General features: G+C 41.5%; 6 protein-coding genes across 8 annotated transcripts; 2 read left to right on the top strand and 4 right to left on the bottom strand.

Moving 5' to 3' along the window:
* Positions 1-8177: 8177 nt before the first annotated feature.
* On the bottom strand, positions 8178-10106 carry LOC120111137 (probable xyloglucan endotransglucosylase/hydrolase protein 6). The gene is made up of 4 exons (XM_039127651.1): positions 9655-10106; positions 9426-9526; positions 9153-9349; positions 8178-8723 (listed from the first exon to the last, which is right to left on the bottom strand). The coding sequence occupies exons 1-4, from the start codon at positions 9821-9823 to the stop codon at positions 8333-8335; spliced, it is 858 nt and encodes a 285-aa protein (XP_038983579.1). The 5' UTR covers positions 9824-10106; the 3' UTR covers positions 8178-8332.
* Positions 10107-14063: 3957 nt separating this feature from the next.
* Positions 14064-35570, bottom strand: LOC120111136 (endo-1,4-beta-xylanase 1-like). Of its 3 annotated transcripts, none has more exons than XM_039127648.1 (10): positions 35276-35570; positions 35067-35156; positions 34437-34801; positions 34205-34346; positions 33129-33493; positions 32895-33054; positions 32157-32506; positions 31823-32000; positions 15450-15986; positions 14064-15313 (listed from the first exon to the last, which is right to left on the bottom strand). In XM_039127648.1, exons 1-10 carry the CDS (start codon positions 35354-35356, stop codon positions 14195-14197), a joined length of 3387 nt encoding a protein of 1128 aa, XP_038983576.1. In that variant the 5' UTR covers positions 35357-35570; the 3' UTR covers positions 14064-14194. The 3 variants fall into 3 exon arrangements, with proteins under 3 accessions (XP_038983576.1, XP_038983577.1, XP_038983578.1); XM_039127649.1 differs by having other exon boundaries at positions 34437-34774; positions 35276-35569; XM_039127650.1 differs by lacking the exons at positions 32895-33054; positions 33129-33493 and having other exon boundaries at positions 35276-35569.
* A 6758-nt stretch (positions 35571-42328) lies between these two features.
* Positions 42329-51021, top strand: LOC120111135 (putative lipase ROG1). Its single transcript, XM_039127647.1, has 10 exons — positions 42329-42775; positions 43404-43471; positions 44447-44517; positions 44667-44936; positions 45475-45635; positions 45725-45780; positions 45907-45959; positions 46033-46165; positions 48536-48633; positions 50567-51021. Exons 1-10 carry the CDS (start codon positions 42543-42545, stop codon positions 50636-50638), a joined length of 1215 nt encoding a protein of 404 aa, XP_038983575.1. The 5' UTR covers positions 42329-42542; the 3' UTR covers positions 50639-51021.
* A 2835-nt stretch (positions 51022-53856) lies between these two features.
* LOC103707635 (EPIDERMAL PATTERNING FACTOR-like protein 2) lies at positions 53857-54770 on the top strand. The gene is made up of 3 exons (XM_008792204.4): positions 53857-53991; positions 54069-54103; positions 54198-54770. The coding sequence occupies exons 1-3, from the start codon at positions 53892-53894 to the stop codon at positions 54435-54437; spliced, it is 375 nt and encodes a 124-aa protein (XP_008790426.1). The 5' UTR covers positions 53857-53891; the 3' UTR covers positions 54438-54770.
* Positions 54771-58129: 3359 nt separating this feature from the next.
* LOC103707662 (L-type lectin-domain containing receptor kinase SIT2-like) lies at positions 58130-60201 on the bottom strand. The gene has a single exon (XM_008792231.4). The coding sequence runs from the start codon at positions 60163-60165 to the stop codon at positions 58180-58182; it is 1986 nt and encodes a 661-aa protein (XP_008790453.2). The 5' UTR covers positions 60166-60201; the 3' UTR covers positions 58130-58179.
* Positions 60202-62053: 1852 nt separating this feature from the next.
* On the bottom strand, positions 62054-64406 carry LOC103707661 (L-type lectin-domain containing receptor kinase SIT2-like). The gene has a single exon (XM_008792230.4). The coding sequence runs from the start codon at positions 64130-64132 to the stop codon at positions 62222-62224; it is 1911 nt and encodes a 636-aa protein (XP_008790452.3). The 5' UTR covers positions 64133-64406; the 3' UTR covers positions 62054-62221.
* Between the last annotated feature and the right edge of the window lie 6029 nt (positions 64407-70435).

The following is a 70435-nucleotide window of genomic DNA, read 5'->3' as shown; positions in this document are numbered from 1 at the left end:
TCAAACACCGAGCCACAAATTGTGCAATTTCTCTCTTCATATTATTCCACCAAAATGTGCCTTTCAAATCCTTATACATCTTAGTACCCCCAGGATGCACTGTATATCCAGTATTATGAGCTTCCTTCATAATTTCATTCTTTAAATCGGAGTCATTTGGAATACACATTCTGTTCCTGTATCTCAATGATCCATCCTCATGAAGTCTGAATTCTGATTGAGAACCTGATTCAATATCACTTCTAAGCTTTTGCAACTGAGGGTCATCTGCTTGAGCAATCCTGATCCTCTCTATCAAGGTAGGTTGGACACGTAAGTTTGCCAATTGTGCATCAGAGTCATGCCAACATACCTCAATTTCTGCTCTCCTTAGATCTTCCAGAATTTTCCTCTCAGAGGTGAGTAAGGCAGCAATACTACCAGTGGATTTTCTGCTCAGTACATCTGCTACCACATTAGCTTTTCCCGGATGGTAATGAATAGACAAATCATAATCCTTCAGTAACTCTAACCATCTTCTCTGTCTCATGTTTAATTCCTTCTGGGTAAAAAGGTATTTCAAACTTTTGTGATCAGTGTACACCTTACAAGATTCACCATATAAATAATGTCTCCAAATTTTTAATGCAAAAACAACAGCAGCAAGTTCCAGATCATGAACGGGGTAGTTCTCCTCATATGACTTTAATTGTCGGGAAGCATATGCAATAACCTTATCATTCTGCATCAGTACACAACCCAATCCTTTCTTTGAGGCATCACTGTAGATGGTATAACCTTCGCCACTAGAGGGAAGGGTAAGGATGGGAGCGGACACCAAACGTTGCTTAAGCTCCTGGAAGCTCTGTTCACATTTATCTGACCACTCAAACTTAACTCCTTTACGAGTTAGTCGAGTCAAAGATGCAGCAATAGAGAAAAAGTCCTCAACAAATCGTCTATAATATCCTGCTAGGCCCAAGAAGCTGCGAATCTCAGTAACACTATTGGGTCTGCTCCAGTTGACCACTGCCTCGATCTTCTTTGGGTCCACATAGATACCCTCTTTAGATATTACATGCCCTAGGAACATCACACTGTCTAGCCAGAATTCACTTTTCTTCAACTTACCATACAACTGCTCTTGTCTTAGGGTTTCCAGTACTAACCTCAAATGTTGCTCGTGCTCGGCCTGGCTCCCAGAATAGATCAAAATATCATCAATAAAGACTACTACAAATTTGTCCAGAAAAAGTCTGAACACCCTGTTCATCAGATCCATAAAAGCTGCAGGGGCATTTGTCAGTCCAAAAGGCATGACCAAAAATTCATAGTGCCCATAACGAGTACGAAAAGCAGTTTTAGGCACATCTTCAGCCCTTATCTTTAATTGATGGTACCCAGAACGAAGATCAATTTTAGAGAATATCTGAGCACCCTTTAACTGATCAAATAAGTCATCAATTCTTGGTAGAGGATACTTGTTCTTTATTGTTGCTTTATTTATCTCTCGATAATCAATACATAATCTCATACTACCATCCTTCTTCTTTACAAATAAGACTGGAGCTCCCCAAGGTGAAACACTAGGTCTGATGAAACCCTTATCAAGAAGATCCTGCAACTGCTCCTTTAATTCCTTCATTTCAGCTGGAGCCATTCTATAGGGGGTCTTAGAGATTGGTGTGGTACCAGAAATTAAATCAATTGCAAATTCAATTTCTCTATCTGGTGGCAAGCCAGGAAGATCTTCCGGAAAGACATCAGGGTATTCATTCACTACTCGAATATCTTCCAATCTTTGATCTGATTGTCTGGTATCAACCACTGTGGCAATATACGCCATACTCCCCTTTCTAAGCAGCCGCTAAATTTGCATAGCGGAGACAACTCGAGGGGAGGTATAAGCACCACTCCCTACGAAGCTGAATTCGGTATCTCCGGGGATCTGAAAGTTTACCCGTTTCTCATGGCAATTAATGGTGGCAAATTGTGATGCTAACCAGTCTATACCGAGGATTATGTCAAAGTCATGCATATCTATAACTATCAAATCAGCAGGCAAGTCTCTACCTACTATCTGAATCGGACAAGTCTTGCAGACCTGGTTACCAATCATCCCGCTCCCGGCAGGAGTGCTAACATGCAGATCATACTCTAATTGCACATAAGGCAGGTCATATTTTTGCACAAATGTAGATGACACAAAGGAATGCGTAGCACCAGAATCAAATAGTGTATGAGCGTAAACAGAAGCAACTGACAATGTACCTGACACCACCGTGTTAGATGCCTGAGCATCCTGCTGAGTCAGTGCATAAATACGACCCTGTGTGCGCAGTCTCCCCCCTTTCTGCTGCTTAGGAGAAGAAGGCTGAGCTGACTGAGCCGGAGCAGGAAAAGCTTGCACTTGCTGGTTTCTTGAAGTTTGAGACCTCTGAACTGATCGAAGGTCCTGTTGAGTACACTCAGCTACCTTATGACCCTGCTGGCCGCATCTGAAACAAGCACCAGATAATCGTCTACAGTGTTCAGTCTTATGCATACCACCACATGCATCACACTTATGCTTCTCTTGCTGAATAGTCTTTCCATCAGATCCTTGCTTCCCTGATTGCCAAGATTGGTTATGTGATTTTGTAGTCTTGCTAGAATTTTGTCCACTGCGAGCATCATAATCTCTGCTTCTCTTCTTTTGTTTCTTATCTTTGGCATCATAGGTTTCTTTCCAGACAATTTCCAGATTCTTAGCCCTGTCCACCAGATCATCATAGTTTGTCGAGTGTATTGCGGCCAAACTCCGATGTAAGTGAGGCTTCAATCCTTCTTCAAATCTCCTCATCCGGGACTCTGCATCCATGATGAGGGTGGGAGCAAACCGAGATAGCCTGTCAAACTCTGCCTCATACTCATCTACAGTCATAGTTCCTTGATTCAGATTGAGAAATTCCCTCTCTAGCTCCCTCAGGCGACTGGATGGAAAATACATGGAGTAGAATGCTGTGCGGAATCTCTGCCAGGTAAGCGCCTCCTGCTCGGGTGCCAATGTGCGCTCCACAGACATCCACCAATGATGAGCTCGGTCCTGAAGCATATAGGTGGCAAATCTGACCTTCTCTTCATCGGTGCACTCCATTGCCCTGAAGGCTTTCTCCATTTCATTTATCCAGGTTTCGGCCTCTTGAGGACTAGTGGTGCCTTTAAAAGCCGAAGGTGCCATTCTCTTGAATTCTGCTATACTCCTTTTTTGCTCAGGAGGAGCAACATCCTGCTGGACTGGTTGCTGAGGTTGTTGCCTCTGTTGGCGTACTAACCCGACGACCTCCTCGATCAGTTCGAGCACCCGAGTTTGATTTCCGGCAGCAGCTTCTGGAGTTGATTGACCCTGGGGCCCTGAGTTATGCGATGCCTCGCACGTTTGGTTAGTGGGGGCTCTTCCCCGAGAGCGCCCAACCATCCGATTCAAGCTACGGACACGGCGAGGCGGCATTCTGATTCAATGAAAATATATAAATTTTAAAAATATTTATCCAAATAGAATAATACAAAAATAATCAAAGCAAATGAACATTATCCCTTTGTCTAGTTACTACCCCATCTCTCAACTTTCCAACGAATCCTAAGGATCTTAAAACTTAGGCTCAAATATGACTGTTTCAAACATAATCCCTATGAATCTGAAACCTAAGCTCTGATACCACAAAATCTGTCACGCCCCGAGCCCGAGGCGCGGCAGACGCCGCACGCCTGCACGGCGGGCCGCACGGGCGCGCAAGGCAGCAGATCATATCAAAGCAGATACAGCTTTTCAAAGATAACATAATTATTTAAATTGTTCAAAAGCGGTCTTACAAAATTCTAAAATAACATATGCCAACATAATTCAAATGTCCAAACTAAACTAACTAAAATGCCAATAACTGAAGAATCATCGGAAACTCTAACGCACTCCCCAATCCCGTGCGATCAAGCCTCTGGATCTGAAAAATGGAGAAAACAGAATAATGAGCTACACTAGCCCAGTAAGCAACAAAATACCCCAGAGTGGGGTCAGAGCATATCAGATCAAAATACAGGATAATGTTTGAAACAAATCACAAATAATATCATTTTTGTCTTTATAAAACTCTGATATCATAATCTCAACATGATAGGCTACGGCCACGTAACCCAGTGGCATGGGTTGCACAGAGTGCCAGAAACCACTATTGTTAGTCACCGGTGGAAACGGTGTCCAGAAACCACTATTCTAATCACCGGTGGTGCGGTGTCGAAACCGGTTCCTCACAGATTACAAGTCGACAGGTCCAACGTATAATCCCCATTGGCGGGGCCAGAACAGAACAGATCATAGCCATGCTGAGAATACATATATATATATAAATAGATTTCATAAACTGTACAGTCATATTTCATGGATTTCAGAGCATATAATATGATTTTCAAATAAAACTTAACATGCCAGACCCATTTTACTAAATACAAAACATATTTCAAAATTTAATCCAGCAATAATTATTTTACCGAATAATTTAGAAAAATGCACTTTGAAGCATTAAGTTACTTACATCTTCTCGCTTAATTCCTACTTCAGGTAGGCGGATCAGGTTCACCTGTTAACATTTAATTAATTTCTTTGTTAATTTCAGAGCTAAGCAAAAGAAATCAAAAATAATACTATTGGGTTTCGGGTTCAGGTTCGGGTTCGAAACGGATTTCGGGTTTGGACTGGGTTTCGGATTTGGATTGGGCCCATAAAAGGGTACGACCCAAATAGGGCCCAAACTAGGCTGAACTGGGCCCAAATTGGGCCCACAAAAGATTATGGCCCATCTGGGCCCAACACTATTGAACTGGGCCCAAGTTGGGCCCCTAGTGAACCAGGCCCAAGTTGGCCCAGTTCGGCCCACGATGGGCCTTCATCTTCCCCAAACTCCCCATGGACAGGGGAGTTGGATAGCAAGAGAAGGAAGAGGGGAGAGGGGAAAGGGCCGGCCTAGGTGGCTGGGGGCCGTCGCCCGATCGACGGCCAGCCGATCACGGTGGCGGCCGGCGGCCGCTGCGGCTTCCGGCGTGAAGAAGCAACCGAGAATGGTCTCGGTTCATGGGGCCAAAACCAAGGGAGTAAGGCATGCATCGGCTATGATTGGAGAGCACTAAGGGAAGAGGGCTTACCGGCAGTCGACGGGAGTGGCGGATCTCGGCCGGGGGAGGCTCGGTCCGGTGTCAGGCGGCGGCGGCGACGCTTGAACCCAAGGAGATGGGTCTCAAAACAGGGGGTGGCCGCGAGGGGGATCCGGGCGGCGCTCGGTCGGGAGGGTACACCGGTCGGAGAAGAGGAGGAGGGAAGGAAGAAGAGGAGGAGGAGGAGGAGCTCGGGATGCCCTAGGGGAAGGAGTAGATGGGGCTTTATAGCCCCATCGTAACGGTTCTCCGCCGCGAAGATCGCGGCGGTCAAGCGAGATCCACGGCCGATTCACGGCCGTGAATCGGCCGTGGATGGACTAGGAGGGGCGCCGCGGGAATCTCGCGGCGCCCTTGCCTTGTTTGCCCCTCCGGAGGAGCCGGAGAGGATCGCCCACGCGATCCTCTGTTCCGGCTCCTTCCCCAAATGAATCGGGGCTGAAGTCGGCGAGGGCTGCCGACTTCAGCCCCGTGTCTCACAATAACAAAGAAAACAAAGAAAACCAAAAAATGACGGCGCAACTCCAAATCAGTAGCAGATGAGAGAAATAAACAACCAGCATACCGTTCCACACCGAAACATTCATTTTTGGATCACAGCCGAATAGGGTATTAGATTCTGTCTGATATTTTTGGATTGCAGCAGCGAACCAAAATGGTATTAGATTGTGCAAGGGAAGACAACCGGGAATGGTGAGAACCAACATAGTCAAGTTCCATTTAAAACCGAGAATGCTCTTTTTGGATTGCCGAAACACGGTACATTGATTAGTGCTCTTTTCATTGCTGGCCTTCAAAATTTGCAAAGGTGCTGAAAATATCTGAGCTTGACCTTCTGGCATGTCCCATGTCCTGGTATATTTGTACAATTTTCATTATACATGCAAAAAGGTTAAATAGACAAGCAACAATCGTGATTTGATCCGCATATGTTTGGTAAAAAGAATAATCTTCCCCTTTGATCATAAATGGAAAGTGTTCAATTGGAACATGAAAACGTCACTGAATTGGTCTTAGTTACTCTTCGGGAGGGAGTGTAAGAAGGCAAATTGTAGAATTTTCTTGAAGTAGGCTAGGTTTTACTATCGGGACCCATTCCTGGTGTCTGAATCTCAAGGCTTTACTCTTCGGGACCCATTCCTGGTGTCTGAATCTCAAGGCTTTTTGGAAAATTTGATGGAAATCGTGGATATATACTATCGGTTCTCACTATATTTTGATCGTGCCAACCTAAAACATGTCTAGGCTCTGCTCTAGAAAAGTAGAAATGTAGTAAACGCGCTAAAATAGGAAGATGAGAATCAAACTCCTGGAGTTTTAAGTTGGATCTCACAAGACCGAACCCAGCATGCCATAGGAGGTACTTACAGACACTGAGGGCAGGAAATTTGGAACATATCTTTGTTCCTCCCAGTTCTGGCCTAATTTAAGCCATCTCTTACTATTCAAAGGTCAACTTCTTGAAGCATTTTTACGAGGAAGTGGTTTACCATTAATTTTCTAGTTTCACACCAATCCTTAAACCCTCATTTGTCCCAAAATTAGAATCATCGGACCTGAATCGGACCCGACTTAAATTAGATGAAAAAAATCGATCCCTATTAACAGGTAAATCCTTTTTGGAAAATAAGTTACAGAACCATCATATGTGAGGCTGAGAAGCAATTAATGGGGATGTTGCACTTCGCTGTCTAACTTTGTTGTGTCAATTTTTTGGTGCAGCTCTTAATCTAGGACCCCTTGATTTACAACTCTACCTGTCAGAGCTTAAGGCAACGGAAGATAGCTTTGCCTTGATATCCGTGAGTCCTTCCAACCTTAATCAGGCCAGACTTGGTATTAGATCTCCAAAGCAATCATTATCAAAAAAAGAACATTTCCTCTCCATGCAAATAAAGATTTTCCCGAAGGTTCAGGTTGTATCTTTTGCGCCAAAGAATGATTGATGTTCTTCCACAATGATGTTGACCATTGGATCATACCCCTTATAGATCTCAAAATACTTTGAGCTTTTTCATTTACCTTCTCATATAGATCTTGAAGTGGTCGTTGTTCGATCCAATGGTGATTCATGTGAAGAAAGGTGAATCCTTCCTTTGCATGGCCTCTATCATTTTCTAAATTTTTTACTTAAAGAAAAAATCAGGTACTTGAAGGGAACAAATTTGACATTGGTATCCAACAACATCATTAATCTAAACTGGGTCCACCCTGGCCTTTGTTATAGAGAATCGGGTGAGGCCGTGCAATAATATGAGATAGCTATCATCTCATGGATTTGTGTCTCTCACTAGAGAAGTCCGCCGCTCAGCCAGGAGACTAGTCCAATTGCAAAGCAACACTGCACAAAACTAGAGAAAGAAGAAAAGACGCATGATACACATATTTTTGTGTGTGCTGAATCGATCTATCAGCTCAACGGTGGATCTGATTCAACTAAAAATTACATCTCTCACCATGTTCCTACTTGGCTGTTCCCCATCCATTTGACTTCATGTATTCGTAGCAATATAGCTACCCTAGAAGTTATGGGGTACTCTGAACTCCTTGTCCTGATGAGCCCGACCGACAGAAATCACTGTAGGAAACGGGTTCCTTTTTAAGGTCCCTTTTAAGAAAACACGAGACAAAAAGCGAACAAATCGGTCAGCCATCCATGCTTTCCGGCCTTCCACGAGACACGTGGCCGTATAACAGCCCCAGAAACCCATTCTGGGCCCCACTTGTACCCAGGTGATGCCGGTGATGGCAAAAGACCCTTTTTTTTTTTCCTTTTTTTCCCCCGGTAAATGATGGCTAAAGACCTCAACGGGCCCATACAACGACGAATACGCGAGGCAGCGCGACGGCCCATCCTCCTCCCGTGTAGGGGAACCACGATTCCCTTCTGATTTGCTTTGACTTCGTTTTGTTCGACAAATAAACGCTGTCACCTACCTAGATTGGTGCAATTAACCCACAGCGCATGCACAATAATTTTGTTACATAGCCATCAAATGCACAACTAACTTGACAATCACAACTCGAATACATTACATTGGTACAATTAAACAACAGTGCACAATATTTGTTACATAGCCACCAAATGAGACAACACACCATCTTATAGTATGCGTTTAGGCAAGCAAACTTATAGGCCTTGCGTCCGATTTTCTTCATTCTTAGTGCTTCAAATTCCGGCCAAGCATTCCGGCGGGGTGACCGGGTTTCGGGACTTATCGGTGCAGTAGTCGTAGACCATGTAGTTCACACGAACCCACCTATACTTCCTGGCTTGGATCGCACTGAGCTGACGGAATGCCGGGCCCTCCCACCAGTTGTTTGGGTTTGAAGCGCAGCTTGCTGGGCCAGGGTTGGGACAGCCCTCGATGTCGAAATCCTTGTAGAAAGCGTGGAATGGGGCCTTTCTCCAATCGATCTTCTCGAGCCCTCCTCGCGTGGCCCAGTCGTCGGCCTCCCATAGCGTAGAGTACACTCCCATGGGCTGCGACTTGGGGAACGCTATGCCCCGGGCTTGGTTGCTCTTGAACACTCGGATGGGCACTTCGTCCACAAAGAATCTATACAAGCAAGCAACTCCAGCAGAAAAGCCACTCTCGTTATTAAAGATATATAAGTTCATGTATGCCGGTAAAGTGATAAGGTAATTAGAAAGGCTTTATATAGAGCTAGTTCACATGTATGTGGTTGAGTTGGTGCTTTATATTTACTGATCACGGGTCTACTTTTGCTATGCGGCGCATAAGAAAGGTAATAATCATGTCACTTTGTCTTTCGACTTATTAATTACTTCCTCCTAGGTCTTTCCTCTCTGTCTCTCTCTTGTTATTTTTTTTTTCAAAATTTTAAGAAACAAGCGCACGAGTATTGATGCAGGAAGAAAGAACGCGTGCCTTTGCATTTAATCTCGGAAACTAACTGGATTAAGACATGAGAATTTCTAAGATGGAGTTTGTTGGAAATCTCCATGATGGTGATGCAATACATACAGGACGTGGTAGTGGTTCCATAGGATGGAGTAGGTGTGGAAGTCGGAGGCGGGGTCAAACCAAAGGTTGACCCTCTGCTCCCGGTCGCCTTTGCCATGGGTGTACACATTGGTCTGTACCGTGTAAGGATGTCCGCTCCTATTCCCCAAGAACTCAAAATCCAGCTCGTCGCGGATACCGCTGGTATTGGAATTCATCTGCCCAAATCAAACATTAGCCAAGCCATGAGGGAGAGTAAAGTATAATATGTACGTAAACCGGCAAGTCACCGACGTAGAAGGCGGCAACGGTTCCGGCGGAATCTCCGGGAATGAGCTTAATCTTCATGCTCACACGCCCGAACAAGTATTGCCTCTTGGAAGCAAACCCACATCCTGAATTATATTCATGCAGATAATAATGTTAGTTAGGTTTGTTTGTATGCAGCACCAGTCTATGGTACTATAAGTAAATGGAAGATCATCTTTTTTTAGTTTTTTGTCAACAGCTAAAGTATATTTACCTGAGGATTGGTCGAGGGTCAATTGAATGGCGGCGCCACCTTGCAGCTGCTTGATATGAGTGTCGGCCCAAGTGACGCGGAAGTCTTGGAGGAAGGTGGCCGGTAGGGCTGATACATAGGCGGCGAGCGTGAGGAGATGGAAGAGAAAAGAGAGAGTGCTGTGATCCATACTCCCACTGCCACTATATAGCAAGACCTAGTGGTGGTGATGGATTAGGAAGAGGGTTGTTTTGTGAGTGTGGTTGTGGAAAGAATGGCGGAAGGGTGGGGGTTTTATAGGGAGAGAAAGAGAGGGGAAAGAGATATGCAGGAAGAAGAAGAAGAAGAAGAAATGGGGATTCCTTCATTGACATGGAAAGCCCCATGACAGCCGTGTCTTCCAGCTAATAGCAAGCCGTCCCCGGCCCTCGCTTTAACTGTTGTTTTCTTCTCTCTCTCTCGCTCATCCTGTGATTCTTAGCTTCACTCACGTCGGTTTGTCCTGTAGGCTGATTGCTGCTTAAAGGCTTTAATTTCGTAACAACAGTGCTTAAAAGTCTCCCACAGGGCAATGAGGGTATACAGTAGTCGCACGTCACGGCAAAGCGGAGAAACTGGTTCGAAACGATAGCTGCTACCTACGGTAAAAGTTATGAACGCCATTACAAGGGTTTAGAAGTCTCTTGTGCACCGCCCATATATATCAGGCAAGTACATATTCGCCAAATTTACATCCCAATAATCATTGGATAGACATAATTTAGAATATAATGGCTAACCATCGCTATTATTTTCTCAAGCAAAATAATATTAATCGGCTATTCTCAAAACATCTGACTTAATGATTAATTTCAGTGGATTTACCAAGTGATGAAATAGCCGTCAATTTTATCATCATTGTAGCCGTACAATCTGAATCAGACGGCCTCGAGCCGAACGTACGCTGTGACCACTATCTACTTCTTATCAGAGGATCTATCGACCAAGCCACGTCACCTCTGAGTGGGGCCGTCTGCCGACGGTGACTATATTATATTATTATCTTGGTGCACACGTGGTGGTATGAGACATGACCAGTTTCGGCCTGGTGTGATCTAATTGGTCATGGGCCGCCGACAGCCTCCCTTGTCGGGGCAGATTAGCCTTCGTAAATTTTTCATTTCCGAAAAAAGTAATTATTAAATCGAATGAGATCGACACGAGGCGATGCCCGGTTCATGGATGTTAGAAGAATTTCGTGATCAATTTTCTTTTTAGAAACTAAGTCGTGCCATGATTTTATTTCTTTTTTCTAAGCATATCCCTTTTCTTTCCTCCAGTTCAAATGGCCAAATGGCATGGAGTTGGCATACCATCTTTCTTTGCTTAATTGACTAAAAGATTTCGATAGCACAACTACACAGTGAAGAGTCTCTTGATTATTATGAAAGTGGGACGATACTTGCGTAATATTTTGTTCATTATCTAAACGAATGGATCTAGGCTTTGTCTAATATTTTTTTCTCAAAAAGAAAAATAACAAATTCATCAAAAGTATTATTTGAGGGAGATAAGAGAGAAGTAGCATATAAGAATCGATGTACCAAAAAGAAAAAGTATTTAAAAACCTCATGTAGGAGAGAGAATGGGCGTAAGAGCATATGAGCGACCAAAAGTGTTGGCAGATAAGGATATCCCAACCATACCCCATTGCAATAACGATGAAAAGGACTTTGGATTTTCTCTCTAATTACATTTTAGGAATCGCCTGGTTCGCGAAAAAAGAATGAAAAAAAAATAGAATCAACAGAAAAATGCAGAAACACTTCATATTTTGTTGGAGTTTTTAAAGAAGATAAATGAAAAGGTAGTTTTTCTATGGAAATAAAATTTTTATATTTCATGAGAAAAATTTTTTTATGTAGAACATGAGAAAGTTCAATTTTCACCAGCTGAAAATTAAGATAATTTTTTTCAAAAATATTATTAAGCTTTTAGATATAATGAGATAAGATTTTTTTTTATTAAAAGCATAACAGATATTTTAAATATTTTTTTAAAAAAAAATAGATGACCAACCAAATATAAGTTATTTTGAAATATATTATTTTTCATTAATAAAACATGCAAAAAAAAAAAAAATTTAGATATCATTCATGTAGGTATCAATTTTTCAAAAAAAATAATTTAAGTACAGAAAAAATCTTACATTAAGCAACTCCCCCTCCTACTTGGGAGGGATGGAAACTAGCAATCACCATGTCACCATCTCATGTCTTGCATGGTAGTTGTATGATGGGGCAAGTGAACGTAACTGGTCGGACAAAGTGACCCTCTGAATGACCTGAGATGGTACCAAGAGACGCCAGCTGCTTCCTGGTGGTCCTCGACCCCCATAATTGTTATTACTAACTCCCTCAGCCATATGGAACCGTATGGAAGCAATTGCCTTGTATCGATAGGTGCAATATTTAATATCGCATTTAGGCCAGGCCTTAGCGATGGTGTCCATGCAAACTAGCTCTGATAGGAGAGAGAGGGAGAGGGAGAGAGGAGAGGATGCAAGGCATTGAATGGATGGTGAGATAGGAAGATAAGTAGATAACCATAACAAGTATTTGTATTAATTGAATATGATTCATCCCCTTGTTCATGAACCTAGCTGATATAAGGTTTTGCATGGGTTCGCTGGAATCAGTGGCCACTAAACAACTTTAGTGCAGATAGTGTATGGTTTTTATGTACATATAAACTTGCACAGATACGGATGCACAGCAATAGGGGAACCTCGGTTTTGTGATTTAAGGCCTTATTACTTCTCTTAGATAGTTGAAGATAAAATGGCCAGGGTCGAATAAGCTATTGATTGATTTATTCTTGCACAGCCCTCTTTCCAATTATCCAAAGTACACTCTACTAGTTGGGAGAAGATTGCTGACAATAATATTAACTTTGTTTGTGCAGGAAAAAACACACACCGTGAGACATGAGCCCTCTCCATTCCATATGCTCATTATGTTATCGTATGGTTAAGTGGGAACCATCTGAAGTCGATTTTTAGGGGTGCCATTAACATTGTATTTTAGTTTACCTCTTAAACTTTTTTGATGAAGTAAATGTACAAGATCTGACACTTCTCAAGAAATTTGTCGAAGGAAACCTTGGTACGATCGATAGCGATTAGGATGTGCATCGATCCCTTCATCACAAGACAAAACTATATGCAAGATCGAGTAGTTGGAGAGAACCAATTACATGGTTATGCAAGATCTATTTAATTGGCATGAGGATTTTTCAGAGTGAAGGACATTGATGGATAGCTCATCCGAATGCCTTGGGCAACATAGCAAAGACCGAAATTTAATGTGATTTTCAATGGGGTCCTAGTCCTACTGTACTAAGTACTAACATCAGTACACAAACTTACAATGTGAGTAATAAAAACATGCATGTTTTGGCATGAGGCTCTGACTATTTTTTCAGTAGACTGACATTGTGCAGGAAAAGATCTTAAACACTGATAAATTCACAGGGAAATCGAGCAGATGACGGAAACTTGCCAACAATGAACAAGGAATGGATCTACGATTTATCTATATTGTACCCTATATCACTTTAATTCAGCCTGATTATTGTACATGTCAGGATGATGGACTTTATTGATAAATGAATTGGCCATAGTGGGTCCACCTTGGATTATCTTTAGAAATGGCCAAATGAGTGATGCATGAATTTGGATAGGATCAAGTCTGGTCCTGTAAGCTGTCGGCTCGACCTAATTCTACATAGGTTTTAGTAACTTGAAGTAACTTCATCAGGTCCTTATGTGGGTTGGATCAAGACATAATAAAGTAAAGCTCCATTACCTTAGAGGATCAAAGGTATACTTGTTTGTAAGAATAATGAGATAAAAAAAACAGGATTTCTGATTTGTTCATACTGGACAGTTGGATCATGGATTACATTCTCATTATTTAAACTTGAAGGGAAGCTGCAGATTCTTTCTTAAATTCCTCCAATATTTCATCTCAGGACTGATATAAACAAGATTACGAGCTATGACAGCAACTTAGGATCAAACAGATGTACTTAAATATTATTATGCTAATAAATTGGCAAAATAAGATCAGTTTGGTCTTCTTGCAAAAAAATGCATTTCTTCTTTTTGTTGGAAGAACATCTCTCAAAAGTATGAATGAGCTCTAACTTGACACCGAAAAGTCAGTGGCACCTTGCTTGCGGGAAACATCTTATCCGCACACAATCAGAACCACCATCAGATTCCGATACAAGGAACCTGAGAAGATAAACATGAAAAGAATCCAAATCCAAATCTAGGTTATGGTGATATACTAACACAAACAAAAATCACATTGCACAAATTGCAAAGAAAATTAACATGATCTGCTCTTGAAATGAATGCTTTAAGCAAACAAACAATGAACTTCTTCAGATCAATCCATGCATAAGATAAAAGCCTTAAAAGGAAAGACCATCCAGTTTATATTTTCTTCTAGAACTGAACACATATAACACATGAAATAGTATATATGGGGAAAAATTTACATCATGTATGGACAATCTATAAATTTACAATCAACACAAGCGGAGAATCTCCACTGTCTACAACAAATGATTGCGATATTTTCTTTCCTGGAGGAGTAGTTATCTCTACAGTGTATGTTCCATGATACCCCCTAAATTTGAATTCTCCATAGGCATTGATATGCCCATCAGTATGTGACAACCACTCTTGCTTCAAAGCAAGGTACCGCTTACCAGCTTCATTAATGCTGCCTTCAGCATCAACCAAGTGAGAGTTATCCCTGAACGTGAACAATTCCCAAAATCCCCAAAGCATGACCCCCTCCACAGCAGGATGTGCATAAGCTTCACGGAGGACAACCTCCAGGTCGTCAGCTCGAACATGTTCATTTACCGCAGATACATCCAACTCAGTAAACCAAATAGGAAGACCCAGTATTGCCAATTTATCCAGCGCATCACATATAATTTCTCCCACCGGATGACTGATATGAGCTTGAATGCCAATCCCTCCCACTGGTGCACCTCGCTCCTGCAAATCAAGGATCTGGTGGATATACATCTCTGGAGTAGACTTAGGATCACATCCATCTTCTACATTATAATCATTCACAAACAGGATGGCAGAAGGATCCAGCTGATGGGATTCTCTAAACATGTATGCTCTGATATCTTCTCCAAGCTTATCTTGATAGAATGATCCATGAAGCATCTCATTGTTCACATCATAGTGCCTGAATTTACCCTTGTACCTAGACAGCAGACTTTTGAGACGCTTCTGGATGGCTATCATCAGCTCATGACTGTTCAATGATCGGACCCATGGCTGGACAGCATCTTCCACTTCCCAGAAGATGCAATGGCCTCTAGTTTCTTTACCATGTCTCTGACAAAAATCTAGCATCTCATCAGCATCTTTGTAGTTCAACTTCCCTTGTTGTGGCTCTGTGTGGTACCACTTCAACTCATTCCCAAACACAGCCCAATTGAAATTCTTCACAAAGAAATCGACAAACTCCTCATTCTCAATGTTTGACCTATTGATACAAGACCCAAATGGAAAGCTGTTCTGTGTTTGCCTAATTTTTATAGGTGCACCATGTAAACTGGCACTGTCAAAACCTGGGAGTTTTAGGACAACATCACGTTTCCTTACCTGTGAAAAAATGCATGGACAATTAATTTAATTCACAAAGGAATTTGTGAGCTCTAAAGACTTCTATGAAGTACTACAGTATATTGGTAAAGTAGTATAGCATAGCAATATCTGAGTCACAACAAAACAGAGATACCTTCTCAGTTTTTTCCTTCAGATATTTAACTCGTGCTTTCCTGTCAACTGGAAATATCTGGAGTCCTCCAACCATCAGATCAACACCTGGTGAAGGGCCTTGAACATAAACAACAACTTTGGATGGCTGCTTCTCAATTCTAAAAGATCCCTTGAGTTCATACCATCTGTCAGTATTTGCTTCAACCTGTCCCCCATTGATCCACTGATTATCTACAGCAAGTGCAACATTGACGTTTTGAGGACCGGTTGCTCCTGAGCCAACACGAACCCACGCAGCAACTCGATATGTCAAGTGCAACTTTAGCTTGCCTGTGATTGTCTGAGAAGGGCCCATCCAGGTCTCTGTGCGATTCACAGTGAGGATGTAGCAATTGCCCAAAGGTTGGTCATGCCCAAGAGAATTACTTGCTATTGAAGGAAACAAATAGTATGGATCGGTAGATACACGTAGAGTACATGAGCCGAGAGGACTCCACCCATTTAGACCATCATTAAGAGTGCTGTTCTTGATTATATTAACTCCATACAAGATATTCTGCAAAATAAAGTCTGTATCTTAGAAGGCAATGCCACTGTGCTTATCAAAAAGGAAAAAATTTGACCTAAAATGAAATTTAGAGAGGCAGACTATATTCTCCAAACATATGCTAGTTCTGTCATCCCATTCTTCAAAGTCATGAAAAGAACATTAAAGATGAGTCTGGCGTAAGATCTTTCTGCAAGAAATATACTTCAAAGATATACTCGATTCCGCCAATATGAATATTAGCAAAACCAAAGCAGCAGATAGAAAGAAAAGAATTTATACCATCCTTCCAAAATCAACATGATGTTCCTAATAAAAAGATTGAAAAAGGCACAAACTAGGCTTACAGTGGTTGCACTCCCCCTCCACCATGATAAAATTCCTGGTCCAAACCATGGAATTTGTTCCCAAACCAGTGGTTTCCTTATTGTCATTCTAAAAAAGGAAACGAGAAAGCACACAGCCAGAACAGAAAACAAAAAGGAATAAGAATTACACTGAAGTTTGAACAAATAAAATAATAAACACGTCAAGATATATGCACCAGATAGGATAACTTCAATTAAAAAGAAATGGTTGCCTTTCCTCAATGATCAGGTTCATATGCGAAGTAAAGCATTAAACACAAGGAAATCTGTAATCCTAAATGGATATGAAAACAAAATAGAAATATGAACATAAACAAAGTCATGCAGATTACATTTTTCAACTTGTTCTATACTTAGTAGGTTATAACATCCAGCATTATTAGTAAAAATTGATAAAAGTCAAAATACAACTGATGCAGGACGATCAAGGGAAGGGGATCTTGAGGGTTTTAGGATAAGATTGAAACCCAAAGTAATTGGAATTTTAAGATCTGAGTTTTAAATAAATCTGAACTGTAAAAATTGGAATTTTACCATGAAACTGACGATGGATGTGCCTATGAACCTATAGATTATAAAACTAGGGTTTAACTAGTGGGCAAAATCTATAAAAGGAAACAAAAGGATTTAAAGGGCTATTGAAAGATTAATCTGAGCAGTGAGGTTTATAGGCAGACAATAGGATGTTTAGATATCAAACGAAACAATTTGGAATCAATACAAGGAAGAAAACAAGCGGAAAAAACAGATACACAAGAAATCAAGAAAATGTAAAGCAAAATACAAATTAGTGCTAAAGAAATAAAGAAAATAAAGAAGACAATATGGGACTTGCTCTAGGACCTAGGACTCATACCTAGGATTTGAAGGCCACACATCTCTGTAGCAAAATCACACCACAAGAGTAAAGAAACCAAAGATTCCATTACCCTATTTTAAAATTCTAAAACTGCCCCTAATAGGGCAAGGTTACTGATCACTACTACTGTAGTGTGAATACTGAATAGTCCATGAACAGTACTACTGCAATAAATCAGTCTCATCAAGCTAGCAACTAAAACTGAGATCTTTTGATCTCAGCCTATGATGTTAAAAGACCTACTGAAAACTAAAAATAACTGAAAAAAAAAAGAAAAAACAGAAAATTGATAAGTATAATTAAATTTAAGAAAGATCCCATGTTCCAGCCCTTCAATGCACCATTATATGTGCTTGATCTCCATCATTCGCTTTCGCAGCATGAAAATTCATGTCAGGTTCTTTTAGGTCAAAATCAAACCTACTTTTATTGATTCGTTGTCTCAATAATAACTGGTGATGGATACCAATTATTGAACGTAGTGTAACATTATGAGTAAGTTTTAAACTCCATTTGATGTGTGATCTCATCAAATATGTTTGTTCTTGATCAAAGTAAATCTTGACCTGCTTTGAATCGGCCCAAGCTTCATTATTTTTCATGTTACCCTTGCCCTTCACAATGTTGCCTTGCATGAAGAAACCATTATCAGCATGTATTTCTTTTAAGGTGACAACTTCTCCAAGGTTTGATGGAACCTGTGGGCAATCTTCTTCATTAAATTTATAAGGATCATAAAGAGCAAGTTTCCTAACTTCTTTAACATCTTTTTCAGGAATTGCAACATCCAAACAGCCTCATTTTAATGGATCAACAAGAGGTGTAACCTTTCTGTTCTAACATCATAGCAGAATCTTTGATCATAGCCTCATTATCATTTATTTTATTAAGCTCTTACTTAGATGTGAATCACAGGAAGCTTCTTCCATCACTATATTCTACTATGTTTTTAAGATTTTGCACAATATCAAAGTCCTTAGGTAACTCCTTTGCTGCTTCTTTCAGTTCCATTACCACATGAATGGGTTGATGCTTTTGTTTCCGTGCATCCCACTCTGATCTTGAACGTAGCTTTTCATGACTTTTTAACTGAAATTGGCTTTACCGTTCTTGCATCTGCACATGTTTGACATACTCTGAAACATGAGGTGCTTGGCTTCCTTGCCTGCATTGCTTTTCAGAAGTTTATGCTCATGCAAATTTAATATCTCAACAAGGCCAAATGCATCAAACAACAAACATGTGGAGTGATTGATTAAAACCCCATTTGATTTTGATGAGCTCAAAGCAATTGAGTATATCTTGTGATTACTAATGAATTCAATTGAGTGTTTCAGTGAAAATCCTGTCCAAGTGTTTCTAGACTTGGTTCATAGTATTTTGGATAAGTTAAGAAGTCTGCATGAACCAATGTCTGAGACTCGAGTCGACTTCCGAGTATCACGAGTCGACTCCAAGCGTATCAAGGTCACTGGCACGAGCTCGAGCCGACTCCTGATCAGTATGAGTCGACTCCGACTGAAAACAGACAGAAGGACAGAAGAGCAGTTTTTCAGGTCTGAGATTCGAGTCGACTCCAGTGGAATGCGAGTCGACTCCCAGCGGTACACACAGAAAAAGTCAGAGAGCGTTTTATGGACTCTGAGATTCGAGTCGACTCCCGCAGTACGCGAGTCGACTCCGAGACTGTGCGACCATCGACAGACAGAAGACCATGTTACTGCCTCTGAGATTCGAGTCGACTCACAGACAGCTCGAGTCGACTCCAAGACAAGCTTCACGTCAAAAGGCAGAAGACCAACTTTCGGAAACTGAGAGCCGAGTCGACTCCAAGGAAGTTCGAGTCGACTCCAAGACTGGATGAGCCAAAAGACAGAGAATCGGGAGTTCGGGCTCTGAGATTCGAGTCGACTCTCAGGACAGTCGAGTCGACTCGAGTGGACAAAATTCAAATTTGGATCCACGGACTACAGAGGATGAGCCGACTCCAAAATTGCCAGGTCAGCGCCAGAAGTTGGCGAGTCGACTCCGGGTCAAGACGAGTCGACTCCCAGTCAAGACGGCAACTTTAATTCAAACTGGGAACAGTTGCCGAGTCGACTCCGGAAAAGCTCGAGTCGACTCCTGCTACAGCCGAGTCGACTCCTGATCGCGCGAGTCGACTCCAACCCACCAACGGTCACATTGTCAGGCTGCGCAGAGTGTGCAGAACGGCCAGAAAAAGCAGAGTAACGGCTAGTTTCCGTGGGGGTTGGCTTAAATAGCCACAGAAGACTGTAGCAAGGTAGAGAACACACATTCCACTCCTAGCATTCAAGTCTTCAAGCTCTCTAAGTGCTCTTCAACGAGAAAAAGGGAAGATCTGCATTTACTGCTCCACCAACATCTTCCCAGCATTCAAAGCTTCCTCCTCCTGCTTTCAAGTCGATCACTCTTTCAAGAGGAGACCGGAGTTCCAGAAGCCACACCTCTTCACCATCTTAAAAGCGTTTGAGGGCTTCTAACTCCTTTACGATTATATTGTTTTAAATCTGCTTTTTGAGAAGCTATCTTCTGTTTTCTTCTATCTCGTGTATTTACTTGATTCAATCGGGGGATTGAATCAAGGGGATTAAGGTTGGTTGGTGAGCCGGTTTAAAACCAACGAGTGTAAGGGTTTGATTGTGAGCCCGGGAAAACAATCGGGGTTGGTTCTAGTCGGTGAGCCTGGGAAAACCGACCGAGTTCGTTGTGAGCTCGTAAAACAACAAGTTCGGTTGTGAGCTTGCAAAACAACCGGCTGTAATCCAAGGGGGTTATAGTGAAATTCCCAAGTGAGACTTGGGGAGTGGACGTAGGAGCAAGGGTTAGCTCCGAACCACTATAAAACTTTGTGTTTGTAGTGCATTGTCTCTCATCTTCTTCCCCACACATTACTCACAGCACTTAGCTTTAATTAAATAACTGGCTATAGTATTTAGTTAATCATCCACAAAGTTTTAATTAGCTAAGTTAATTTAAAAACCCAATTCACCCCCCCTCTTGGGTTGTCTATCTGGGCAACAAGTGGTATCAGAGCCAAAAACTCTTCCACTCAAGAGTTAAAAGATCAAAATGACAACCCCATTTGGATCTTCTCACATTGAGGGTCAGTCCACCCAAAGACCCCCTTTCTTCAATGGATCTGACTACTCATACTGGAAGGCTAGGATGAGAATATTCATCCAAGCCCAAGACTATGAGATGTGGTCCATTGTAGTAAATGGGCCATACATCCCATCCATATACGTAGATGGTGTTAAGGTACCTAAACTTGAAATGGACTGGGATGAACATGACATGAGGAAGGCACAATTAAACTCTAAAGCAATGAATGTCTTCTATTGTGCCTTAGACCGTAATGAATTCAATAGGGTCTCTACTTGCAATTCTGCAAAAGAGATTTGGGACAGACTTGAAGTGACCCATGAGGGCACGAATCAAGTGAAAGAGTCCAAAATAAATATTTTGGTTCATAAATATGAACTATTTAAAATGGACTCTAACGAAACAATTACATGCATGTTCACTAGGTTTACTGATATTGTCAATGGCCTAAAAAGCCTTGGCAAGAACTATACTAACAGTGAACTTGTCAGGAAAATCCTTCGGTGTCTACCAAGGTCGTGGGAAGCTAAAGTGACGGCAATCCAAGAAGCTAAAGACTTGAACAAGCTTCCACTTGAAGAGCTCCTTGGATTCCTTATGACGCATGAGCTTACCATGAAACAACACAACGAGGAAGAGTCCTCCCATAAGAAAAAGGTAATAGCTTTAAAATCTACTTCTTCTAACAAGGACTTGTCTTGCAGCAGCAGCAGCAGTGAAGAAGAAGAAGATGAGGAAGATGGTGGTGAGGCTCTTCTTGTGCGCAAGTTCAAGAAATTCATCAACCACAAGAAGTCCTATCATCAAAGGAGAGGCCCCTCAAATTCCTACCGCAAGGACAAAGGTAAGGAAAGGGAAAGTGAGGGGACCGGCTGCTATGAGTGCAAAAAGCCGGGACACATCCGAGCTGAGTGTCCCTTACTAAAGAAGAGCAGCAAGTACAAGAAGAAGAAGAAAGCCCTTGTCACCACCCTATCGGACTCCGACGCATCATCTTCATCATCGGATGAAGAACAAGAAGAGAAGGCCAATTTTTGTTTCATGGCCAACGAAAATGAGGTAACTTCCGATACGCACTATGATTTTTCAGTTGATGAACTTTATGATGCATTTAATGAATTAATGGTAGAATATAAGGCTATAAATATTAAGAATAAAGAACTGAAAATAACTAATCAATCATACCTACATAAATACGATAAATTAGTTAAGGATAAGGATTTAATCACCAAAGAAAATATAGAACTTAAAACAAGCAACCAACTTTTAACTCAAAAGACCAACACCTTAACTAAAGAAAATGAAAAACTAACTAAGGAATTTTCAGAACTTAAAAAATATAAACAAACCTTAGATAAGGATCTTACTAAAGAACTTAATGATCTAAAAGCCGAAAATCAGACACTAACTAAAGAACTTAACAAATACAAACCCTTAGTTGAAAGATTTACCTATAGTTCTGAAAAATTAAACATGATACTAAATAGTCAACGTGCAGTGTTTAATAAAGCCGGTTTAGGATATAAACCAAGGAATAAGCAAAAACTTCTTAGTAACTTCTTTGTTAAAGCTGGGGAAACAAAAACTAAGAAAATAACCTGCTTTTGTTGTGGTACAGTAGGCCATAAAGCAAATGTATGTAATTTTAGGAAAAGTAAAACTAAAAGAAAAATTAAAAGGGTATGGGTTCCAAAAGGAACAAACTTGACTAACCATGAAGGACCCAAGAAAACTTGGGTACCTAAGATGACATGATTTGCTTGTGTAGGAGTGTCTTGCAGCCAAGGTCAACAAAAATTGCTGGTATTTGGATAGTGGCTGCTCAAGGCACATGACGGGTGATAAAGACCAATTTTTCACCCTTGAAGCTAAGAAGGGAGGTGCTGTGACGTTTGGAGACAACAACCAAGGTCACATCATTGGTATTGGTAAAGTTCAAATCACCCCTTCTACTTTTATAGATAATGGTAGATATGTTGATGGTCTTAAGCATAACTTGTTAAGCATTAGTCAATTATGTGACAAAGGATATGATGTTATGTTTAAACCATCACTGTGCATTATAACAAATACTAATGATAATAGTTTAGTTTTTAAAGGGATGAGACGTGGAAATGTATATGTGGTAGATCTAGAAGACCTTACAAAACATAACCAATGTCTAGTTGTTAATGAAACTAAAGAAAATGATGCTAGTTGGTTATGGCACCGTAAGTTAGGTCATGCAAGCATGGACACAATAACTAAACTAGTTAAAAGAGACTCCGTGATAGGTTTGCCAAAATTAAAATTTGAAAAGAACAAAATATGTGAAGCATGTCAATTTGGCAAACAATCTAGAAACTCTTTTAAATCCATAAAATGTGTCTCTACTTCTAGGCCTCTAGAATTACTACACATGGACCTATTTGGTCCAACTAGAACAACAAGCCTAGGTGGAAATAAATATGGTCTAGTTATAGTAGATGATTACTCTAGGTACACATGGGTCATGTTTCTAGCGCATAAGGATCAAGCATTTTCTATGTTTAAGAAGTTCCATAAGGAAGTAACAAATGCTAGAGAGTCCTCAGTTATAGCTATTAGAAGTGACCATGGTACCGAATTCGAAAATCAATTATTTGATGAATTTTGTAGTAAAAAGGGGATAACCCATAATTTCTCAGCACCTAGGACACCACAACAAAATGGAGTTGTGAAAGGAAAAATAGAACCCTAGAGGAAATGGCTAGAACGATGTTATGTGAAAGTAACCTCCCTAAGTACTTTTGGGGAGAAGCCATTAATACTTCTTGCCATGTATTAAATAGAGTTCTATTAAGACCCATCATAAAGAAAACACCATATGAACTGTGGAAAAACAGAAAACCAAAGGTTAACTATTTTCATGTTTTCGGATGTAGGTGTTTTGTACATAATAATGGGAAAGATAATCTAGGAAAATTTGATCCAAAATCTGATGAAGGAATATTCCTAGGTTATTCTACAACTAGTAAAGCCTATAGAATCTTTAATAAAAGAACCCTAGTTATAGAAGAATCTATACATGTTGTTTTTGATGACTCTAGTGACATCTCATCTAGTAAGAAGGTTAATTTTGATGATGATATTGAAATACTTGAAGAAAAGATAGATGAGATGGGATTACAAGATGATAATCAAAAGTTGATTGAAGGAGAATCATCAAACCAAGAGCCTATAGTGGATCATGGGCTAACTAAAGCTTGGAGGTATGCTCATGGGCATCCTAAGGAACTAATTCTAGATGATCCATCCCAACCCGTTAGGACTAGAGCATCCCTTAGAAATTTGAATAACCATCTAGCTTTTGTTTCACACTTTGAGCCCAAACATATAGAAGAAGCCGAAAATGATGTAAATTGGATAAATGCAATGCAAGAAGAACTAAACCAATTTACTAGAAATAAAGTGTGGGATCTAGTAGAGAGACCTTCTGAATATCCAATTATAGGTACAAAATGGATATATAAAAATAAGCTAGATGAAAATGGAATTGTTATAAGGAATAAGGCTAGACTAGTAGCAAAGGGTTATAATCAAGAAGAAGGTATAGACTTTGATGAAACCTTTGCTCCCGTAGCTAGACTTGAGGCTATTAGACTATTATTAGCATATGCATGCTCTAAGGACTTCAAGCTATATCAAATGGATGTAAAAAGTGCTTTTCTAAATGGGTTTATTAATGAGGAGGTATATGTGGAACAACCTCCTGGTTTTGAAAATCATCAATACCCCAATCATGTGTATAAACTGAACAAAGCACTTTATGGTCTAAAACAAGCACCTAGAGCATGGTATGAGAGACTTAGTAAATTTCTATTAGAACATGGATTCTCTAGGGGAAATGTAGATACAACATTATTTCTGAAAAAGAAAAATAAGGATATGTTATTAGTACAGATTTATGTTGATGATATCATTTTCGGTGCTACTAACAATCGCCTCTGCGAGGAATTTGCTGATTTGATGCAGAGTGAGTTTGAGATGAGCATGATGGGAGAGCTGAACTACTTCCTCGGGCTTCAAATCAAACAATCTGAAGGAGGCATCTTCATCAATCAAGCCAAATATATCAAGGAGATGCTCAAGAAGTTCGATATGGAGGGAAACAAGTCAATCAGCACCCCCATGAGCTCATCATGTAAGTTAGACCAAGATGAATCAGGTAAATCTGTAGATCAAAAACTTTATAGAGGTATGATAGGTTCTTTACTGTATCTCACTGCAAGTAGGCCTGATATTATGTTTAGTGTGTGCATGTGTGCTAGATATCAGGCTAATCCTAAAGAATCACACCTAGCTGCAGTTAAGAGAATCTTTAAATACTTAATAGGAACTAAGAACATAAGGTTGTGGTACTCTAAAGAATCTAGCCTAAACTTAATAGGGTACACAGATTCAGACTTCGCTGGATGTAAGCTTGATAGAAAAAGTACCAGCGGGTCTTGTCAATTTCTAGGAGAAAACCTAATCTCATGGTTTAGCAAGAAACAAAACTCGGTTGCATTATCCACTGCAGAAGCTGAATATGTTGCAGCCGGGAGTTGTTGTGCTCAAATCTTGTGGATTAAACAACAATTAGAAGATTATGGCATTAAACAAGATAAAATCCCCATTAATTGTGATAATACAAGTGCCATAAACCTAACTAAAAATCCAATTCAACACTCAAGAACTAAACACATTGAGATAAGACATCACTTCATAAGAGATCATGTATTGAATGGTGATGTGACTCTCCAATTTGTTTGTACTGATGATCAATTAGCAGATATTTTCACAAAACCCCTAAGTGAAGAGAGGTTCAGTGTACTTAGGAGGGGATTAGGAGTGATTGACCCATCCTAGTGGGAGTTTCCACTAGATTAATTGATTTTGATGGTTAAAATGAGGTTAAAATAGAGTTTCTATTCAATGATCATCAAATCAGATCCCAACTAGGTGATTTTCCCTCATTTGGCACGGTTATAGCATGATTTTTAAGTGCGTGCCAAGGTTAGAGACGACTCGAGTAAGTTTCAGAGCCGGCTCCTAAGGGGGAGTCGACTCGCGCATTTGGGGGAGTCGACTCGCAAAGTTGGCAGCTGAGGGGGAGTCGACTCGCACATTGTCGGGAGTCGACTCGAAGTCTACAGGCGCATAAGGAGAGTCGACTCGCGCATTTTCTGGAGTCGACTCGAGGTCGAGTCGACTCGCGACTCAGGGGAGTCGACTCGCAGTCGGGATCCGACTTTTTAACCCTAGGTTTGTCGTTTCGCAAACACTTTTTTCTCAAGCCGCCACTGTTCACAAAGCCCTAGAGCCGACTCCTAGGTCATCCTCGATCGTCTCCAAGCCCTTTTCCCGTCGATTCTTCGCCGGACATTGAGTTTCCGTCCGTTCCTAGGTCTTTTCAGGTCAGTCCCGAGCTTCCTCTATCGATCCTTCTTCGTTCTCTAGGTTTTCATCTCGTTTAGGTCAAGATGCCTCGCAAGGGAGTTGTTAGAAAGAGGTCCCGTCCCGTGGCCGGTCCCGAGCGGCGCTCCAAGGCGCGGCACGATCCCGCGAGGCAACCTCCTCCGGATCGTTCCCCGCCTAGGGTGGTTCATGTTAGGCCGTTGGCCGGGAAGGCCGTCACCTCCGGGAGGTATGTCACTTTCGACTATCTCTCCCGGGAAGGATTCACCATAGGCGATAGGCTTAGAGCCCAGGGTCTAGAGTACTTCCTCACCTTGGACCTTCCCACCTATCCTGGCCTAGTTCAAGAGTTCTACAGTACCGTCCATCGGAGAGATGGAGGTATTGAGGGCACGGTATTAGGTGTCCCATTGCGTGTCACAGAGGACCTCATTGCCCATATCCTCCACCTTCCATTAGTAGGGGTGGCTCCTGCACATCCTGAGGATAGATTTGAGGCCCTTACGATCGTCTTAGGGCATCCACCTCAGTCTCCCCTAGATGAGGTATCTGCTAGCTCACTTCCTATTGAAGTGAGAATCCTTTTGAGCATTTTGTCCAGGTCCATCTTCCCTAAGATAGGGAGATTTGATTTTGTGAATGAGAGGGACCTAGCTATTATGTCTTACATTCTTCAGGACACCCCGGTCAACTTCCCCAAGCTCATTTATAGGTATATGTGTGAGCCCCTGGATAGACCTAGGCTCTCCCTCCCATACGGAATGATATTCACTCTTCTCTTTAGGCAGTACGAAATTTCCATTCCTGAGAAGGAACCCTCTCGTGCCTTGCGATGGACTGATCGCTTGGGTACGGGGACCATGCACAGGATGGGATTTCGGAAGAGAGAAGGGATCTGGGTTAGGAAGTCCACTCTCACCGCTCAGACCACCAGACCATCACCCTGTCCAGAGCCAGATTCTGACTACCCAGAGTCCCCAGACCATCCAGACCTTCCATCCACTCCTCCTGCTCCTACCACCTCTGCCGGACCTTCCTCCTCAGCTCCACCATCTATGGAGGTCCGTATTGATCCAGAGCAGCTCCGGGAGCTGCGGCAGGAGATCGTCCAAGATTTGAGGGACGAGCTGCTCCGGGAGCTCCGAGGTTCCGTGCCAGCTCCCACTCCTGCACCCACTCCATCCTCAGCATTGGTCCCATCTTTGACAGCCGTGACAGACATGACGGCTGAGGTGCGGCAGGAGATCTACAACATTAGGACCCTGGTGCAGGCCCAGTTCCACAGCATGAGCGAGGTCACGAGCACCACGAGGAGGATGCGGGATGACATCCGCCGTGACATGCACACCACCACCGAGGGGGCCGAGCGCTTGTCGAATGTGCTCATCGACAAGCTGGATGCACTTCAGACCTCGGTGACTGGGCTTCAGACGTCGGTGACTGAGCTCTCCACTACACATAGCAGAGCCACCACGTCTATTATCACGCAGCTGGGCCATGTTACAGAGGCAGTCGCCCTCCTCATGGAGCAGAGCCGATTGAGAGGAGGAGTCACATCCTCGAGAGGAGGAGCTACATCCTCCAGAGGAGGAGATGTATCCTCGAGAGGGGGAGCTACATCCTCCAGAGGAGGAGATGTATCCTCGAGAGGGGGAGCTACATCCTCCAGAGGAGGAGATGTATCCTCGAGAGGGGGAGCCACATCCTCGAGGAGGTCATAGATGATTTTGAGTTGTGTTTTGTCTTCTTTTGTATTGTTCTTGCTTTACCTATTGTATGCTCAAATGTATTCACCTTCATATCAATACAATGAGTAGACATCTTATCTTCATTTCTGTGCCATTTGATGATTGACTGTGCCATTTGTGTCATTGATTGTGTGTGATTACCTTCTTTTTGGTATGATGACAAAAAGGGGGAGAAATGTGTAAGTATAAAATATGTAAAAGGGGAGAAATATTAAAAAAATATGTAAAAGAAATCAATGGAAATAAATAAAACGATAAACTCTTAAAACCACACATAAATTTGTTCTAAGTGGATTCGGTACCTCGAGGCTCATTATCTCTCTTTTGGGGCTCCTAATGGAGTAATCTCCAGAATCTATTCAAGGGATATTCGGAGATTAGCTGAATCCTACTCAAGAACAAATTGACAGATTTTCCCTCTAAAGATAAAATTCAGTTCAAAAAACCTTCAAAGCATGAAGAGGAAATTCAGAAAATCAAAATATAGTTGAATGCATATGTTGAGGGGGAGAATCTGAATTTTAATCAAGCTAAAACATTAATGACATATAAGCCAAACAATTGATTGCAGAATATGAAGGCTTATATAATTCCAAATGAAAGGGGGAACTTTAACTCCCAAATTTAATGTTTCACTCCTTTCAAACTTGGATAAATTAAATTATCAGACATTTGAATTCATTTATGGAGTTTATTTCATTATTTACTGAGCAACTCATTTTACATATACTCAAAGTTTTGTCATCATCAAAAAGGGGGAGATTGTGGAGTGATTGATTAAAACCCCATTTGATTTTGATGAGCTCAAAGCAATTGAGTATATCTTGTGATTACTAATGAATTCAATTGAGTGTTTCAGTGAAAATCCTGTCCAAGTGTTTCTAGACTTGGTTCATAGTATTTTGGATAAGTTAAGAAGTCTGCATGAACCAATGTCTGAGACTCGAGTCGACTTCCGAGTATCACGAGTCGACTCCAAGCGTATCAAGGTCACTGGCACGAGCTCGAGCCGACTCCTGATCAGTATGAGTCGACTCCGACTGAAAACAGACAGAAGGACAGAAGAGCAGTTTTTCAGGTCTGAGATTCGAGTCGACTCCAGTGGAATGCGAGTCGACTCCCAGCGGTACACACAGAAAAAGTCAGAGAGCGTTTTATGGACTCTGAGATTCGAGTCGACTCCCGCAGTACGCGAGTCGACTCCGAGACTGTGCGACCATCGACAGACAGAAGACCATGTTACTGCCTCTGAGATTCGAGTCGACTCACAGACAGCTCGAGTCGACTCCAAGACAAGCTTCACGTCAAAAGGCAGAAGACCAACTTTCGGAAACTGAGAGCCGAGTCGACTCCAAGGAAGTTCGAGTCGACTCCAAGACTGGATGAGCCAAAAGACAGAGAATCGGGAGTTCGGGCTCTGAGATTCGAGTCGACTCCCAGGACAGTCGAGTCGACTCGAGTGGACAAAATTCAAATTTGGATCCACGGACTACAGAGGATGAGCCGACTCCAAAATTGCCAGGTCAGCGCCAGAAGTTGGCGAGTCGACTCCGGGTCAAGACGAGTCGACTCCCAGTCAAGACGGCAACTTTAATTCAAACTGGGAACAGTTGCCGAGTCGACTCCGGAAAAGCTCGAGTCGACTCCTGCTACAGCCGAGTCGACTCCTGATCGCGCGAGTCGACTCCAACCCACCAACGGTCACATTGTCAGGCTGCGCAGAGTGTGCAGAACGGCCAGAAAAAGCAGAGTAACGGCTAGTTTCCGTGGGGGTTGGCTTAAATAGCCACAGAAGACTGTAGCAAGGTAGAGAACACACATTCCACTCCTAGCATTCAAGTCTTCAAGCTCTCTAAGTGCTCTTCAACGAGAAAAAGGGAAGATCTGCATTTACTGCTCCACCAACATCTTCCCAGCATTCAAAGCTTCCTCCTCCTGCTTTCAAGTCGATCACTCTTTCAAGAGGAGACCGGAGTTCCAGAAGCCACACCTCTTCACCATCTTAAAAGCGTTTGAGGGCTTCTAACTCCTTTACGATTATATTGTTTTAAATCTGCTTTTTGAGAAGCTATCTTCTGTTTTCTTCTATCTCGTGTATTTACTTGATTCAATCGGGGGATTGAATCAAGGGGATTAAGGTTGGTTGGTGAGCCGGTTTAAAACCAACGAGTGTAAGGGTTTGATTGTGAGCCCGGGAAAACAATCGGGGTTGGTTCTAGTCGGTGAGCCTGGGAAAACCGACCGAGTTCGTTATGAGCTCGTAAAACAACAAGTTCGGTTGTGAGCTTGCAAAACAACCGGCTGTAATCCAAGGGGGTTATAGTGAAATTCCCAAGTGAGACTTGGGGAGTGGACGTAGGAGCAAGGGTTAGCTCCGAACCACTATAAAACTTTGTGTTTGTAGTGCATTGTCTCTCATCTTCTTCCCCACACATTACTCACAGCACTTAGCTTTAATTAAATAACTGGCTATAGTATTTAGTTAATCATCCACAAAGTTTTAATTAGCTAAGTTAATTTAAAAACCCAATTCACCCCCCCCTCTTGGGTTGTCTATCTGGGCAACAAAACAAAATATAAATTATAGTTTATTGGCTAATCTCGATTTGGCTCTTTGCTAGTATCTCTAAAGTGGTACTATTTAAATAAGAACATGATGATTCAATTGGACTCTTCATCTGACATGTCCAAAAAGGAGCATCAAAATGAGTAGTTTAAGTGTATGAACACTATGTACTATGTGAAATTCATTGCATACTGTGAGTATCATGACTTGATAGCTGCACAGAACATCCATGAAATTAACAACATTATCGGGTATGGTTCGGCTGATACTTCTAAAAATAGTTCTCAAAGACAGTCCATTTTCTGGTGATTTTGCAACTGAACACGAGATTGCACCCAAATATCTCCGTTGTAAAGATACAAAAGATAGAAGCAAGAGTTAAGACAAGTGGAAGTAACTTCCTATTGTAGGTATCAAGTGCTTTATAGTAGTATCCTCTGCTTATGATGTATAATAATGTCTGAGTAATTGCAGTGCACTTTAGAGACTTCCTGGAAGCTATATAACCATTCCCTAACTGTAAAATTTAAAATAGGATTCTGCTGGTTGTTTCGTAATTATCAGAATATAAGGACAGCGTGGACCTTGTTTAGTCTTCATTAAGTTTCTATGAAATCAGAGACCTTACAAAATGTCTGATGAGTACAAAAGTAAGGAAGCATATCTCATTTCAATATGATGAAAAATCTCTAACAGCCACTTCATCCAGAAACCATATGACCTAATCTGTTGTACACCATATAATCACCATTGACAATGCTGGAATATGGAGGCATTACAAGAAAATTGATTTGGTTGGATAACACATAAATAGTTCCAATCATGATCTTCCATTCAGAAGAGAGACCAGCGTAAGTGGTGTGAAATACAAACAATCGCCCGAGGTTTTAATACTGTTGTGATTAACCATACTCTACCGTCAATAAAGCAGCTCTGGTTATTTGCACATCGAAACACAAGGGTGTACGTGTAACCCATTTATACGTTCCCCTTTTTCAATGAAGATTATCATTTTGATTCTCCTAATATAAATACTGTTAATCAAGTAGCATCAATTATAAAACATGATGTCAAAGGATCTCATGAATATTATATACTTGCACTCCAAGCAACAAAACATAAATCAACATATGAAGAGTCCCAATATTTATTACCATTAATACCAGAATTATAGCAACAGAAATCAACTTAAAACTAAAAAAATTGAAAACTACTTCCTTCTCAGAAAGTATTTAGTGCTGGTCACTGATGTGCCTATATGCAAATTATGATGTGCCTATATGCAAATTGCCAAGAGATTTGTTAAAACTATTCAAAGATGTCGTGATCAGACACGCAATGTTTTGAAATCATATATTTCAGCTGATCCTAGAAGTTGCATATGACACAGTCGGCCACCATCTGGGCATATTTACCATTTCCAGAACTATATAACGAAAGCCCCCAGTTCCAGTAGAAGCAGTGTCAATCACAGCAAATTCATCAATACTTGCAATATCCTCTTTTTTTCCCCATTAGATTGTCCTTCACCAACTTAAAAGTCAAAACAACAGTTTTAGCAATTTGGCACTTCCAAACAAATCATGTCGCATGGGTATTAGCTAGTAATATAAAGCACCTAATTAGCACCACATTTCTAGAAAGATGATGTTCTGAAGCCCCACAGTTCATTTTTAATTTGTAGGCAGCATATTATCATTTAGTTTATAACTTATGGTACATAATATGCTTGACATAAAAGGTCTTTTAAATCTACTAACCTCAAAATGAGGTGGAGGTGAAGATCGGACTTCCGCAGCATGTTTTACTACAAAACTGTCGACAAGAATGTCAGTACCTGGTGGCGGCCCTTCTAGAAATATTATGGCTTTTGAAGCAGCACCATTTAAGAGGAATTTTCCCTGCAACTGCACCCACTCTTTATCTGATGCCTGCAGTCTGTTTTAAGTAACAACTACATTAAGAAGAATGGCTATCACACTACTTGTTTGTGACATGTAAATTAGTGCAGGTTCCTCACCAGATGATGATATATATATATATCAACTGATGTAGGATAGCTTATATATAATAAAAATTATGATAAGAACTCACTTGGCAATGCCTATGTATTGTTCACGGCCATTTGGTGCCTGAACCCACAAAGTTGCCCGCACGTCAGCAGAACTAGCACTCCCAGATATCCGAACCACTGAAGTGACCTCATACGCAAGCTTTCTTTGCACCCGACCAGTGATTTCCTGCTGGATACCATTCCAGCTTTGAGTGCGCTCAGTTGCTGAAACAAAAAAATTTCCACTAAATGGACGTATATTTCCATCCCCTCCAAATTCATGTCTGTGAATCTTGCATCCTCTTCCAGACCAATTATGTATGCCAGTATCAAAATGAGGGTTCCACGAGATAGTCTCATCTCCATTGGTAACACATCTGGGGCTCTTTTCCTTTCAAAAATAAAAAGGTAACAGAAATCTGGTTTAGTAAGAAATAGTGATGAGAGAACACAACATATATGAGGGTAGAGGCCAACAATCATATTTTGTCATTCTATCTCAATTGCCTGACCTTGCAATTTTTCTCTTACAAGAGTTATATACTATGCCATCAACAGCTCTTCCGGAATTTCTTTATCAATTACAAAGTAAAAGATATAAACAGATGCAGCGAAACATTCTAAAAAATGGCCAAGAGATTGGAAAAAATGAAGTATGTCAAATATTAAATGAACGAAACATGCCATAAGAAAAAGAGGAATTTGTTTTTCTCTTGCCTTCTTTAGCCTGGAAAGCAACATTACAGGGAAGATACTTGATAAAAATGAAAAATGCAGACCTCAAACTGCTTTAGGCCAGAAGAAGAGATGGTGACAGAATCTATGAGCAGGTCCAACCCGGGTGGAGGTCCTTCCAGAAAAAATACAATACGTCTAGGCATGGTTTTCAGTGAAAAAGAACCTTCCAACTTTTCCCAGCATTCTTTAGAGGCTAATATCCTACAACAGCCAACCCCAATCAATAAATAACAAGAAGGGGAACCATTCTAGTATACCCTTTTTCAACATATTACCTCTCAATAAATAAATAACTAGTAGAAGAATCTGAATACTCTAATTTAAGTGTTGCCTGGACTTCAGTGGAACCCTGAAGATCCCCATAAACTCGAACATAGGCTGAGACAAAGTATGTGTTACCAGAAGAAACTTTCCCCGTGATATCCTGTTCCAACCCTTGCCAGCATTCAGTACGTTTCGTGACGACAGCATAATTTCCTCCTGAGTTTGCTCTTACTCCATTAAGGAAACCAGACCACTCAGAAGCCACATATGCATGGCAACAGTTAGGACACCAGGAATGAAGCCCTCCAGAGAAATCATGGTTCGAGATAATGTTGTTTGTGTGGCTAATCTGCGAACCAACTACCATCTCTGTTTTCTATGAGACACAAGAAACAGTCAGAAAACTTTGTTACAATAATATCATGGTGTATATGTCTATCATAAGTGTGATGAGATAATAATTTTTGTGCTAATATTTCACTTCAAGTCCAGTGCAATTAAAATCTCTCTTACTCACTCTTGTCAATCCTCTTCTAGAAAATACAGAAAGTTTAGGAATTCCACCAACAGATGTCACAATAATAGGGGATTAAATAAGATGGTATTTACATGCACCACAGAGAGAGTAGCCACAAGGCATTGAACCGATCACCAGGTATACCAATAATAGACCAGCAGAAGCTGTGAAAAGGAACTGCAAAAGCTTGGGTTGATTGAGGATAACCCTCGTAATAGGCACAGAACGTCAACAGGTTTCTTCTAATAGCTACCCTCTAGATGGGATAAGTTTTTTTTGGTTCTTGCTATGACCACACATAGACAAAAAATCCAACTTTTCTCCATAAAAGGAAGTAATGCTAAAGAATTCAAACAAATAGCACACATATGCTTGTTGTCTATCACACAATATCATGTTAGAGATATGGCAAAATTAAACTGAAGCATTCGAGTTAGTAGCTACAAGATTCAAAGAAAATAAGTCATAAAGATAAAAGCAAATGACGTGTGCCAGAAAACAAGAACAAAATTATGTGAATTAGTAAGTCAAATATATTGAGAAGAGAAAAATAAAGATAAAAAAAGATACCTCACAAGAGACTGTTACGGAATCTATGAGCAGGTCTACACCAGGAGGAGGTCCTTCCAAATAAAACACTGCATGTTTCGGCATGCTTGTCAATGAAAAGGAACCTTCTAACTTCTCCCAGCGATCTTTTGCAACTAAGACCCTAGAACAGCCAATGCTTATCAATGGAGCTCTTCAAACAAAACTAAAGAAGAAGAAGAACCAATGCAACATATTGGTCCAAGAATGTTACCTTTCGACCAATAAATAATTGATAGAAGAATCTTGATTCTCTAATTTTAGCGTTGCTTGGACTCCACAAGGTTCCTGAAGATCCCCATAGGCTCTAACATAGGCCGAGACATTATATCTCACACCAAGAGTAATTTTCCCTGTAATGTCCTGTTCCAAACCTTGCCAGCTTTCAGTCCGCTGCGTGACAACTGCATAATTCCCCCCCGAGTTTGCTCTAACTCCATCAAGAAGACCACACCCTTCCGATGCCACATACCCATGACAGCAATTGGGATGCCAGTAATTCAGCCCTTCAGAGAATTCATGATTCAATATGATATTTTTCTGCTGACTAGCCTGCAAATCAACCACCATTTCCATTCTCTGATAAAGAAACATAACATTCAAAAACATTTTAAACTCACAGTACAGTACATTGAGCTAGATTAGACCGGCAACTACATAAAGCTATCCACACAGCAACAGCACGCATCCAAAATCCACTTGCATCCATACGCTTTCTAAATCTACGATCATTTTTCTATAGAAAAACACAAGCATTCTTCCAAAACATCGCCCAGCAGCAATCATCAGAATTCATTCGTTTTCGAAGGCAAAATGGTTGGCTAGCCATCAACACGAGACATACCTGAGAGCCGTTCGAGATTCGACTGCTGCTTTGAGGGTCAGCAGTGGAATTGCTTCCTTGTGGTTCAACCATGGATCCTCCACGAGTCTCCTGTCATGAACATATACAAAAGATGAGATCTTTTTGAGGAGAAATTGGAATTTTAGATGAGGAATCCAATTCCGAAAGGGGTAATTGGAGAGACGACAGGTATGGTTGGCTGGATTTACCGTGGGATCCGGTCGGTCGTGGGTTCTGACGGAACGCCGCTTCGGCCCGCTGAGACAAAAGCCCGACAGCCACCTCCTCATACGATCTCAGCGGCGGCGGTTTCTCACTCGAGGTTTATCAACCGAGGAGGCAACGAGCATGGGGTGTTTCCAGCAATACTAAAAACCCCAGACGGCAAAGGATCTTGTCTTGCTTTCCTTGATTGAGGGAGAGGGTTACTCCTTACTTTGGCTTTTGATGCCTTTGGACACTGAAGAAGAAAGGATAAAAACATCTCCTTTTTTTTTTATTTGGTGTGAGAAGTAATGAAGGTTGGCTGTACTGGGCTATCTTACATTGCATTCCAGTAGAATAAAATGATTCTGAAGTTTTGGGTCCAGACTGTGTCAAATAAACTATAAAAAATGGATAATTAATTAAAAAATTTAATTTCCAACCCTGCATTTAGCTGTCATTTAACAATTAGTGTTTAATCATTTTCATTTTTTTAAAACCCTTGCTTTGATTTTATGCACATTTTTTGCCTTGTTTCTACACATTCTAACACTAACATATGTGTTTTGCACATATATATATGTTTGTATTCCTGTATTTGCCTCTTCAAACTAGGGAGTAATGATTAAATTATCATCAAAACAAGGGAGCAAAAATTAAATTTTGACGATGCTTGACTGACAATCAAAGAGGGGACTTGGAATTCACTTTTCTGGAACCAAAATTTGTGAAACTATGTTTTATAACATATTAATGCTCCTTTTATGTGGCATCTCTCTGTAGGGCGTTACCCCCCTTGCTTGCTGGTGTCACAAATATCGATAAAGCTAGCATCTCCCCCTCCTAATAAAAAGAAAAAGACAAGAAGAAAAAATACAATAGCTCTTAGCATGAAAATTCTATAGTTTGAAATGGATTAAATATAGTTTTTAAAATTCATTAAAGCCACTTTTTATAGGGTTTTTGAGAAAGCAAATTTGTTGGATAAACTACCTAACTTATAATCATATTGGTACCTCCCACATCTATTTCAGAACATCAATTTGGACAGTGGAGGTAAGATATCTTTGTCATCAAGTTTTTGGCTGTTGGTGGAATCGCAACAACTCTCCCGATATAATAATATATTAACATTCCCATAATTATCTAACCAAATAGCAGCCTAACAATTTTGGCCCTTTAGGTTGAGTAGGTACTATATAGTTGTTTTATTTCCTAGAAAGAGTTTTCTTTATCTCACTTGCATCTGAAAGCCCGGTTAAGCAAGGGTAGGTTCTGGAGAATAGGGGAATAGTAGGTGATCAAGTGTCATTTAAGGGATGGAATGAAATGGGAAAGCCAGGAGGAAATCCTCATCACTTATCCCATTGCATTGAGATACTGTCTACATTCGTGTGACTATAACAGTTCTTAATGCAATAGTTAAAATTGCTTAAAGATTACTTGAGAGAAATGGAGGAGAGGGGCATAATCAAAAACAAACATAAAGGACATATCTCGCATATTAATGCGTGGAGATTTTCCATTTAATTTAGCAAACCAAATATGTCTTATGGTATAATTATATCCCTAATCTTGTTGTGGATCATATTAAGAACTAGAGAGCATTTTGTAGAAGTGTGACCATCTTTTGTTGTTCCATGCCATGCAAAGCAGTGAAGAGACTCCGCTTGCTTATGGTGATGCGAAGATTCAGGAAGGCCAACGGAGCCGCAGATTGGGTGGCTACTTATGTGGCCTATCATTTGAATGGTATGCCGTGGATCCGGGAGGAAGAACTGCCTAGGGTATTCTGTAATATTTTATTTATTTTTAAATTTTATTGAGTGCGTTTGTACTTATGTAGTATGACACGCTCGCTGTAGCAAAACAAAAATGAATTACTAAACTAAGCTTTGCAAAGTCCAATTCCAAATGAAACTCACAAATTTGCTACGCCTGTATTATTATTATTATTATTATTATTATTATTATTATTGTTGTTGTTGCTGGAAATCGGACCCGGGGGCCGCCACGAAGCCGGGGAAGGAGGGGCTCCGCCGCAGGGACGGTGATCGACGGCGCGCCGACTGGTGGCGTCCTCCTGGAGGGGCAGAGCTCCGCCGCTGGAAAGGTGGTCGACGGTGCGTCGGCCGGCCGCGTCCTCCACTGTGGGGTGCGAGTCCTGCAGGAAGAACCGGTGGCCGGGCTCCCCGGCGCCGGCCCTCCGATGCCTAAGTCAGAGAGGGCGAATATGTGGAGAGAACAAGGAGGAGAATATTTGGATCAGATCAAGAAGATCAAGAGGATCATGCCCTCCATTGCGTCTGTGCTGTTTACTTCTTTTCACCCGGTCCAGGAGAGTTCTGTCCCGGGGTCCTCAGAGTCCAGTTCCCTTCCTCTTCCCCCCAGGTTTCCTTTTATAGAAGGATTTGGTTACCTAGGAGGTGACAGGAGGTTTGTCCTGTTCTGTAATAATTGGGCACGATTTGGCCCATTAATGGCGTAGTGGAGAACGGGACCGGATCAGACCGGAATCAGGGAGTTGTCACGGTCGATCGGACCTGTTGGAGTGGTTGAACCGCCGGCCGTGGTGGGCCTGGGGTCCGTGAATGGTAAGTGCATTTATTACCGAATGAACCGGCGGTCAGGGAGAGCCATACGTTCTGATGGTTCAGTGATCCGGAGATCGTCTTGGGCCGTGTTCATTAAATGACTGAGTGCATCGGAGACTTGAGAGAGTCTCGTGCATTAATGGCAGGTCGTGCCGAATACCTGCAAAGATCTTATGCCTTGATGGCTTGGAGATAGTGGCAGGTTATAGTGGAGTTGTCAGGTCCCTTAGAGGGTTAGGTGGAAATTGGATATTTGGCTAAGGCATGAGCTCGGCCTGCTGTGCTCGGCCTTCTGGTCTCGGCCTTCTGGTCTCGGCTTTCTGGTCTCGGCTCTCTGGTCTCGGCTCTCTGGTCTATGAGCTCGAGAGCGGAAGAGCCCGATCACTTAGTATGAGCTCGAGAGCGGAAGAGCCCGATCACTTAGGATGAGCTCGAGAGCGGAAGAGCCCGATCACTTAGGATGAGCTCGAGCTTACTGATGGATTTGGGTGCTATAATTACATTTGTGGGGTGGTCCATTTTTCCACCAACAATTATTATTATTATTATTTTTTTTTGGGGGGTGGGGAGGGGGGATAAACCGGCCACTCACACTAATCTTGTGTGAGCATTGCCTACATAGTCAAGAGACAAAATACTCTACAGCGGTGGAGGGACATGTACACAACGGGTCCAAAAAATCTCTCAAGAATGATGAGCAGCAAAGAAGGCGATCCAGTTAGCGGCTTTGTTTGTCTTCCGAAACACATGGCCAACCTGGAAAATAATACACTCCTGCAATAACCGTCTGACGTTCTTTAGAAGTGGATGGTCGAAGACCCCCGGTCTATTCTGTAGAATCCACTCTACCATCTCCACTGAGTCCCTCTCTAGGATGATGCACTGGGGCCCTAAGATTGCTATATATATATATATATATATATCAAGACACAGCATCATGATCAAGAACTTAAAAAAAAAAAGATTAATTAAAAAAACAATCAGTTTGCTTGAGATGTACTCCAATGTCTATTTTGGAATTTTATCATGGTTCATTTAGATATTGTTGCTGGTGGTCCAAACCGAGAACGATTGGCACAGCGGTGTGAACGGGGTTCCCTTTGAGTTGCTTTGGTTGCGCTCCGCCCTCCGCCGTGAAACCTGCAAGCAAGCCTCGCACCACCACCGGGGTAGTGGGGGCCCTCCGACGATCAAGTCAGAGGAGATCGAAGGAGAAGGAGAAGGAGAAGGTAGCAGGTGAGATGATACTCTGGAAGATATATCTTACCCTCCCCCTTTCCCCCCAGCCTCATATATATCAGGCTGGGGGGTTTTTCCGGGGATTCGTCATCGTGTGGCACGATGGGGCTGCCACTGACATGGCCGTTACAGGGCGTCGTGGGGCAGCGCTGGGTACGGCCATGGCAGGGCATAGTGGAGCTCCGCTTTGTACGGCTGTTACAGGGGATCGTGGGGCAGCGCCGGATACGGCCGTTGCAGGGAGTAGTGGAGCAGGGGGCCGCGGCGTGCCTCAGAGGAACAGTCTGTTGTTGTCGAGAGATTGCCGACTCGGGGTCGGATTGCTGGATCAAGGGGCAGCCGACTCGGGGTCGGGCTGCGGAGCCGAAGATATCCGACCCGAGGTCGGATTGCTGGATCAAGGGGCAGCCGTAGTCTTCCTGGGCGCGCGTGCCGGTCACGTGGGGCATGGTGGCTAAGTTCCCCCGTAACAGGTATCATAAAGAAGCACAAACCACCAAAAAGTTCAAACTAACATGGAAATCCTTTCTCCATTCCAAGAGATATTCTGAAACTTGAATCACCATAAGTCATAATTATAAAACATATTTTATTGAATATAAATTAAGATTTTATCGAGTCAGAAATCATATTCTAACCTATATCCTTTTTTTCTTTTCTTTTTTTTTTCTGAGAAAAGAATTGGGCAGTGCCCAATCCAATTTACTGAAAGGAAGTTACTTTTGCCCTTCCCTCTATTTTTCCTCATACCTGACTGACCTTAAACTAACCCCCTTAGTATGACAGTTTTATTTTTTCCTCTCTGTATCTGTCTCGGCTGGGGATGGAAGAAGAGAAGAGAAGAGAGAAAAGATGAAGGCTTTGCGAATCTGAAAGCGCTGCTCGTACTCCTTTTGTTTAGTTGGAAATAACGCTAGAATTTGGGACTGCCTACACATCATCTCTTAATGTCTATCTTAAATCCAGCTTGCATTCCTAAATTCTTACTTTGACATTCGTTGGTTTTGGCATTTAATGAGTCCAATCGAGTCCATGACATTGGCTCCTTGCATAGGTTACACTTCTAGAAGGCCCAGTTATTACGCTGTCACACGGGGTTTGTAGACTAAAGTTCCCTCACATCAACCATGGTGTTCATACAGCAATGAGTATCAACTCCACATAACTTCATTGGAAAATGATGACCGTACACGTTCCAGAACATGCTCCCTTGGATTTCGGCGGCTTTGAAAATTGAAATTCCTTGCTGGTCAAAAAAAAAAAAAATATAATGAATTTTTTTCATAAATATTCCCATAAATATCGAATGTTATGTGAATATCGTTTCAAAATTGATTTTTTTTGCATGTTTACATTTGTAAAATACCTTTTTTTTTTTCTTATTCTACTTTTTTTTCTTTGTTCTTGTTTTTTCATATATATACTTACATTATCTAATGTCATTAAAAAAATTAAAAATTTCAAATTAAAATAATTAAAATAGTTTTAATAAGTGGATGTGCAAAAAAAAATATTTATAAGACGATTGTGATGGAGAAAAAAAGTAATTTCAAAATTTTATTTTATTTTTAATTAAAATAAATATGGTTTTTATTAACAGTGTCAGAATAAGTGTTATATTAGGGGGTATTTGTGCAAAACAGTATTTTATGGAAGTACAAAAATAAATATGAATTTTAAAAAAATATTTAAGTAAATTTGAATTTGTAAGTGGTTGTTCATATTAAAAAAAAATCTATTTATAATTGTTCTTTCTTTCCCATTTATTTTATAAGCATAAAATACCATCACAGTATGGGAGTTGATGTATCATGTGCCATGTAGGGTTGGCTTTGGGTCCGATTCTCTTATTGGTTGAGAGAAAGAAAACAAAGGGCCAGAAAGATTTCCAGTCCCCAGCTTTCTTGCCTAAATTTCTCCGCCCGGACACAAATGAGACCCAAAAGGTGACTCACTAGTGCTTGTATTCCACCACAGGTGCGGCTCAGAGGCCGTTGTGCGTGGGATTTTATGGTGTTGGATTATTTTGCGCAGGGACGAGAATACCTAACGGGTGCGACGGTGGCGTGAAGAAAGGGCCGGCCCCACACGCATTTCAATGCTCCTGCATTGTATGGGACCCACTCGGCTCGTCTAGAAAGCCATGGCCCGCATAATTTTCTTCTTGTATGCGATCACTAGTATAGAACTTCACGCTATGATGCTTTCGGAGTTTGCAGAACAAACGGGGTTGATGGTACCCGAAAAAAGTGGGTTTGATATGGATCCAGCAACCATGATAAGAACCAAACAAGCTGAATTGTGTTTGAGCCTGATAGAGACTTGAATTCGAGCAATAATAAGATGTGAGTTGCTGCGTAAGTCCAGCAATTTCAAGTTTAATTCAGAGAATCTCACTTGAATTCAACTAGAAGAAATTGGTATGCCGGTAAATTGCAATCGAGTTTATGCTATAAAGCATAAAATGATGGACCGGGCAACCCCTTCGATTAGATTTGGATGCGCTGATGAAACAACACATAGATGAAACTGGTTGGTTAAAAATATTTAAATTATAGGTCTACACCTAACATGATTGGATTGTTATCATGCTGGATTTGGGCGACATTGAAGCACATCTAAGCTGCATTTGTTTGTTAAATATGTGACATGTGACCGAGTCATGTGCTATTGTGCTGGGATTTGGGACCAAGGAGGCAAGGACAAGGAACAGCCGAATAGGACCAATAGCTATAGGTTATACCAGCTTTACAGCGATGGAAGAACTTCTTTCGACTGCTCCTGGGGACCTAGCTGCAATGAGATTGGGACTTCTTTCCTGCGTCTTATCGTTTTGAAGGCTAAAGTAATTTTCTACAGGCCACAGGTCACAACGAAGTAGCTTTTGCTGTAGCTCTACGGACTACAGGGAGCTTTTCTTTGGGCCGGAGCCTTAAATGACTGCCTCAATTGCCTAAAGGTTGAGCCGGCTCAGACCACAAGTTACGTTCAGGTGATATTCATAGCTTGGGAATTTGTTTAAATACACGTACATCTCAACCTGGCTGCTGATACACGACGGTATACGGTGGACCTTATCTCACCTCGTCACGGACGGACGGTGGGGATCTAATTTTCATATTTACGTGGCCGCGTAGAAACGCCGAGACGATCGTTCGCATAATAAAACAGCAGGTAGTCCGCCAGGCGAAGAGGCCACCAGGAATAAGAGGGGAGGAGTTGGAGAAGTCGGATATTCCATGCGACCAGGAATAAGAGGCCACCAGGAATCTTCCATGCGACCGCCAAGTCCAGCTTTGAACGAAGAGGAAATGAGCCCCGGATAGAGAGAGAAAGAGAGCTGCGATGGCATTTAGAATCTAGATGGAAGAACCACCGAGACTATAAAACCCTATTGCCCCACCTCGGCCGATCGATCCGACGAGATCGAAGTCTCGACATGGCTCCAGCGGCGGCGGCGGTGGCGGGGGAGGCGCGAGGAGGAGGAGAGGCCGTGAGCGGGGGAAAGCGGAGCAGAAGGAAGGGACGGAGACACTCGGCTTATCTCCGTCGGCTGAGTTGCTTCAAGCCCGCCGCCGATCCGCCGGCGGCGTGTGGCGGCGGAGACGACGTGGAAGGGGAGCGGCGGATCCCAACGCATCTGGTGGTGACGGTGAATGGCATCATCGGAAGGTGATTCGCTTTTTAGTTTTCTTAATTTTTCTCCTTCCCCTTTTTATGATAAATGAGATTGGATATCTATCGAGATCCGCTCTTTTTTATTCCTTTTTATCCCCATATATTAATATGGTCAGGGATCAGCCGGTCTTGCCATAAAATGAGACAGCGAGCAGTCCTGGCATGGCAAGGGAGTGGGCCCCGCCTGGAGGCACCGATGCCATGCTTCGGCAGTAAAAGATGGTGATGAGATAGCAAATAATGCGTAGTTGAAGGATTAAAATGTGTTATCCATGTCCAAGCTTAAGTATTTATAAACTATATTAGCAAGATATTATCAACTTACTGTGTTTGTAGACCCGAGCACGTCAATGGCACTGGCATTTACTCTAATTCAAACTCACCATCTAACAAAAATACAAAGCTTAATTGACCATGAAGAGGCTAGCTGATTCCTAATCCAATCCTTTAGCGGCAACAGCTGCTGGAATTTATATTTGTATTCATTTTTTCTTTCTGTCAAATTTGATCAATTTTTGTGTTTTTATGGATTATTTTTGCTGCACAGAATGCTTTTTTAAGCAACTTGCATCTCTCAGTCTTTTCTTATTTGTGACACAATACTTCTCTTTTGTATTTGCAGTGCTGCAAATTGGAGATTTACTGCAAAACAGTTTGTGAAGAAATATCCCGAAGATGTTATTGTGCTTTGTGAGTTCCCTTATGCTTTAACATTGTTTTGTTTTTCCCCTTCTAAAATCTGATGAAAAAAGAGTGAAGCTAGATGTACTGCTGAAGGCTATATAATTCATTTGGCATGGGTTTTATTCTTCGACCATCCTAATCATATGGTTAAAAGCCTTTAGAATTCAAGGCATTATGATCTTGCAGATTTCTATCAGATATTGATTGCTCAAGGACCTTGCACGGCCTGCCGAGCCTGTTGCAATTAAAATAAAAGCGACATAAGGTTGCTCTTGGAGTGTTTTACCAAAGATAATTGTCTTATATATGTGACTTATGGGATTAAAGACTTAGTTACGGTGAACCGAGGATGTATAAGTCTAAGCAGGAGATTCAACACCTGTTGTACTACCACAATAGACAATAGGATGTCTAGGAACATTACAATGAATGGCAGTTGATATAGAATCAAAATAAATGGCAGCAGAGCATGCGCTTGATGGGTAGTTAATTGCTGACAAAAAAAAATTAACCAGATCCAGCATGTACAGAATTGACATATACATGCCCATGCAGAGGAGAAAAATAAGGAGGTAGAAGTAGCAAAAGGCAGCTGCAGGAGAAAAAAGAATTTATGGGTTAAGATAGTTGACAAGAACAGGCTACTACTGATCATTAGAAAGGAAGACCTTGGGCTTGTTTTATCTCAATACTCAAATGTCATAATTTTTAATTCGAACTAATCTAAGCTTAATGCTCACTCTCTGACAAAAGACAGTATTGTCTTCTTTCAACTCTTGCTAAGGTGAACTACTAGTAACTCCATTTCAAGAACTATCAAATGGGACATGTTCTCATCTCACCGCACATTCTGATTGCAAACAAGCCCCTAAAATTGACTGGAGAAATAAAGGCAGTTATATTTGTTATGATCATGCACTCCACTTTTTCTTTCCTTTTTTCTTCAGATCTGAGTGTGATTAGTTACCATGTATTTTGCAGGCAGTGAATGTAATTACTTAACCCTCACATTTGATGGTGTTGATGTAATGGGAGAAAGACTAGCAGAAGAGGTGTGCATGACTAGGTGTACCTCTTAATTTGTGTTTTTTCCCCCCTGTAAATTGGTGCAGCAAATAGATCAGTTTTCATTGTTACAATCGCTTTATTGATTATACCACAGTATCCCTGTAGACTTACATTGCCGTATTCATGAAATCAGGTCATATCGGCTGTTGCACGTAGACCGGAGCTTCAAAAAATCTCCTTTGTTGGGCATTCACTAGGTGGCTTGATTGCAAGATATGCAATTGGTATATTATACGGAAAAGATGTGCCAAGGAATCCTCCAGAGGAAAATGGTGGCTGTAAAACTTATACATCTGGAGCTCAATGCATGGAAGAAAAATTAAAAAGAAAAATTGCTGGACTGGAGCCAATGAATTTTATAACTTTTGCAACACCTCACCTCGGCTCAAGATTGCACAAACAGGTGACATCCAAGGCCGTGTAATCTTCATTTACTCTGGTTCTTTACGTCCTGGTTTGAAAACAACCTAATCTCTTTGTTGTAACTGCAATTTGCCAATGCTAAACTGATGTTTGCTTTCATGTCAGTTGGGAAATTTCTATATCCATTTAATTTTCCATCCCTCACTCTATGGATATCTTCTGTTCTTCATATTAGCTACTTCACTATTTTGCCTCTTCCTGTGCTTCCTTTTCTTACATCATTTCATCTGCTTAGCCTGTGTAATTGTTGATCTAATGTATTTAATTTTAGCAATAGTCATTAAGTTATTTCATTGCTAATAAATGATTTAAGCTGTAAATCTAATTGATTCCTCTGATGTGAAGTTTGGCATGATATCATTAAATAAATCAACCAGACTAAACCAACAATCACAATATGCAAAAGCATAATTAGCCTCAAGAACAAACAATCTTCATATCAGCTGTGTCGAGTTACTTCTGCTTGTTTGAATCTTCTAAGAAGAAAAATATTTGGGTTTCTGAAAATAACTTTGCAGATCCCAATACTCCGTGGCTCCTATGCGCTAGAAAAGATGGCATATCATATTTCATGGATTATTGGAAGAACAGGAAAGCATCTGTTCCTTAAAGACCGGGAAGAGGGAAAGCCTCCTCTTCTCCTCCGGATGGTCAATGACTGTGGAGATCTCAAATTCATGTAAGGTTTCATTGATAGTTAATCTTTGTTATTAATGGCTTTGCATTAGGATCTTACCATATTATGACCAGTTTTGCTTGCTTCTGCAGGTCTGCTTTGCAATCTTTCAAGCGATGTGTTGCTTACTCAAATGCTTGTTATGACTGTATCCTATTTTGGTAACTAGTAGTGCAATATAGTATTGTAAGTTTGTGGCTACATTATATCAGTTTCGTCATTTAAAGAAGTTTTGCAATCACTTACCTTAATAAAGCACTTTAACTCGATTCAGTTATTGTTGGCTGGAAGACATCTTCGATACGTCATCAAGATGAGCTTCCCAAGGTAAAGTTTTCAATATTTCTACTAGTTTGGATATAACAATTCATTTAATTGCGCTCTATTTTCCTTAATGCAGCGTGAAAGTTTCACAAAGAATGGCCAATATCCACACGTCGTCTATGTGGAGAAACCCAAAACTGCTATCGTGCAGCAGGAAGACTTTTCAGAGACAATGATTTCTCAACCAAAATCTGCAAGCGAGATGGAAGGTTTGTCTTAAATTTAATTACTGAATTTTGTGTTATTTTCTTCAATATAGCTGTCTGTTCATCTGAAGTTTTCAAGGTATTGTTTTGAAAAGAATTTTTATGTTTTATGCCTCCTTTCAGTTCTTGGATTTCTTTTATAGCATTGTCACCAGGAGGGCAGGACCCATTATTGTAGAAAAGTCCAGGTTTTAGCTGCTTTTATAAATTTATTTTATATTTGTTAAGTTGTAAAACCTCAAACATGTGCTAGAAAGAGATGGTGGAAACAGTTTTCTTAAAAACATCACTAAACAAATGCGCACAAGACTTTTGATTGTTATATGTACAATCATATGATAAATACTACCTCATGAATTTGGAGCATAATTGTTAAAAGAGAAAATTATTGAAACACCCCCTCAACTTAGGGTCTTCCTCATTGTCCTCTTTTCCTTTCCATCTAATAACGGCTGCAAGTCGGTTATGGTGGATGAGGATGGAGCTAGCCTCCTTGTCGAGCAAGAGGATGGTGAGGTCGGTGAAGAGGATCCCCTTGATGTTGAAATCATGTGGAATTCTTCTTGGTAGATGAGAAAAGTGTCCAGGAACTTCCAGACCAAGGATAGGGAGAGGAGCTCCTCTCTACTGTCGGCCAAGGAAATGTGGAGGAAGAGGATTGCAATAATTCGACGATAGGTTGAAAGAATGCGACAGGTTCGAGCTCAATTGAACTACAGTAATGTCGTTGACTCTCAACACCCGATTGAGGAATTCAGAGGAGACTTCACTGATGCTACCGATGGCGAGCAAGAATTCTATGAAGTGGTCAGGAATTATCCACTCTTGGTCCGAGGACACTGGCTCGATCTTGTTTTGCTTCAAGAAGGGGAGCTAGGAGCCGGGGTCACTGAGGAAGATGGTGTGGACATTGGTGTTGAGTAGTCCTTGGCATAGATAGTGGAGAAGCACTGCAAGATAGAGCGGGTCGTCGATGCATCGAGACCGTGCAGTAGCACTGACCAGCAGAGCTGGGGGCATTCCAGCCGAGGGGAGCACAACATGGAGCCAGGAGAAGGTGAGGACGGTGGTTAGGAGCACCAACTGGGCATTCAGTTGGAGTAGCAGGATCGCAAGGTGGTTCTCTCTTAAGCTCAATGGCTATAGTGGTCGGAATGGAGGCGGAGGGACCCTCCAGGAGGTGTTTGATCATTGTTCGAGAGCTGGCTTTAATCATGGTGGTATTTCTTTGCTAAATACAGCAAAGATGGAAACTAGATGAACTTTGCGATGGCAAAAGAAAACACTGCAGGCAGTGATAGAGGTGAGATTAGCAAGTGCAGAATTAAGCAGTGGTATGATTACCACCCATGAGAGCAACACGCGTGCTGAAGGATCTGGTCTACGGGAGCATCACTTGGTGCATTCGCTCGGCTTTCATGGTGAGGGGGAGGAGGGTTCCTTTTTCCAATGTTCCTTGGATCATCGATGGAGATGGGCGATGGGATCTCATCTCAGGTCTCAACCAGCGAGAGGCGGTGGGAAAGGAGAGATAGGGCAGATTGGGAGAGGAGGGGTGTAGTTTGGGAGGAAACAAAGAAAAGGAGGAAGGAACTGAAGATGAGGTAATTATGTCTTTTTAGATGGCGTCTTATTGGTGTTGGATGCCAGGTAGGGCTCGGGGATCAGATTGAAATTTGTTTCAATTCGAGGCATACTAAGTGAAAATCCTAAGTTGAGAGGGTGTTCTGGTAACTTTTTTTGTTAAAATGCATGTGATGTAACTATCTTTGTCATTGTCTATTTTCTATGTAAATATCTTGTCATCATTGCATCCCTTTTACTCGGGGTTATATTAGGAGATAAAATGATGAATGTACTGGCTTAGGTATATGAGTACATGTATTTGTTTCTAAAAGCACGAAATATCTAAGAGAAATTTGAAGTTAGAAAAAAGTTGGTAAATTCTGAGATTAGGAAAGCAAAAGTTTAGCGCTTTGAATTAAAGTCAGAAAATAAGTTGTTTATGGTACAGCAGTCACACCTGGCATTGAAAATGAAAGAAAAAACAAGGACTTGTTAGTTGAAACTGTAAATACTAAATTTAGTTTAAATCTCAACATTTTATGCTGATTTGTTCCGAGAATTTTAATTTGACAGGGAAGAAAAATGTGTAGGTAAGGATATGTAGATGTTTTAGCTTGCTTGAAAGTGTTCATTGTAATACACTGTTGTATTCTTTTGTTTCATTTAGTAATTGTATGTTGATGAGAGTGGGTCCCGAACAGTGAAGATGTTATAGGATATTTATGGTAGAACTTTGTGTGCTGCTTCTTCACTGCTTCCTTTCACGGACTGATTGTCTCAAGCATGTCTTGTTTCCTTTAACTGCAGAGGCAATGATCAAAGGTTTAACCACAGTTCCGTGGGAAAGAGTAGATATCAGCTTCCAAAAAAGTGTACAAAAAATTTTTGCTCACTGTACTATTCAGGTATGTTACCTTCTCTTCGTGTTTGCGAAACATATCAACGATTGATTCCATTTCACTTATGTCAACTGTCTGCCATCATTTTCATCTAAAAAATGCATTTTATTTTAGATATATGTGACACAATTCATTCTCAAGTAAAGGAGATGACATAAATGGATAAGTATGTGAGAAAAAATTGTCAGTAGTCTGTCCGCCCTTTTCCCCTCTGCCAGACTACAAAGCCATTTAGTTAATTGTTAGGGGAGAAAATTTTGTCAGCTTGTCTAAAATTCTGTATGTGAGCTTGCATGTGTGCGGTCTGTGTTGTAAGTCCTTGGTCTTGGAGTAGTTGTAGGGTACTCCTTGATTTTGCAAACAAATCTTGCCAAGTTACATCAATAACTCTTTATAGGACAGTTGCAATTTCTCTTCGCATCCCAGGTTAAACTCAACAACAGGTGTGTCCAAGTTCTTGTCCAAATCTTGCTAAGTTACATCAATAACTCTTGTCAAGATCTTCTCAGTTCTGGACCTTGTTTCCCTGTTCTCCAAGTTGAGATCCCATATATGATGGCGAATTGGCTTGAGATGCATATCTTGACAGCTAAGAGGGCTCTGTTCCTGCATTCACTTTTGGCAGCTACGGCATGCAGAACACAATTTGCTTAAGTATTTTCTGCATGATTCAACAATGTGGTCTTTGCATCTCTGGGCTTTCTTCAGTTTTGATCCAACATCTAACTTGGTTTTTGTGCTCTTGCCTATTGGAATTGAAGTTTCTTTGGGCTCCATCCTTCAGTTGCAACTTTAATTTCTTGATTCACTTGATTATGAAAACTTGAGAGCATTTCTTCCTTGCAAGGTCATGTTTTCTGGTGATTTTTTGTCAAGAATGAAGAGCTTGGCTGATGATTCTTTTATTGTGGTGGTGAATACCTTGTATTTGTGTCCTTTGAGTTCTAATATCTCACTCTTATATAAGGAATCTTGTATGTTTCATAAGGTTGTTCTTTTCTTTCTTTCATGGGCCATTTTTGGGTTCAGAATCTGACATATTTATGCCCTCAATTTAAACGATCATATGCCTCTTAAATGCTATCATGAGCTAAATCTAAATTACTGAGAACACTGGTTTCTACCAATGCTTAATCCTTCTATAAACTCGACTTTTTTCAAGTAAAATGGTGGAAATACCACCACACATTTCATTGATATAATGAAATGGTGAAACGGGTTAGAGACCCCTGAACAAAGAAAGGCCAAAAAGCCTCCCAAAAGAACCAACGGGTTACTCCATTTTGGCAACCTGGATCGGTTCCAGGAGGACCCTCGCAGCTGCCAAATACAAAATAATAATACTCATCCTACATCAGTTCAACCCAAACTTTCTCTTTTTCCAGCTTTCTATCACTTGATGCTATCAGATTATCTCTTAATTTCCCTCCATTATTTTCCTTGTCTATTGAATGGGAATCCTAAGACCCTATTCTTTCAAGTATTTTTTCTTTTCTTTTCTGGATTTGAGCAGTGGATTTAAGCCAGCCTAACAATCTTTCTACTAAAACCTACTAGGCATCAAAATTTCTTGATAGTAAGTTCTGGGTCATTATTCTTCTTAAGTTCATATACTGTCAATTTATAAAGTTGTTTGTTATCAGAACTAAGGTTAGAGGAACAGATTTTGTGATGTTTTAGCCATAGTTACACTGTACTCAGCACAATACCTAAAGTTAAAAAAGCCTTAAAAGACTGGATACAAATGCCCCCTTGCCTACCCTGACCTCAAGGCCAAACTCAACTAGCTCCATAATCTTCATCGCATTGTGCTACATTATGTGAAGAATCACAATCTAGGTTTGGATGTCTAAACTTGCCATTTCACGCATTATAACATATGTAATCATGGGGAAGTTATAGCTTCTTGGTCAATAAGCATTGTATTATTTTGGTGCAGGTAAATACATACTTCATAAATTCAGATGGTGCAGACGTGATCTTTCACATGATCGACAATTTTCTTTTATAATGAACAGTCTCAGCTTTTTCTAATCTACAAAGATGTAGTCTCTCCAATTTCCTAAATTAAGTTGAAGGGAGAAAAATGATTCATGTAGCCGATTCCAACTAGTTTAGCATTAAGGCTTAGTTGAGTCGAGTTGTAGTTTCTCCAATATGAGATGGTCATCCATGTATTTATGTCTAAGCTTTTGCAACTAGATTTAAGAAGTTCTTGGGAAAACATTTTTGAGTATGGTGTCAAAACAGGCCGTGTATAAGTCTCTTAAAGGATTGCATCCTGGTCTAGGGAAGGAAGGGAATGTAGTGAATTGTCCCAAAGGTACATGCTTAGGAGGCCTCGAATACCTGCACAATTAATGCAAATTATAAAAGTTTATAGACTTCCTCTAATTTTGTTTTTGTTTTTGTTTTTTTTGGTGCAAGTAAGGGCTTAAAGCGAACAAGCTAACAATAAGGTCAGGATACAATAGGAATCAGAATAAGGATTTCAGAAATACGAAAACCTCACCATACATACTAGCTATATTATAGTAAGAAGAGGATAAAAATAACACATCTGGCTCCTGTTGAAAGTATTAGGATGTGCCAATCACCACTGAACCTGAAGTTGAAACAGCTTCCATCTCTGAAACGCTACTCCTGTTGCATCAGTCTGCAAAATACCTGTAAATTCCAGCATCAGATTATCAGCAACATGAAGATGAATTTCACCCAGCCTTGCCCTGTTAACTACAAAATCTGCAGCATAATTAGCTTGGCGATAAATGTGTTTGACAACAAAAACTTACTGACATTCTTTTCCATGCGATAAATGTGTTTCAACGCCGGGCAAAGTCATGGGGCGAAAGGCTGCCCCATAGATGCAACACAGAGCAGTCCATCATGCCCCGGCATATGGACAGCTGATAATAGCATGTTTACAGTCATCCACTTCTGAGTCACAAACATCACTTGTCTGATTTTGTTCTGCAATAATAGCCCGTCTATACAGCAGCACTTTGCTGGGTGGTCGCCTCCATGAGAGTAGCCACCAAAAGGTTTTTTCTCTCATTGGGGCTTTAAGTCTCCATATCCAAGCAAAGGACTGTTGTACTAATACATCAGAAGAAAAAAAAGATCTAAATTCTGATAGCTATTTTTGAGTTCTATTTGACGTCCTGTAATTTTGTTGGAAATGTACAGCAAGTCTCAAGCTTTGTATTATCCAGCCCGTTTTTATATTTGTGTATTCATTATATGTCAATTTCTCAGTATATTATTATATGGAGTGAGCAAAAGGATGCTGCTGTGTGTGTGTGTGCATGCTTCTCTACTCTCATTCCTCTCCCAACTCCAAGTTGATTAATGGAATTATTTTCGAACTCTGCAACTCCTTTTGTAGGCAACACTCAATGCACCAATCATTAGCACTCTGTATTAGTAGAAACTTTTTCTTGGAGAACTGTGGGAAGGACCACCACATAAACATGAAATTGGTAGGAGGACAGTAATAGGCATCAAAAAAGAAGGAAGAAAACAGAAGAGAATAGAGAAGAGAGGAAAAGGGCAGGGAAGCACACCTGAGACAACATATACAATGCTGGATTTCAATCGACTTTTGACACAGCTGTTGTATAGAGGTGTTGGACGACTGCTCCTTTGCATTCTTTCCTTGGATCCTCCCCATCGGCCATCAAAATTGCCATCACCAAACCACCTCATCGTCGTTTGGTGGCTCAAGGTTGCGTGTTTTGTTCTAGTTGCGACTACCATCTGGTACTCGTGGCACAAACTTAACATGCATCATGACGCGTGTACCGATCAGGATATTATTAATTGATGGCTGTTATCATATCAAGTTTCGACATGATGTGGCATGTTCGATGTTCTCGGAGTATTTGATTAGTAAACGTGTCCGTGTTTCATCAACCAATGAAACATCTTAACGTGAGCGCGACGTGCTTGACTCGCTCAACATTGTCTTAAATCTAAAGCAGAAATGGTGTGGTGGTATACCGGTACCAGTACCGAACCCACAAACATCTAACGGTCTGATACTCGGAGCTCACAGAGCCTTACTACTCCCCACTCATTATTAATTGATGGCGTTGCGTGTTCCAGCATTTAAAGGAGCACTGCCACCTTTCCTTTCCCAGTGGCAGTTTCCCTTCCGAGAGAACCTAACCCAAGATAACAGCCACACAGACATGACACGCAGAGAGAGAGGAGAGCAACTGTAATCTAAAGTTATTTTTGTGGATAGCCATCATTTATTGAGGAAAGTATGATGGCTATTTTTACATGATATGGAGTTTCTAACGACGGCATACTTACTGCTTCAGATTTGTAGAATAGAACGTAATAATCTTTGGATTTCCATCAAGTCATTAACTTCTCAACGTTACATCAATCCTCTCATAGGTACACAACACCCACAAGTCTGATAGTGACTCCACCAGGCAACAAGTTCAATGTCAGGAGCCGTGGTGTAAGCACGGACTCCTGTATGCCTTCTTTCTTCTGAAGAACAGAAGATGCTGGCGTGTTGAAATGGGACTGCTCAAGAAAAGAAACGGGACTGCCCCAAGCAAACACCCTCTACGTACTCAAGAAAATATATAAGAATGGCAGGATATTAACAGTAGAGATGAAAAAGGGTTATCGCGCAGCTGTTATCTCAGTGTCGGTTTGTGGAAAGAATCCCCCGCAGCTGAACCCTCCGTCTATTGGCCCGTCTGTCACTCACTCGCTCTGTCTCTCTGACAACAGGTGCTCTCTCTCTCTCTCTCTCTCCACAACTTTCTTCTGATAACATAACATGGATAGATTCATTTGAGCTCCTGCTGCTCATTTCCGCTAATATTTTAGTGCTTGGAGAGGTTTATCAATGTATGCTGCTGATGTGCTTCTGTGCTTCTGAAATTTTAGGTTCCTCGCTTTCTTGCAAACCTCTGCTCCACCTGTTGTGTTCTCTCTCTCTCTCTCTCTATCTATCTCTATCTCTCTGCGTGTTTGTGTGTGAGACTGAACTGACTGCGAAGTGAAGGGCAGAGCTTTCTATGGTTATAAATGCATTCAATACTGGCTCCACAGCATTCCATTTCCAGATATCTATTCGCACTTGTATACCACCAGCTATCATCCTTTTAATCTTGCTGTCTCTCTCTCTCTCTCTCTCTCACCAACACCACATTTATTGAGGACTCTTAGCTTTCTTTCACTCTTTTCATTTATCATTCTCTTTCCTCTACGTTTCTTTCACTCATATCCACTCATCTCTAATGGGAATTCATCCATGCGTCACTGGAACGCCGAGACAAGCACATCTCTTTTTGTCATTACTCCTGCTGATCTTCGCTCAGGCCAGATACTCGGCTCAAGGTAGCTTAATTTCTCACCAAATGAGTTTTGTTTCAAAACTTCCTTTACTATAAAGTCTGAAGCTTTGACATCTGCAGGTAGGCCATCATTTCATCTTATGGAGGTCACTGAGGTGAGATTTTTATTAAATGCAGTATTCCTTGTCCTTGTTTTTGATGAGAAATTTCAGCTTTAGTTCGTAAGTTTGATATTGGACTGGGATTTAGGAGGAAAAAGGCCAGGAGATGGCGATGGTGGGAGCCCTGATTGGATCGAGGCCACCAAGATGTGAGAGGAGGTGTCTCTCTTGTGGCCCTTGTGAGGCAGTGCAAGTACCTGCAGTACCACAGGGCAAGAATAGGAATCGGTATTCCCCCAAAACAATCGCTACGAGAGGTGACGACAGCTCCAACTACAAGCCTTTGAGCTGGAAATGCAAGTGTGGACACATGATCCTCAATCCATGACTACTTAATGGCAATCAGTTAGAAGAAGAGACAATCAGAGCGCCATTTAAACCGTCCAAAGATACTTCTCGAGAAGTGACAATGCTTTGGTGAACTTTCTAATTTTTTGGTCGTCTTTGTGTTGTTTCTTTTGTTCATGTTCTTTGTTTTGAACGTGGGAATTACTCTCTTTCTGCACTCAGTGGTGTAAAAAATATCCCCACATTCATTGCTGGTTCTATGTCGAACTTTAGAGTTTTAGATGCCAGTAATTAAGGTTTTGTCTTCGTAATTTGTATGCTCGTGCTGGTGTTACGCTGTGAATACATAACATATTATAGGAATTTGGGCTCGTTCTCTTCTCTCGAGATTGTTTTCTTCCTCTCTGTTTTTTTTTGGGCTTCTCACACGTTGCTGCATCTCTATGAAATGTCACGTCTACATAAAGTCACACCATAGCTTAAATCACAAGTAAATAATTGTTAACAAGAACAAATTAAAGGGCACATGTTGACTTCTCCAGCTTCTCGAAACATAAATTTGCTGGCACTAATATTTTCCTTGCTATCAGTTCGTTGGGTGACGAGATGTGAAGCCTTTGATGGGACTTTTCACCCATGATATGCTCTCTCTCTCTCTCTCTTTCTCTACCATCGGATGATCCTTGGGGCAATTAAGGTCCATTATTTCGGGCTATTATCATTTTCCGTGCAATCCTTGTTTCTCGGAAAATTTTCACCTGCTTTCTTGCTTTGGTGTCATTTTATATCTTATTCTTTGTGTAGCGAGACCTCACATAAAATATTAATTGCATGCGAGCTAAACATAAAATAGCACTCAAAAGGAAGGATTGGAAATTCCCCTTCCTTTCACTAAATGATCTTCATTCCATGCAATGTTAAGAGCTTACATATGATTATTAGCATGTATAATCTCATGCATAACCAATCATATGCTGCCACATTAACGTGTAAAAGCCTCTTCTCATGCGCGTCTCGTCACCTATGATACCAAATATTAACTTTGCTCTACAATTATAACACAATTTAGTGTAAGTGTTTTATTTTAAGCAATGAAGCTCAAGTTTGTCATTTTGCCTGACCAATTTTGAATCCAAGCATTACAACATTTTTTTCCCCATAGAACCGAGTGAAAAAAAATACATGACCTAGATACGTTCTATTTTTTAAAATGGGTAATTTTTCTAGCCTATACATGAGCCATGGATTTTAAAAAGTGAAGTAGGGGCCAGAATTGGGCCTGATCACAAAGTGATCTGACCATATGCAATCTAGTTGGATGATTGTTTCAAACAGATTGGCCTTCAAATATACTTGCTTGATGTTCCCGATGTTTTTAAGCAACCCATGAATAGAAACTTTATCACCTTTTTTTTAATTATAAAATGCTTACGACAACCAATAATTACGGTATCACAAAACACATATCATGTTATTTACACATGAAATATGGGTGTGCGATAAACTCCCTAGTTTATACGTCACAACGCAGGATCTCATCCAAAAAAAACTAACCAGAAAATATTATTTAGGTTCTTTGACCCTGTATAAGTACCTAATATCTACTTAGTGCATACCGCATAGCCAATGTGAGGCTAAATACAAGCTCGCACAAGTCCTCATATTATATCCATTATCTGTATATCTTCATGGTTTACAAGCCATCTGCCATACTTTTGGTCTCTGTGTACATGTGTTGGATTTTTTAAGTCTTCAAAAGCAATAAGAAGAAGAGTGAGTACATCCTAAAGCAAATATTTGATCGTCCAAGGAGTTGGCTCACCTTGCCTCAAGATTGAAGGGTAAGAGAGTCACTTTTGATGATCAACATTTGCATATCAAGAAGTATTGCCATCTGAATGGCTTACCCCTCATCAAATGTTTAATCCTCCTTAATCAAAAGTTTAATTGCTACCCATAAGTTCTAGGCTATTTAATATTTAGCCCATAGGCCTACTCACATGTATATCTGACCTTGTACACAATTACAAATAACTATATTCATACAAATACAAGTGTGTATAGAGACAATTTAATTGTGTGAAGAACTAATATAAGTGTGCGCAATACAAGCGTATTCGAGCCTCCTAAATTGTGTGCAGGATCGGAAATTAAATGTTAAATGGTCAAAGAACCGGCGGTGAAATGGCAGTCAAAAAAAAGGATCAGGTGTTAAGCTCTCAATGGGCTGACCAGTGCAGTCTCGAAGACTGGCCTAAAAAACTGGGCCTGGGTTCAAGTTTTTTGGGCCAAAAGCCTTGATCTGAAAGGTTATGGCCAATCACAAAATGCTACCAACATAACTTGAGCCCAGTCCAACTAAAAATAACTGACTTTCAAGTCATGCTTCGGCGCGGTTCCCTCGGGCCAATTTGAGGCCGGGCCGGATTGAGGCCTTAGGTTTCGAACCTGGGACCAACCACCTATGGACAACCCTACCTGTGATGAAACCAATTCTGCCCTTATTCAATCAGTATTTGCAAAGTGGCCCGACCACCATATTGGAAGGACACTAATGTGACAAATAACGATTTTAGACTTGGAAAAGAAAACGGATAGATGAAGAAGGAAAGAAGAAAGCAATATATTTCGGACGTGAGGTGCGAACATATCGACGTAAAGGAAAATTTTGTCTTTTATAGTGTCATCATCAAAAGACTTTTATATAGTGTTAGATTTTTTATTTTTTTTGCTACATTTTAAATATGCTTTCACCTAAATAATATCTTGACATGAGATGCATAACACTAGATTAACGACAAGCAAGTTTGACCATGAAGACCTTACCGTTCAATCCACGATACATAGTTGTAGAATAATAATCACAACTACCATGGCCTCCAACTATCTGTTGGTGGTCTTTGTCGATGGAAGTAATTTTACTAGTAAAGTGGTCGCACACTAATGTCATGATGTCACAAATAATCCTCAATAGAAGGTTAGGTGATTTTGGCCTGGATATATCATGGGATCATAGGACTAATCCTCAAACTATCAATGTGGCTGGAACCACGAGCTGTATTGATCCAGATTCCAGAGCTGACAAGAACTTAGAAGTCGGCAACTATGGCTCATGTCTTCTCCTCTGGAGTTTTTCTTCTGGATGTTGCTTATCACTATCCCTCAAAACAAATGTTCTTCTGAAATTTTGTCATGGGCATGGGCATTACTCTTTCAAGATTCACTGTAGTTCAACTAGTTCCCTTCAATATTGAGTAGACATTTATTTTTCTCCATTTTCTTTATGACCAGCCTAGAAAAGATAAAATCTTCAAGTCCATTCTTGGGATAAAATCTGCAAGTCCATCTCGATGAACAAGCAAAAGCTCTTTACTTCAAGTTATTTACAAAACCATTTCCCTTTTTTTTGAGGTAAATTACGAAATCATCTCCTTAACGTGAAGCCTAATAGAATTGATTCTCCGATTTTGCTTTTGTTGCAGAGGTTGCAAGCGCTAAAGAGAAGAGTCTCATCTCTCTCTACATGAAAACAGAGGAAAAATACCACCTATGTGCTTCACCACCAAGGGCCACAGAATTGGTATATGATAGATTTAAATATGTAAGTTCACTGCATCTATAATTAGCTAAACCAGATTTTTATGAACCCTGGCTTGGAATTCAAATGGCATACACAGGCTGCCACCAAGGATGGTAGGCAATGTTACTTGACAGAATGCTAATAATACAATGTTCTAAATCCAATTTCCATCTAAAAAAATTAAAAGAGATACAGCATTGCATCAGCGACCTCCTGAAAGCATAGAGCTTACAAATGCAGATGATGGATAGGATGAAATGTTATCATCAAAGCCTTCATCAGTGAAGAACTCCATGATGCTATCACTCAGATAACTGGGCGAAAATTCTGGCAGGGGAACATGGCCATCCAGTATCTGCATCGCTTGCCGCATGCTCGGCCTTGCCGCAGGCAACGGGTGACAACAGAGCAGCCCCAGTTTCAACATTAATTCCATTTCCTCCGCTGGATATTCTCCTGCCAGTCTCCGATCGCATGATTCGAGGAGCTCTCCTCTTTTCCAATTTCCCACCACCCAATCCACCAACAGCTCCTCCTCTTCCGGTGCTGTTAGGTCCAGCGGCCTCCTTCCACAGGCAACCTCAAGAAGGAAAACTCCGAAAGCGAAGACATCGGTGCCGGTGGTCGCCTTGCCGGTTCTTGTGAGTTCTGGTGCAATATAGCCCAAAGTTCCGACGACATGAGTGGTATGAGGATCTGTCCCATGATCATATAATCTGGCCAGGCCAAAGTCACCGAGCCTCCCATTCAGCTCACAGTCTAGCAACACGTTGCTGGCCTTGATATCTCTGTGAATCACTACCTTCTCCCAGCCTTGATGCAGATATAGCAGTCCCGAGGCCACACCTTTGATGATCTGAAGCCTCCGACGCCAGTCAAGGATGAACCCATCCTTGTTGAAGAGGAGCTTGTCGAGGCTGCCATTAGGCATGAACTCGTAGACCAGAAGAAGCTCGCCGTTGCGCCGGCGGCAATATCCTAGAAGTTGCACCAGATTTCGATGCCGGAGTTGGCCTATGCTCACAATCTCGGCTATGAACTCCCTCATCCCTTGTCTAGACTCATGGGAAACTCTCTTGACAGCAACTTCCATGTTGGAAGCCGGCAAGGTTCCTCTGTAGACCCGGCCGAAGCCTCCAGAGCCAAGAAGTTCTTTGTCCGCGAAACCCTTGGTCGCCATGTACAAGTCCTTGTACGAGAACCGGTGTGGCCCATACTGAAGCTCCCAATCCTCAATCAACTCTGCAAACTTCCTCTTCCTTATCACCATGAAAGTTGCAAGGGCGACAGCCGTTAATACAATCGCAGATAGTGAAGATGGCAACAAAGCTCTCAGATAGTTTGTTTTCTTCTCGAGGTTTCTCCGTCGAGGAAGTGAAGGTAGACTTGACAGGTTGAGGTCATCGGCTCTTCCATCAGTCTTCAGACTCCAACCTAGAATATAATGGGATGATCGACTAATACCTTGAGATCCACTGAAGCCCACAAACATGGGATCCAACATGATGCTCGAGAGATTGATAGTTGAAGACAGGAGAGGATGATTGGGTTTTGATGTTCCCAGAGGAGACAACGTGACGTTAAGTTGCATTTTGATGCCATCGTAGTCTACCCAAACTTGCATGGGTTCGCCACTGACGAGGCTTAGGCTCTTCAATTCATTGCCCTGGTCGCTGAAATAGCCTGCTGTAGAGGATTTGTTGGATATTAAGCTATTGACATCAATTCCGACATGGTTGTCATTGATGTCTTCGAATTCAGGGTCGAGTATTGTGTCGAACTCGACTGCAACGATATGGTTAGATGGATCACCATTGTCGCTCGAGTTAAAGAGGCCCAGATACTGAACTCCTAGAGCTGTGGAGAGGTCATTGGATGGGGAGATGAAGAAGGCAAAGCCATGGCTACTGAACCCACTGTATTCGGTGACTATCCCAAAGACAAAGGTGGTGGAGAAGGTGAGGACATTAGCGGTCGGAGATGGCCGGAAATGGAGGGGAACAGGGTAGAAGGCATGGCCCTTGCTTTGGTCCGTGGTATTGGTCAGTCTCAGCAGTCCTTCCGGCGTCACCACTGCAGCGCCGTCCCGACTTAGGTTTGCACCGATGAATCCGTTGAAGGTGAAGCCATCTTCACTCGAGGCTGCAAACCTTAGGAGGAGAAGCCAGATCACAAGCTTTAGAAACATTGCAGTGCAGGAAACAAGAAGCCAGGACCTGTCTTTGATTGGATATAATATTTTCGAGAGAAGATGGGCTCAAGGAGCCCCAAATGTTTTTATTTGTTAGGTGAAACCATTTACGTTTGTTAAAAAAATCATTGACATATGCTACTGCATCTTCGGAAGTCCTAACTAGGGGAATGAGGTCGGCGTATTTGTAGAATAATGATGCTTGCTTGAGTCATCCCAAAATTGTCAAGATTCCAGTAGGCCAAGTTGTCTTCAAAAGAGCAATATTTTTGTTTCAAAACCATACAAAAAAAGTAGGGACAACTCAAGACCTCACCAGTATATACTAAGGGAAGTCTCCATCGAAGTCTCCATCATTAATAAATTTACGATGACTTTTTGGCCGATAGTTTGTCACTTATGACGATCTTGGTCTACAGTAGCTTTGTTTTTCAAAGCGTTCGCATTGACAAAATCGTAGTTAGTCACGGATGCCGTGTTTCTTGAGGTGCAGTGTAGGTAGTTGGGTTAAGTTGACAACCAATCCAAGCCTAGGATGACTTTCTAGCGTCCAGACCCAACCTTCTCTTCCTATTTTATTCAGCACAATGACTTTAAACATTTCATTAGAGATAAACTAAATACCAACGGAATCCATGCTTATCTCCAACATTTCATCCCAAATACAATTAAATGTGTTTAAGCTAGATTCAACTGAGAACTTTATCATGAAGTATGAATTAAGTTTGGTTTCTTACCTTCCATCAAAAAAAAAAAGCTTGAGTTTTACCTAGTTGAGACATTGGGAGTCCTACAAAGAAGAAGAATTTAGTTTCTGATTGGACCTGAGTTAGGTGCTCTGTTATGAAAATCCTGGTTGATATTTGTGTGCCATCAATTGCCCAAATTCTAAATATGATCCAGCCCCAATTCATGTCGGTTTGACATTGTTTAAACCATACCCGACCCAAGTTAATTTATGTTCATCCAGCCCTACTAGAGCCAAAAATATGAGCACAGTTTCAAGTTGCTTAACAATGTAACTCATCTCTACCCCTCATCTCTATTGTAAATACGATTAATCTTCAATAAAAGCCGGGTGGCTCCTTTCTGTCCCCCTTTACATCAAAAAAATCTAGCCTAAGTTGTATCAAGTCTACAAGCACCTATAAAAAAGAAAAGGTGTTCTTAAGTTTTTGAAGCCTACAACCCTATGGTCACAGAGATTTTTCTCCCCGGCTCCTTTTTCTTCTTTTATTTATTTTTTTTTAAAATGAACCATGAAGTCCTTTAGCTAACCGGATGCTGCAACTTCTTGGAAATGGCCGTACGTGTCTTACATGGATGCCACATTTCTTCCTATCATTTTTCCGGATCATGGTCAACTAGGGGTAGGTCCTAATTGGATGGGAATCCCAGATGCAGACATTTTTGGCTTTGGCTATCCTGCATGACATACCCAAACTAGTAGCATCAATTTTTTTTTTCCATTAGTAGTAGTGTCTGTGGTTGCTTGCATTCATGTTTGTATAGGACCAGTAATCAATCCGATCTTATGTCGAATAGGTTATTAATAATGTTCGTATATTATCTATCATAATGTATTAATTAATAGATATAGTATATTCACTATATCTTATTGATTAATTTATAAATATTTGTTATAGTTTTAGATTATTCTTGATATGTTTTGATCTGAAAAAACTTGATGCAGCTGTAGTGCCATGCGCTTGCATTTGGACATGCATGTGTCTCTGCTTATAACTTGATCATTTACCTTTAGCAAAAAATTTAAAATCAAAGAGCCAAGGAAGATCTTTTGGGCACCTATTCTTGGAATCCTAGAAACAACATAACCTCCCATATGGCTAAACATATATATTTTCACAACATTCAGCAATTCATATGTCAAAGTAGCTTGGTGATTCATAAAATCCATGTCTCTTAAAAGCACAAGAGGTTTTGCCAACTGAACCAAACTAGGTCAGTTGGCACCCTCCTAATTCATTAGCAGAGTTCGATTGACAGTGAATTCTACTCAATCATCTGCCTTCAGACTGAACTCAAGCAGTTCCTATTGATCAACCACCAGCTCCGGCATTGGAAGGACACCATCTAGTATCCGTATCACCTTCCTCATGCTAGGCCTTGCAACTGGTGACGGGTGCGAGCAAAGCAGTCCCAGCTTCAACACTAGCTCGACTTCCTCGACTGCGTATTGACCTTGCAATCTCCAGTCCACAACACCGAGAATAGCTCCTCTTCGCCAATTCTTCATGACCCAGTCGACCAATACTGTCTCCTCCTTTGATGCTCTCGGTTCGATTGGCCTTCGTCCGCAAGCAACCTCGAGAAGGAAAGCTCCAAAAGCAAACACATCAGTGCTCGTAGTCACCTTCCCTCTCTTGGTGAGCTCCGGTGCGAGATAGCCCATTGTTCCCACCGCAATGGTGCTTCTTGGATCGCTCCCATGATCGTATAGCCTTGCGAGCCCAAAATCTCCTAGTTTACCGTTCAATTCACCATCTAGCAGTACGTTGCTGGCTTTGATGTCTCGATGGACGATGACCTGCTCGCAGTCTTCATGCAAGTACAGGAGGCCGAGAGCGACGCCGTTGATGATCCGAAGCCTTTGAGCCCAATCCAGGATGGATTTCTTCTGGTCGAACAGAAGCTTGTCGAGGCTGCCATTGGGCATGAATTCATATACCAGAAGTAATTCCCCCTTGCGCCGGCAGTAACCCAGGAGCTGGACCAGGCTGCGATGCCGGAGCTGGCCGATGCTCGTGATCTCAGCTACAAACTCCCTCACCCCCTGCTTGGATTCATGGGAGACCCTTTTGACAGCAACTTCAGTATTAGAAGTGCGTAGGACCCCTTTGTAGACCCTCCCAAAGCCTCCTACTCCAAGAAGGCCGCTGTCTTTGAAGCCGTGGGTGGCTCTGTAGAGATCTCTGTATGAGAACCTATGAGTTCCATATTCAAGTTCCCAGTCCTCAAGAATCTCTGCAAACTTGTTCTTCCTTCTCACGACAAAAAGAACAATAGCCGCAGTTACTAAGAAGAACACCAACACCAATATGGGGATCCAAATAGCCATACCCCTTGGCCTCCGTTTGGATTTGCTCCGAGGGAGATGTGGCAGCTTGGAGTAATCTAGTGGCTGAGCAATCCCATCCAACTTGAAGCTCCACCCAAGAATGTAGTGAGATGCTTGAACCGTGCCGGTAGATGCTGAGAAGCCCGCATACATGCGGTCGAAGAATACGCTGGAAAGGTTGATATTTGAAGACAAGATAGGATGATTTGGTTTAGGTGCTTTGAAAGGAGACAACGTTACATTAAGCTGCATTGCTTTACCATCGTAGTCGATCCAAACTTGCATTGGTTCGCCACTCATGAGGGTAAGGTTCCTAAACTTGCCATCATTTGTGAAATAGCCGGCATAATAGGACTCGGTGGAAACCAAGCTATCGATGTCGATTCCTACATGATTGTCGTTGATGTCTTTGAATTCAGGGTTGAAGGATGTGTCGAGCTCAACTGCAGCAATATGGTTTGATAAGTTGCCATTGTTACTGGGGTTGAAGAGGCCCAAGTACTGGCTATGTGTGGCTCCAGAGAGATTTTTGGAAGGAGAGAGAACGAAGGCCATCCCCATGCCACCTAGTGGATATCCCGGGACGATTGCAAACACGAATGTCGTAGAGAAGGAGATGACGCTGCCGATTTGAGAATTTTTGAAGAGAAGCGAAGTGGGATGGAAGGCATGGCCCGTCGCATGCATCGTGAGGTTGGTCAGTCTCAGGAGACCATTGGGCATCACTGATGCTACTCCGTCGGAGCTCAGATTAGCACCTTGGAAGCCATTGAAGGTAAATTCGCCATCTATTGAAGCTGAAACTTCTAGGAAGAGAACACAGACCACCAGAGTCTCCAGAAAGATACTTGGCATTAGTTTTTTCCTGTGTTCTTGGACACCCATAAATCTTCTTTGTTAGGGGAAGAAGAGATTGCTCAGCAAGGAAAGAATCTGGTGTTGGATATGAGATCCAGAGGCTGGGTTGATAATGCCGTCTCTCCTGATCCTGATGACGATTTAGAAGTCGGACTTTAGACTTCAAAACACAAGCAGTAAAACTTTGCACCAGAAGTCAGCAGATTGCCGCGACGAGTCCTCAGAGAGTTGGTTAGCCGCTGTAACACGGTATTTGGGTGGGTACGAGTGTGGCATTGCAATTGGATGGAAGAGTTTTGCTTTCTGAATGACCTCAGTATGATGGGAACATGATAAATGTCGTTTGCATATATACAATGTTTCTAAATCTTGGGATGGTCTTGTTTTTAACGATTGAAAACGACCACATTTTTTTTTGTTTTTATTTCAGAAATGTGCGGACTATGTGAGCAGTCTGGATTCGATTTTTTATTTGGATGGCAAAGAAGTGGGAAAGAGGCTCTACAGAAGAAAGAGTTGAGTCATTCTCTAGGTTGTTTCAATTTCATTCAAGGAATGGCCAAATTTTTGGCTGAGCAAAACAGCGTCAAGCCACCTCACTTTTCATCAGCAAAGGAAACGGGACAAGAACACCATAGCACATGAGTCGGATCGAGTCGGATCCTAAATATGGACCCAGATCCGATCCGGTTGAAAATCGGGTCGGATCGAGTCCATGCCTATAAATTTTGACTTGACGGATCATTCGGGTCGGATTGGATCGGGTTCGGATCCATATATTTTTATATTCAAAGTTCCACTATATAATAGTAAAAAACTGACCCCAGAAAAAATAGATCGGGTCGGATCCGGATCCGGATCAAAATTGGGTAGACCCAACCCGATCCGAAAAGTAGAATAAGTTCAAATTTAGAACCGGACCCGGTCTCGCGGGTTCTAAAATTCGGATCGGGTTGGATCTTATGTGGTTCGGGTCGGGTTACAAATCGATCCGACCTATTTGCAGCCCTAGGAAAGATAGAGGGAGAACCATCGGAGAAGGTGACTCGTCCGAGTTATTGGGTTATTGGGAGCAAGGTGAGTCGAGCCGGGTTCACAACTCGGCAATCGAGCATTTAAGGCTGGAGTTGACCCCCACCGGAAATAGGGGATCTGTGAACCTGGCTGTTGGGAACGGACGAGCGGGACGGCTCGTTCCCCCACGGCACCCATCAATTTCTCTCCTCAGGTGTTGACGCCGATCCTTGTAAATTTGAAATCTGGGTCACTAAAGGTGCTGGCTAAGCCTGCTCAGAACGATCTTTGGGTTGGGCTTCTTTCTCTGGGCCTCGACATTCGGATCCCTTTTGCCCAGAAGCCGAACTGGCCCAATTTCCACGCCGCCCACGCTCGCCAACTCTTTGTAGCTCGGCCCATCATGCAGAGAAGGGTCCAACCTCAGACCTGCCGGGATCAAACCATGCAATCCGGCCTTTCCCCTTTGCAGTGAAGTTAGAAGCAGAGCTCCTTCCACTGGCATTGATGCCCCTTTCTCTCCTGTGTCTTCCTCCCACCCTCCCAGCACTGTTTCGGCAAGAATTGAGCCACACTCCAAGATGAATGGCAGCTGAAACCTCCTCGCCGCCAATGGTGGACCCTTCAGCGTTAGTCTCTCCAGGCTACGGCAAACCTGCACCGGCGAGCGTCTTCTTCACCTTTACCCGCATCGGAGTCTCCTCGGGGTCGGGGTAAACGGGCCCAAAGGATGAAAGCCCTTCATGGAGTCAAGATAGCAACAGCCAAGCTTCTCCTGGCAAAGAAGAAGAAAGGTGGCACTAGCAAGCCTCCTGTACCCCCGTCGGACGCCGAGCAGAGATCTGGCAACGAGGTCCATCCGCATGCTTGCTCGAAGAGTCTCCAGTTTGAGGTTGCTAAGTCTCACTTGCTCTTGAAATCTGTTGACCCAGAGGCTTTCTTGGGTGAAGATATTGGATTCTGAAGTTGAGAACATTGTTCAAATCATCCATTGCATGGAGGAGAGCAGAGCCTCTTTAAGCTCAGTTTAGTCGTCTATTGTATCCTGGGTGATGTTGTTATGGACCTAAGTTGGAAGCTATTATGATGCCTCCAGTTTGTTTGTACTTAGTAGGAGGATCCCTCCTGTCCCTGTGGGGGGTGGATCTGAGTCTCTACGTATGTTGCTCCCACTCTTTCTGGTTTTCAGTCATTATGCTTCCTACGTTTGTTTGGATATCAATGTTGTCTTGGCCTTTCAATTATGACTATTATTTGTTGGAATGTCCATGGTCTTGGGGAGCCAGTGAAAAGGGAATGGTTAGTGTATCAAAAAAGAAAAAAAAAAAAAGAAAAAAAGAGGGGGAATGGTTAGAGATTGTGTTTTTTTTTTTTTTGGTAAAATTGGCATTTCATATAGCTCTTACGTGGATATAACCTGCCAAGTCAAAAGAAAGAAAATGATACAAGAAAGAAGAAATATCAGCGGCCCTAGTTCAGATAAACTCTTCGAAGTGCTGAGCAACGAAGGAGCCAATCAAATCTACAGCTCTATTTGTTTTTCGACACATATGTGCTGCCTGGAGGACCCTATCTCTCTGACCAATCTGCAAGTCTCACGAATCAGCGGTGGCCATCCCCAACCCCCGGTGTGCTTCAGTCATTACCGAGAGAAAAAATCGACAAATGGCTATTAGGGGATGCGGTTGGCTCTGCAGTGGGCATTCTTATAGTTGGAATGAAGCAGGGTTTGAGGTCATTAGAAGTGAAATTAACGGGTTCTTGGTCACGGTTCCGTGGATGGATAGAAAGCTCGAAGCATCTTGGACCTTCACTTGTGTGTATGGGCCGACAGAGCATAATGTCAAGACTTCCTTAATTTTGGCACGAACTCAAACACATCAAAATGTCTTTACCTGGTCCGTGGATTGTGGGGGGTGATTTTAAACATTTCAATGACTCGCTCCTATCAAGATTAGCAGATGTTCTTGTATGGAAGTTCATAAAGAGTGGCATTTGTTCTGTTGACTCATGTTATAGATTCGCTAACAATGGTGGTGTTGTCTGCCCCTTCTCCATAGTTTTCTGGACAAGGATTTCACAGCTGTAAAGACTTTCTGCAGGAAGATTAGAGTCCAATTTGCCGGTTGTCTTGTACTTTTTTTTTTGGTTTCTTTCTCTTCTTTCTTTTCCTCTTCCTCTCCTTATAAACTCTCTCTACTCTACTCAGCAATAAATTCCTTCAGCCACACTGTGCCTATTGACTCCTCAAAAAAATAGAAATAATAAAAATGGAAGAAGGAGATAAGCAGGTCCAAACACGACAAAGTTCGGCCAGACAATACGAGAAAAAGAAGCCCTAACCATCCCCTCTCTGATCAATGCTCTGATATTAATAGTACTATTTTAGTCGTTTCCATCTCTCCTTCATAGTAACACCGCAAGGGTATAATAAAATTATGAATTACAATGACAGAGAAAATACCAAAATATTAAAATAAAATGTATTAATTTAAAAAAATCCATTCCATTTCGATTCTTATTCCTTTTTCTTAAAATGAGTTTATAAGGTCACCAGCATTCCGGACCCAGTACAAGAAGGCCCACTTCCATCCGGAACGGGCAAGGATTGATTGCGAAGTAGTTGGTGCGTTGTTGGCTGCAGTTCAGCCCTGGTCAGGGGCTGGTTCTCATTTGTGTGTAGCCCACTAGCCTTTTTTATTTGAACCCTATAATCCAATAGCCTTGGATTGCACTATCAAAACGAAAAGATTTACAGCACATACAAGAGGCAAGATCATTCGAGGAAATGATGTTCATATACTTAACAAACAAAGTTAATTTAGCTGTAAATAACAAGCCAACAATACATATAATATGGTAGTAGATTGCCTCAAGAGAAACAGAACAGTGACATTTTAACCATATGGAGATTAAACAAGGGTACTTAGAATAAGATTTTGATTTACTCACCAATGGATTGAACTAATTCGACAGTCACTAAGGAAGGATACAGCATAATGTTGTAATTACCAGACTCTTCACTTGGGATTGACACCAAGCTGCAAGCAATTGGATCAATATGTGATAGCTCAGGGAGGGGAACATCACACTCCAAGAATTGTGTCACTTGCCTCATGCTCGGCCTAGCTGCAGGCATGGGGTGTGAACAAAGTAATCCAAGCTTCAAAACCAGCTTCATTTCTTCTGCTCTAGGGTTGCTTGTCTCAAGGATAGCTCCCCTTCGCCAATTCTTAAACACCCAGTCCACCAAAATCTGCTCCTCTGCTTGTTCACTTGGCTCGATTGGCCTTCTCCCACAAGCAACCTCAAGGACAAGTGCTACAAAAGCAAACACATCAGACCTAGTGGTGGCCTTGCTGGTCTTAGAAAGCTCTGGTGCAATATAGCCCCATAGTTCCAACGACATGGGTGGTTCGGGGATCAGTCCCATGATCATATAATCTAGCTAGGCCAAAATCACCTAGCCTTCCATTAAATTCGCTATCGAGCAATACATTACTAGCTTTGATGTCTCTGTGAATCACTTGAAGATCCAGATGAAGCAGAGCATCATCGAGGCTACTGTAGATCTTGAAAGTTAGAAGAACCTCATCTTTGAAATTTGGTTCAGAAGCTAGAATTGCAGACCTAATCTCATCCAAGCCTCTACCCTCTCGATTGGTTCAGAAAGATATTAAGTTGAAGATTACCGAGTTGTGTACCTTCAAATTCGCCATAATTGAGATGCATATTGACGAGGTAAGTTGTGAAGTAGTTTTTTTGGATGTTTGTCAGGTTATCCTTGGAAGCATGTACTTTTGGAAGTCGAGATCTACCTTCTGTAGAATTTTTATTTTTTATCTATTTTTGGAGATCTAGTCTTATTTGAATTAGAAGAGAAATTCAACCCAAATTGTATAAGGTAGAACCTCACTAGTATTATAAATAGAGGCTATGTATCTTAGTTTAGAAGATAAGAAAAAGAGACATAAGCCCTACTTTCAAAATTCCTTCATTTTTGTTTTAAATTTATTTTGAGAGAAAATTCATCCTTTTTTTGGGATCTGATCATATTACTTGCCTTTCTTTTATATTGATGTATAGTAAGGAGCTTTTGTGGACATTGATCGTCAACCGAGCTGCAATCTCAAAGGCAAGTAGAAGCATTTTCACTACAATCACAGATTCTCTCTTTTTGGCACAAAAAGATAGTGCATCGTCTACAAAATGAAAACTTTTAATATTTAAAAAACAAAGTTCGCAACCGATACCTTCAATTAGACAAATGGCCCTAGCCCACCTGCGAAGTTTAGATAGCACGTTAGCGACAAGAATAGATATGGCAAGAGATAGCCGATGGAAAGGAGTTCACATATCGGGATACGTAAGTCATGGAATATACATGTTGCAATTACTCTTATCATAGGGACTATAAAAAGATGACTCGAATAATTTTGCTTGGACATCCATCCACCTAATACTCTAAATAACAAAAAGAGGAGCAATGATTTTGGACTAAGTTCAATTAATTAACAAATTGAGGCATGTAAAGTCATGAGATCAAATTCAATGCACTGCACATAGAATGTGATGTTGAGCTGGGGCCAATGGAAAATGATCTGCCTTGCAATCGTATCACTCCGCTTATACAACTGGATTGCGACCGTGTTCGAATCGCATTGGCTGTGGTCATATCGATTGACACCTGGGGCCCAGCTTAGGTACTAAAGACATATGGTTGGTCCGATCCAACTCATTGCCTCCGAGACATAAGGGACGGAACAACTAATGCTGAATACATCCAACTTTCATGACCTCCAAAACCTCCAAGAAAGCCACATCATATGGATGCTGATGTGACATCAAGTGCAGGGCATCAGAAGAGGGATGATGGGTTTGGATGTGATACAGGCCGACCAAAGCTGCTTCGGGCGTTGCTGCCTAGTGGAGCATGCAAGATGTACTGTTATGTACGTCACATGATGTATATTCCGTTGGGTAGTTATATGTCTTCATGATCAAATGATGCATTAGCTGTAAGAATCCGAGCGGACGTGTGTTTAGTCTCGCATCGATTATTTATTAGGTACATGTTGGATACTTATACAGAATCAAGAAATCCAAATAATACCTTCCGACTAGCAATTTTGGATAAGGTTTGAGTTGTTAAGCAGACTCAGCCCATAACCTATGTGGAATAGGAGACACTGTAACACGAATCTATTGGGGCAAACCATGAGTCGATCGAAATGTTTGTGATTAAATTTAAATAGATTTAAAATTTTAGCCTGACGAGGACATCAAGGCTTGAACGGGAGGAGTATGTGAGGATCC

The sequence above is a fragment of the Phoenix dactylifera genome, chromosome 6 (genome assembly GCF_009389715.1).
Source record: "Phoenix dactylifera cultivar Barhee BC4 chromosome 6, palm_55x_up_171113_PBpolish2nd_filt_p, whole genome shotgun sequence".
NCBI lineage: Eukaryota > Viridiplantae > Streptophyta > Magnoliopsida > Arecales > Arecaceae > Phoenix > Phoenix dactylifera.
The sequence above is the reverse complement of the archived record's forward strand: the minus strand, read 5'-3'. Positions and strand labels throughout refer to the sequence as shown.

What these genes read in the sequence shown, in the direction of transcription:
- LOC103707635 (XM_008792204.4), top strand. Translation starts at nt 53,892, where the DNA reads ATGGGAATTCATCCATGCGTCACTGGAACGCCGAGACAAGCACATCTC. An exon ending in GGCCAGATACTCGGCTCAAG is followed by an intron (nt 53,992 to 54,068) that starts GTAGCTTAATTT and finishes TGACATCTGCAG; the next exon opens with GTAGGCCATCATTTCATCTT. An exon ending in ATCTTATGGAGGTCACTGAG is followed by an intron (nt 54,104 to 54,197) that starts GTGAGATTTTTA and finishes ACTGGGATTTAG; the next exon opens with GAGGAAAAAGGCCAGGAGAT.
- LOC103707661 (XM_008792230.4), bottom strand. Translation starts at nt 64,132, where the DNA reads ATGGGTGTCCAAGAACACAGGAAAAAACTAATGCCAAGTATCTTTCTG.
- LOC103707662 (XM_008792231.4), bottom strand. Translation starts at nt 60,165, where the DNA reads ATGTTTCTAAAGCTTGTGATCTGGCTTCTCCTCCTAAGGTTTGCAGCC.
- LOC120111135 (XM_039127647.1), top strand. Translation starts at nt 42,543, where the DNA reads ATGGCTCCAGCGGCGGCGGCGGTGGCGGGGGAGGCGCGAGGAGGAGGA. An exon ending in TGTGGAGATCTCAAATTCAT is followed by an intron (nt 45,636 to 45,724) that starts GTAAGGTTTCAT and finishes TTGCTTCTGCAG; the next exon opens with GTCTGCTTTGCAATCTTTCA. An exon ending in CTCAAATGCTTGTTATGACT is followed by an intron (nt 45,781 to 45,906) that starts GTATCCTATTTT and finishes AACTCGATTCAG; the next exon opens with TTATTGTTGGCTGGAAGACA.
- LOC120111137 (XM_039127651.1), bottom strand. Translation starts at nt 9,823, where the DNA reads ATGGATCACAGCACTCTCTCTTTTCTCTTCCATCTCCTCACGCTCGCC. An exon ending in GAACCGTTGCCGCCTTCTAC is followed by an intron (nt 9,350 to 9,425) that starts GTCGGTGACTTG and finishes TGATTTGGGCAG; the next exon opens with ATGAATTCCAATACCAGCGG. An exon ending in TGGAACCACTACCACGTCCT is followed by an intron (nt 8,724 to 9,152) that starts GTATGTATTGCA and finishes TTGCTTGTATAG; the next exon opens with ATTCTTTGTGGACGAAGTGC.
- LOC120111136 (XM_039127648.1), bottom strand. Translation starts at nt 35,356, where the DNA reads ATGAGGAGGTGGCTGTCGGGCTTTTGTCTCAGCGGGCCGAAGCGGCGT. An exon ending in GAATCTCGAACGGCTCTCAG is followed by an intron (nt 34,802 to 35,066) that starts GTATGTCTCGTG and finishes TTTCTTTATCAG; the next exon opens with AGAATGGAAATGGTGGTTGA. An exon ending in AATTATTTATTGGTCGAAAG is followed by an intron (nt 34,347 to 34,436) that starts GTAACATTCTTG and finishes TGGCTGTTCTAG; the next exon opens with GGTCTTAGTTGCAAAAGATC.